Source organism: Thermobia domestica, chromosome 9 (genome assembly GCF_964235325.1).
Source record: "Thermobia domestica chromosome 9, izTheDome1.hap1.1, whole genome shotgun sequence".
In the NCBI taxonomy this organism is placed as follows: Eukaryota; Metazoa; Arthropoda; class Insecta; order Zygentoma; family Lepismatidae; genus Thermobia; species Thermobia domestica.
Window position 1 is genome coordinate 71,549,340 of NC_137462.1, and position 72,089 is coordinate 71,621,428.

The following is a 72,089-nucleotide window of genomic DNA, read 5'->3' on the forward strand; positions in this document are numbered from 1 at the left end:
TCTTTCTTCCACTCTTGGCTAGGTCATGCGTGTGTGTGTGGGGGGGGGGGGTATAACAAACGGTTCTGCGAACTCGAAATGTTTTAACAACCGGTTCTCGCGAACCGGCTGAATAGCACCACTGGTTATACTGTATATATTTTCTTGAAATATATCAATTCTCATAAATTTCAAGAACTTTGAGTAACAAATTGTAATCTTGACTATTATAAATCGTTCTCTGATAAATATACATTTAAGCAAAGATATGGTAAGTTTCAGAGAGAGTTGCTCCTTATATGGTACGTGTAACAGTAGCGTAATTTTAATTCCAAAGCTACAACTCTGCACGAATATCTTGGAGTTAATGACTCTCAACTGCTTTGATTTTCTTTATTAAAATTTAATCAGCAACTTAAATTGATTAATTTCGATGAATGATAATACGATTTCGTCAATTTGTGTAGTACTTGTACCACTTCTACACTACTAGGATCTAGGCCCGCAACCAGAGGGAGGCTAGGGGGGCCTGATCCCTCCTTAACTTTCCGTGGCCCCTCCAGACCTCAATACAAATTTATATTATTAATACAAACAAACAAACAAAAAAAAATCAGATATTTGTAAGAGTATTTCAATGACTTGACCCCCAAACCTCTGTGGCTGGTTTCGGTCCTGCTAGGATCATAAGTTGTACAACGTATTTTTGTTCCTTACCAACTTTTTCGAAAGAAATAAATTGCATAGAAAGCAGTGGCGGCTAATGTTAGTGTTGCAGCGTTGCGCAACGACCAAAGTATTTCAAGAAAAAAAATATTATTATCAATAGTAGTAAAGAACAGAAAAATACTTCTTAATACTCGCATATATACACTTTAAATAACATTTTTTTTTTTTACTTCTGTAACTATCCGTTCCGTTAATCCGTTTTAAAAAGCGAAAAATAATCCGTCACAGATTCTCTAATTTATATTGTGTTGCAGCGAGCATACAACGACCAGATTCCTTCAGCACGGCAATTCTCCTTTCCCCTATCTCAGAAGTTAAAGGGACTGGTCGTTGCAGTGCTTCTGCAACCCCCCACATAGTTTCCAGTGAACGAGAAGGTTTTCGCGCTAAATAAGCTTTCTGAATTTTATTTCACTAGCAATTAACGAATGGAATATGTTTTTATGCATTTGTATTTTTAAATTACAGGACCATACTGAAGCAAATCAATATAATGACAATTTTAAAAAATGATTGCAGAATTACAAAATAAGAAAGAAAATATCTAGTAGAGCAGAAAACAAATGAAAGTAGACCTGCATTTACAAGTTAATTTTAAGCTTATATTGATAATGAAGGCTTCTTCCACAGTAATTTGTGATTCAACTATTAAGTCAGTATGTAGAATCGCCCCCTCCCTCTGTGGATAGCCTAGTATTTTAGTATATACATATTTCTTTTATAAAATAAGAATATTTTATACTCTTGATAATTTCCACATAAAACCGTATGATGGGGAACGCCACATTGAATTTGGGACTAGTTAGCAATGCTCAGGGGCGTAGCCACTAGGGGGGTCCACCGGGTTCGGACCTCCCAAAAAATTTCGAAACTTGACTAACATTTGTAGACTTTCCTAACGAACTATACTTGTTTAACAGAGAAACGATTGATGTAGGCTAAATATTTTATTTTACGCCTCATCATGTACTCTCTCTTTTCTTAAAAACAATCGTTCTATCAATTTTTTTTCTAATAAGTAAGAATATAGGTGACAGTTATTACTTACCGTCTTTTCGGATGCAGAATAAGCAAGGTATATATTGCATAGACGTATCGAACCTCTCCCAGCACACATTTCTGGGTGTAAAACTGGCAATGTTGTTTGTTTTGTTGTTCTTCGACTTTTACCTTCTGTTAGGTATACATGCTGATCCTACACCTGGCGGGTTTCGAGGTTTCCTTTCCAGAACATATGACATTGATAAGCATTGTTTCGCATCATGTGGAAATATATTGTGTTCACCGTGCATTGCGTAACAACCAAGACGGATGATTTGGAATGTAGTTTTTTTCTTTTACGCACATGTGTGTGTGTGTTGATGTATGAATATATGAATTAGTCCCAGAAGCGACAGTCCTATTAGCGACAGGAACTGTTATCTGTCCTATGAGCGACCGATTCATTTACATTGAGATGATGGGAGATAATATGATTCCATCTCGTAAAATATGTTTGCCTCTGGCGTTATTAGCAGCTGAACAACCTTGGTATGAAATATGTACGTTCCAGTGATACTGTTCGTCAAATATATTTTTCCTCTACTGTGAATGTAAATAAAACTTATTTTAATTTTGAGTTAGATTTGACATAAAACATATCAAATAACAACGAAACAACAGGGATATTACCATGAAAAGTATATTCCTATGTAATTATTGAAAATCCAGTTGTAATATCCCCTTTCTTGAAAATCTCTGTTTTCTGTACTTAATTTGATTCAAATCTAATTACTCCGTAAGTACAGTAATATATTTTATTTTGAAAGACTTAAAGGTGTAACAGTTTCGCCAACTATCTACTTTTTAGACTTCCTAAAACTCTATGAATAAAATGAAAAAAATGTCTATGATAAAAGACAGCTTTTGAGATCCCTTACATCTGATTGGCTATTCTTAACCAATCCCACCAACAGTGGCGTAGCAGCTGCCCCCGCAACCCCCGCAGTGCGGGGGGCCGAGGTATAGAGGGCTCCGAAGTCTTGCGATGAATAAAGATTCAAAGGAGTAGAACTTCAACCTTACTTCCGTCGGCTTTACAACTAGGGCCCCTTTTCTATACTTTGCGGGGAGGGGCACGCAAAAGTCTGCCACACCACTGCCCACCAATTACAATGCAGTTCACTCTAAACAATCCAAAAGATAAACAAACTCTTTAAACTACCTTCCCCCCTATTGTAAGCTACTAAAACGTAAACTAATTGCTTAATTTGCCTTCCTCCCTTGTTTTGACTTATACATAAAAAGCTTGTTGTGTAGCAATCTGAAATAATCCCTTATAACTAGACGAACTGTTAAGTTCTGCGAGAGGTTTGTAACTTGTCTAATAATTTCTTCGAATACACCGTGTTTTTTTGATTTCTTGGATATCCTCAAATGGTAAAAACGTTTTTTCCATAGGCGCCCAACGGGAAGGCAGGGGTACCCCCTGGCTCACAAAAATGTATACGTAATATAGCAAGCCAAAGTATATTAAATACCAGATATACCAGACGTGATACAGCAAACATGGAGATGCCCCTCTCTTGAAAATTTTCTTCGGGCGCCCCTACCTCTTTCTGATTTCTTTCTTATGCTATAAACATATTTAATCTAAACTTATGCTCCGTATCATTTTAACATGAAATTTTTAATTATATTAGAATCATAGACAAAGGCGGAGCTACTCTAAATATTTGGTTAGTTTTCCTCTTGATATAGTCAGTGTATTCATAAAATTAATTCAAAAATATAATATTAGGAAAAACATAAAAGATTGTTAATGTGATGAGAACATTCTGATGTATTAAATTCAGGTAGAGAGAAATTTTTCATAGTATATTTTGTTAGGTTCTAAATCACATTAGCATGAAACAAGTTAAAGAAGAGAGAACCTTATCTTCTTCCATTATCTTGGTATGAACGAATCGGTGACTCATAGGACAATTAACAGATCGAATCGGTCGCTCATAGGACAGTTAACAGTTCCTGTCAGTAATGGGACTGTCGCAAGTGGGAAGACACCGAATATATGACATTCGGAATTAATATACCAGTACCTCTTTTGTATCACTGTTTTGGGTTTTATTTATTAGATTTAATTTTATTGTGTATGCTTTAATTCTGTAAATAATCTACAAATTCTGAATGAATTGTATACCGTGACTTCTGTAAATAACTTACAAAAAACATTGACCAGCTTTCAACTGAGGAAAAACTTGCAATTAAGGCTTAGACAAAACAAGCAAAGGACAATTTAGAAGGTGGTTCGTAAATTCAAATCTAGTAATCTTCAAAATAATTCAAACGTTTTATCACATTCTTAGCTGATTTTTAATATTCAAGCATGAGAAGCGTACATAATCAACTTTATGCATATTTAACAAGATGTCTATATACATACACACACTTATTTACTACGTTTCCATAGCAACAACTCTTTTTTCTAGTTAACGATTACAAAAATTAATCTCTCGAAATCTCTGTGTATATTTGTTTTCTTTATATATAATACTGCTCAAATAATTCGCATCTGATCCCTTTTTATAAGCTGGCACAGATTGCAAATACTATATACAACGTTATCGTTGTAGATGTCGTCCGGACGGGACTTCCGTAATAGTTTTCCTATGAAGGAAAGAACCCTAGGTTGAATATTATAAAGTACCTACCTTTTGAATAGCCCTCGTATATACTTAACATCACTTTTAATACAAATACTTTACTCTTCCATTTATATATATAATATATTATAACATTACACATTTTTATACTTATCAATATATATCAATACTAAGAACGTCGATTTACAATTATCGTCGATGAGGCTATTCAAAAATTAAACCTAACTGATAGTTTCCTTCATGTTCAAACAACATTAATTACAAATAAAGATCTTTATAATATTAAATATTAGTAGGATCAGAAGGCAACAAAATTAGAACATATAAACACATTGAGGATTATCATTTAATTAATAAACTCTGAAAAATTAAGAGATTCGATATTCATTATTCTTATTCTTTCCATATAATAAGTTGCATCTATTTTATATATCTGTCATTACCTTCATACGTTTACATTAAAATTATGATCTTTTATTCTTAAATATTTATAATATCCATATAAGTAATTGAGAGAACTTACAAAAGACATGAAACACAAACATCAAACATCAAATAAAATACACAATTCGTGAAATTCAACGATAAAATAACAAAGTTTAATACAATGAACTTTTTTTATCAGTTGCTATTTATATTTGCTTGCGTTATGACCTCAGAAGGAACTAAAGTTTTGACTACATCTAACCACCGTTTTCTAGTACTTTCAGTAGGCTGCCATAATTTAATGTCATCACTTTTTCGAACTATTTCACAATTGCATATATTTTTAAAATACATTTTAATAATAAATCGAATGAAGAACATTAATCATAGACGTAAGCAAAGGTCAATTTAATACAAATCCATCGGACGCCTTTTTGATAGTTCAAGTTATACGTTCGAAGGGTTCATCTAAGCAACATTGTATAGCACAATCTTGTGTGCATTCTTGTCTTTCATAGGATGATACCATATTTTGATTCCTATTTACAGAATTCCTGCCATCTGCAAATTCATTTTGTGAGAATCGGCGATAATTATTACTTCTACTGAAATTCCTGTTGCTATTTCTAAAATTCCTAGCTCCATTTCTATGATTAGGTTGCGTTTGATTATCGGTACCATTATAACTATTCATTCTATTATTAAAACTATGGACATTAGAATTATTTTCAGGTTGTATATTTACGTTACGAACAGAAGCATATTGTGTCTGATTGCGTCCAAAATTACCCTGACCTCTATCCTGCATTTTATTGTTATTCTGTATTGCCGACTGACTTTCATAATTCTGAATAAGCATAATTAGATGATTAAAGCTAATGCACTGCGCCGACATTAACAACTGTTGTACTCGAAATGGTAATGATTCTAATGGAAGCTATAATTCGAGATTACGGATGATTTGGATTTAGTGACCTTAACTCATTATATGTAGATACTACAAATTCTGTAATACTTCTGTGTAATTTTGGATTAAAATGTTTCGTTCGCAAAACGGCATCTCTATTCGCTATCATAAAATCATTTTCATAATTTGATAGGAGAGCATTCTTGAAATCTGAATATGTACGAAGACTACCCCTGATACCTTTAAACCATGTTAAACAGGGTGGTAATAATATATGCGGCAATAATTTTAAAAACTGAGACTCATCTACACCCATGAGTTCGCATTCATCCTGAAATTTTTCAAGAAAAGCCCTAGCGGGTATATCTTCCGGCACACCACTAAATTTAGTAAGCGACTTAACTTCGCTGAATCGTAACGGTTTACCTGTATTTGTCTTCATACATCTGTTGGAGTTGTGTTTCCGCCGGGATGTTTGCCTCACTCTTCTTTCTCTATCAGTACTCTCTTCACAGCTCGAAGATTCATTAAGTTCCAAAATTGGTCTGGGATGACGAGTAGGTAGGATGCTCCACATTCATGTATCCATTGTCCTGGAATGCACTTTCAGGAATACACTTCTCCTTGATAAAGTTCACCTCATCTTGCAATATTTTAATGTGATTGGCATGAGCGTTTATCGTTGACTCTAGGCCATCTACTGAATCTTTAACTTCCGTGAATCTTTGTGTTACTTTTTCCATTTTTTCGTCATACTGTTCAAATTTTTCTATTGTGTGTTGGTTCGTCTGACTCAGTTGATGTTGAATAAGACCCCATCTGCTTTCATTACATTGTTCTAATCTCGCTATCTTTTCATCAAAGTCCTTATTTAGCTGGTTTATCTTCTGGTCTAGTTTCTCATCAAAGTGTTCCCTAATTTGTTCAGACTGGTTCCTAATTTGCTCAGATTGGTTTCTATTTGCTGAGCTAATTCATCGCCTTTTCGAACTTGATCTTTAATTTGCTCAGATTGGTTCCTAATTTGCTGAGCTAAGTCTCTTAAAATGTCAGTCAAATTTTCATTAGGATTCATTTCTGGATACACACTCTGATCACCAGTTATATCACTATCTGTTGCACTCATGGCCATATTTCGGTGTATCACCTTACCGCTTCTCAATATGGTAACACTAATGTCACGTTGAAAGCTTGCCGTTTTTACTATTCTTCAAAACGACACTTATATATCCCGGTGTTGAGGCACCAATTTAGAAGGTGGTTCGTAAATTCAAATCTAGTAATCTTCAAAATAATTCAAACGTTTTATCACTTTCTTAGCTCATTTTTAATATTCGACCATAAGAAGCGTACATAATCAACTTTATGCATATTTAACAAGATGTCTACATACATACACACACTTATTTACTACGTTTCCATAGCAACAACTCTTTTTTCTAGTTAACGATTACAAAAATTAATCTCTCGAAATCTCTGTGTATATTTGTTTTCTTTATATATAATACTGCTCAAATAATTCGCATCTGATCCCTTTTTATAAACTGGCACACATTGCAAATAATATATACAACGTTATCGTTGTAAATTCAGGAGAGTGTTCGAAAAAAAATCCAGTTTAAATTTACAGGATGTTTTATGGCAGTAATGTTGTTTGCACTAGATACGTTTCCTCAATTTATTTTAAATTTTCCTGGATAAACTGTGAATGGTGTGTTCAATGGACATTTTTATAACACTAATCTCTGTTACGAACTCTCTTCAGTCAACGCTGAAGAGGAATTCGGATCCCTGTCAGGGACTGAGTTTGCTAGAATGAATCGTTCGCAATAATCTAGAAAAAAATATTTAGTGAATCTACAAAGCTTCTGAAATTAATATTAACTGTACCTATAGCGTCAGCAAAAGACGAAAAGTATTTTTCTACATGAAAAAGAAAAAATGAAATGAAATCTTTGAGTTTTACGTCCGACGTTTATGCTGGTGAGGCTAAAGGAGACGGTGATGATGAATGAAATGGTGGAATGAAGAAACTGGGAGGAAACGGGAGAACCCCGAGGAAACTTACGCACACGGTGTTTGTCCACCACAAAGTTCACTTGGCGAGGGCTGGGATCGAACCAGGAACCCCAAGAAGCTCTACCACTGAGCCACCGCGGCCCTACATGAAAAAGAATTGACACTTTCAAGGAATTGAATGTCCCAAGAAAGTTTATCACCATTGCTTATGCTTTCCATCGAAAAAGATCTGACAATAAGAATACCAGAGTTCAACCAGCATGTATTAGAGAGATTTGCTCCAATCAAAGAGAGGAGAATGGACTTAATAATTAATTAAGGTGATTAATCGGATAAAATGTTCTGCATTTTTTTTTATTTTTTTAAAACAGAATTTTATTTAATTTCACATGTCGCATAGCATTTGCATATAAAGTTATGCTGATTAGTCAATGAGTCCACTTTATATCTTCTGTCTCGTATCGTTCGTACTGCAACACCCGAAACCATAATCCACCGGCCGCCACTGATTAATTACATGTATAAGGAGCAAAATTTCTAAGTATGTCAAGTCTAGTACTCCTAGTACGATTCTAAAACAGACTCTGAATAGGTCCGATAATTTGACGTTGTGTAAACATTTTAAAATACTATTTGAGATCAAGTTGGCAACGCTGCGAGCAAGCAAAGTAAACATGGCGTAAGTTACAAATGCAAGATGGCTAAGAAAAGGGGGATGACTAAAGTGTTTTTTAATAAGTTATATTCGACAATATTTAGTGCTATAACATAAAGCAAAATGTATTTTGGCAGAATTCAAGAGTAGATTGTAAATATGTGGGCAGCATTGTTGATGAGAATAATACGGAAAAGAATAGTTTTAGCGTTGATTTTTGGTTTCTCTCTCACGTACTGTATACTAAGTTTCGTACGAGAGGTGAGTTTTCAATAAAAATATTCGAAATCTTGAATTAACTTACATATCAGGTAATAATGTTCGCATTGCAATACCTTTTTCAAGGTGGTATTTGGTAAGATGTTGCTTCAAACGGAATTGTTTACAAATAGGGCCAGTGTACCGACGAAGTAAATAAGCAGGGTTTAGATGTTGTGAGTGAAACAATTCCCATTTCAGAAGGGTTTGAACCACCTGAGCTGCGAACGAGAGTCTAAGTCTCCGTGAACACTGATAATTTAGCCAAGAGTAAGCTGAAAACAAATAAGGAGTCAGATGCATGCAATGGTCTCATTTGTAGACTTATAGACATTATTGGTGATCGTGCTGTTCTATATAATCTAATATATTTGTATTATATGTTACCGGTACCTTATGTAAAATGTAACAAAGATGTTCGTTACCAACATTGAATCATGTTATCTCCAGAATAAGATTTAGATCATAGACATAACACTAGAGTATGCTGGCTCCATCTTTGCGGGTATGTTTAGTACAAGGGGTCCAGAAGCACGTAAGAAAAAACAAAATTTACAGGAAAAATGAAGGATGCAAGTACTTAGACGTAACATATCGTAACCAAATCTAACTTAACCTAACATAAACTAACGTAAGCTAAACTGAACTAACCTAAACTAACGTAATATTAGTAGAAAGAAGCGAGATTTTGTCATTTTTTGGAAAATTATGCGGAACTCCTATACTAATATAACATAAACTAAACTAACCTAACGTAACCTAAACTAGCCTAACCTAACTTAAACTAACCAACCCTACCCTAAACTAACCGAATGTGAACAGAAATTACCAAAATTGTAACATTTTTTAGAGAAAAGAGCTGGACCCCTTCTGCTAAACATAGGCCCTTGGTTTACCCAAAGGTGCTGGTAAGGGCATTTGCTCCGAAGTTGGTCGTCCGTCCGGTTTTCTACAAAAGCGTAATAACAGATGCGAATATTTAAAAATCAGTTTTTAGGACCGCTTTAAAAGGGTATAATAAAGTAGGGTATGGTAGAGTAAGGTGCGGATAAGTAGGATAGGGTACGGTCGTATTAGCTTAGGGTCAAGGAAGTCTTGACCCACTTTGTTAAAATTGAGGGTGTAATCTCTCGTCTCTGCGTAAGGATACCAAGTAGAACGTCTCTGTACACCTGCAAATAGTACCATATCAAATAGTTCCATGTTTATAACCACGGTAACTCTTTACTTTGGGCAAGGCAGTGATATCCTGTCAATAAATAGTATTGCCGAGCGAGTGAAAGCGGGTTAGAGCCCCGCAGGGCACGTAGTTTTCTGTCTTTCGTTCTTGGAAACTGCAACTGTAACTGTGGAAACCGGTTCAGATGAATTGGTTATTGTCACTGCCTTGTCTAAAGTAAAGACTTGCCATAATCACTTATAAATAAATAAACAACTGCCGCCCTGCTTGCAATTATCAAGCATGCAGACTAGCAAATTATCTATTTCTTCGTGGTAAATTTTCAAAATTTTGCTAGAAACTGATGGCTATCTTTGGAACTTAACCCCTGGCTAGTTTAGGCACAACACATTTTGCAAAACTTTACAGGTAAAGTTCAGTAATCTCTTTGGAAAAACATATTTATAAGAAGCAGATTTTGATGTTATCCAGTTTTAGGGGGGAGGCTACTGGTTTTTAGGGGAAATACGAAATTGTTTTCGAAAGAGAAACGTAAAAGATAGACTACATGTAGATCTTCTCGGTTGATATTTAGTATCTCCCCCAATCTTGCACATATAAGATTTACAGTATGTTACTTTACAAAATATAGCTGAGCTAGGGACAGGTAGCGAAGGGAGTTAGAAGCGCCCAGGCCCTTGTACTTCTAACTTTATCACAATTTAGACAAAAAAAAAAAAAAAAAAAAAACAAGGTACTCGGTTCTGGAACCATGAAACGGGTTGGGGGAGATACTAAATGCCATCCATCTTCTCTATATCATGCGTAAAACACGATGTAATACGAATCCTGCACCTGTAAGCACATAAAAGAACTTACTGGCAAGTCTACCAAGCAGCGTTACAAATTGTGTGCCCTAGGTCGAAGTGTCCGAAAGGTTTCCAAAAGTGTTCGACGACATTGTCATTGAATGTCGGAACATGGTGATGTGATACTTAGATATCACAGAAGTTTGAGTTACCGAACATTCAAAAGCATACTCAACGTTAGGATTTCAAGTAATCTCGTATATGTGTGATAAGGTAGAAATAAAAAGTTCAAAATATGTCCCTTAGTCAGGCCATAGTAAAATGAAGTGCTACTTCAAGATAATGTACAGGGTAGTTAGAGGATTAGAGTACAGAGTAATCAGAGAAATGTCCCATAGCAGAGCTGTGTTACACGCAAGGCAGATGAGTTCATGACAAGATTTTTTTTTCATTATGCGTATACCCACCGTAGCCAATGCTTGGGTATTCCTGCTGCCCTCAAGCCTGATTCACTTAGATAACATTCGCATGATTTTTAGTGGCCATCTAGCACAAGTTGTTGTATTTTTCTAAATGGATTCATGTCTCATCCACTGCAATTTTTATGCCATACGTGCTCACGCTGTACTTATACTTAGCGTAAAGGCAGTAAGAGTACATTTGATGCTGAAAAAGATCGTATTTCGTTACTATAAGTACGTCACCTTGAAATAGGATATCTTTTAAATTTCTGCAGATAGCAGAATTAGATAATAGACAACACAACTGTATTTCATGTTTTCAAATGTGTGGTTATTAGTTTAACATTATTATAAGTGCTTTACGAAGCTTAAAATAAGTGAGTACATATAATAATGCTATTAGATACGAATTTCCGAGAGCGAAGTATTTTTGTACAGTGTACAACATCTATAGATTTTATTTACATACAAGTATAGCGTTACTAGTGTGGAACCATTACAGATTGTATTGGGACTCGTATCACTGCGAAAACCCAGCATCACTGACGTGTCTCTTCCCTTCAGAGGTTCTGTGCGAGCTCGCTAGTTTTTCGCTGGCCTGATTCGATTAGATTCTTCGCCTTTGGTCATCTAGCACAGATTGGTTTGTGCTTTTTCCACTGTTGTTGTATTGTGACATATCCGGACGTTGTATTTATACGCAAATAGTAAAAGAATTGTAAGCATTCAACAATTAATTCTCGTGATGTCTTTGAACTTCATCTATGTTAAATGGAGTATTGTCATGTCTCCCAGCACAAAGTTTTTGGAGAACAGTAAGAAGATGAGTGAAAGAATTAAAATATTTAACAGTTATTTCGAATGAGTGAGTAAACTTGATCTGCACGAACTCAGCATCGCTAATGCACTTCCTCCTTTGGATTAACCCCCTACCTCCTCACGGACTCTGTCTAAACGGGATTACATGTAAAATTAACTTATAGTGACATGGACCTAGGGTCACCGTAAAATTTGTCAAGCACTGGAAAAGCCAATACTGGTAAGAAGTAAGTCAACGAATTTTGGAAACGTTTGGGTAAAATGTATAGCTTCACAAGGAGAGTAAAGGAGTGGGTAACAATTTGTGCTTAAGACAAACCGTCCAAACCTAATCGATTCTAACACACTTTCTTCTTATCTGCTTGAATCTTCGTTTAGTTATAGTACACTACTTAATCTGCCCCAGAGTTGTTGCAATTTTCTTCAGCTCAGAAAACTTCAAAAAATGGTTTAAAATGTGGATGGAAATGATGACCTTAATGTGGTTATGATTACTTTCTTCAGTTGTGTATCTCAGAACACGTCTAGTTTCAGCACTTTATTTAAATATTTACCGGTATTTATCAAAAGATTTCCAGAACGGAATACTATTGTATATATATATATATATATATATATATATATATATATATATATATATATATATATATATATGTAGATGCGAGTCATTTTAGACTCACAACATGTTGAAAAATTTACAGGTAAAAATCAATACCCTGGATAGAAAGATACATAATGAACAAATTTTTATAGTGGCAGATTTAAATAGTAAGTTATACAATTGTATTTTTATGTTTACAAGTGCAGGGGTACTAGTGTAAAATCATTATTACAAGTGCTATAGGAAATCGTATCACTAAAAAAACCAACGTCTTTTCACTACCTTTTCTTACACGTATACCCAGTGTCGTTGACGCGCCTTCTTCCTTCAGACGAGCTCCGCGTGAACCCACCAGATTGACTCTCCTCTGAGTCAGTTATATATGGGTCACGAGTCATGAAAGAGTCGCGAAATCAGAAAACGGTCATGAAATTCAATAAAAAGTCACGAAATTTAGCTTTTAGGTCACGATTTTTTTTTTTTTTTATCTGTACGTATGTAACTGCAGACCGAAATTTTTTTTTTTTCTATAAAACGTCAAAATTCACCACCAAAAATGTCTATGTTCGGCTTTAGACGCTACCAAATCGCAACCAAAATATGCTTCTATCGCATGTATGAAAATTTGGTCTAATTCGCACCCAAATTTGCACTTGAGAATGTTACGAAGTAAAGAAAAGGTAAATGTAGTTGAGTTTCAGTCATAACTTTATTGTGAGATATTCCTATTTGTACAAAGAACATTCTGTAAAATTTCCAGTTATTTTCATTCAGTCCCTTTTTAGATATTGACCTGAGAAAATTGACGTTTTAAGGTTTTCGGCCATTTTGGAAAAGCTCTAGAAAAAAAAAAAGGCGTGCATTTTCAGGACTGAAATTTATACTGCAGGTAGTTATATAAGTATTCAACACAAAAACAACTGTCATTAGTGAGTCTCCTTTCCTTCATAAAACTAGTGGTCTTCAAAATTAACGATTTATACATATTTTCCGAGTTTTTCCAGTAAAGAATTTGACTGCCTCTCTTGCATGATACAAAAATTAAAATAATGTATACCTGAAGTTCATTTCATGCTGAACACACTGGTTTTTTACTTATTCTGATATCTTTATAGATAGCTTGGCAATTAAAGTTTCTGGAAACCACGGTTATATATATATATATATATATATATATATATATATATATATATAATTAAAATTTACCCAACCGCCATTTTAGAAATGGCTGCCAGAAAAACTATGGCATATTATTTTTTTTCAAACAGTGTTTTGTGACTACGTATATGGAAGTCATGATTTTAAAAAAATCATGAAAGTAAAAAGTGATGAGCAACAATTTTGTTTAAAATTGGGCGATTTGAAATGGATTGACCCATTTAAATTATCTAGGCTCGAGATTCGTATTTCCGGTCTGGACTCGCCCACTTTCGCTTTCCTTAATTTGTTTCACTCACGGCCTGTATTAGAACAATACTTTAATATGTTGCATGCCATGTTACGCTCAATTTTAGCTAGGGATGTACCGATATGTCGATATGGGTGCTATTGGCCACTTTTGAGAGTTTCGGTATCGGCAAATGGACACCGATATTTACCGATATATTTTCCGAACTATTTTCAATTTGTGTAGTTGTAAAAATGACACTTATATTTCATCGATTTCTTTTAGTAAGTTGCTCTAAATTATTATCATTGTACAATCGATTTCTTTATGCTTATGTACACCTTTGATTTGCATTACTTGTACTCAGCTGGTATTCTTAGTCCCTCCGTGCCAAAATAGTGGTGAAGAAAAGCCAGAGGTCCTCAGTCAGGATCATGGGTGCCCGAAGAAAATTTTCTAGGGAGGGCCCATTCCATGATTGCTATATTACATCGGTTATTTAATATACGCGGTTTGCTATATTACGTATACATTTTTGTGAGCCAGGGTGTTGCGCCCCCTGCCCCCCTCCTCCCCTTCGGACGCCTATAGTCAGGATAGCAGACCGTCATTTGAATTCCAAACGAGATAGAGGTTTCGATTCAGAAGAAAATGTTGTGGAAGAAACTCACAAGACGCTCACTTTGTCATTAGTTCTGAAGTTAATAAATAGTTTTATTGTTTTCGATTTTGCTTAAATAACCCTCTTATTTTTTATGGTTTACACAGCAACACTTGGTTCACCACGCATAATTTTTTAAACAATAAGAATTTGTAATGGTAGTATCCGTTTCCATTGTATGTATGCAGGGTCGGCGATTAGGGGGCCAGTTGTCCCCCTCTTACTTTTTTTTTTTTAAGTGACTCTTTAATGTATATATTGGGGGTGCGGTGGCTCAGTGGTAGAGCGTTCACCTCTGGTGCTTGGGGTCCCGGATTCGATCCCAGCCCCCGCCATGTGAACTTTGTGGTGGACAAACACCGTGCTCGTGGGTTTTCTCGGGGTTCTCCCGTTTCCTCCCTCATTCTTCATTCCACCATTTCACTCATCTCTCATCATCACCGTCTCGTTTAGCCTAACCGGCATAACCGTGGGACGTAAAACTCAAAGATTTCATTTCATTTTTCCTTAATGTATATAGTTTTATTTGGAAGTGTGATGTTTTTGTACGTATTACTGGTCCATAGATAAAATGGCGCCATATATTTGCCGTGGCGTGAGTACGTATTGGTTATTTGTCTTCCTGTGGAGTTAAGAAGGCAACATGAAATGAGTTTTAATTGCCACGGAAAATAGCCCAAACATTAACCTTTTGGGGTGCAATAATTCCAGCGTACTTTCATTTCTTCCTACAATGGCTCGAAAGGATAGTCAGGCGCTTTGAAACTAAGTGAGAGAACATTTCGCAAAACAAGAAATGTCTTTCACAAATTATTCTTTAAATGCAAAAAAATCCAGTTTCTAAAATGTCTTCTTTCTAATAGTAAAGAATATTGATTAAAAAGAGAGTAATAAGAATCAACTTCTACCTTGTTCATTGTTTTGCCTAAACCATTTATGATATTCTGCAGTTACAAATTGGTGGTAAAAGAAAAATGTTTCTGTTTTTACTAGCAGACACAACAATGCTCTTTTCGTTTTTTTTTTTTTCTTTCTTTGAACAGAAAACAAGAAAGAAACAGTTGAGAATGCTCGAAGAGCATTACGAGAATGGACTTAATTATTTTTTTCGAAATTTTTGTGAAATTGTATATTAAATGTATTTGATTAAATTCAATAGATAATACATATTTGGAACCTGCGTATTAGAGGATCTGTTGAATTATCTATATTGAGCTGTCACTTTTTATCACCGTATATATATTGAAAATAAAGATATAACCAGTGGCTACCAGTTACCATATGTTAACAAAATGTTCACCACCCTCTTAGGTAATGATCAACACCAATATAATCTCTCTAGTTCCCGAGATATGGCTCCTTAAATCTCCCGAAATCGGAACTTTTTTGGCCAATATCTGGGGAACGGCGGCCATTTAGCCAGTGACCTCTGAAAACGTTCGCCATTCTCTTAGGTATTGATCAACACCAATATCTCTATGACTTACGGTTCGCGAGATATGACAACTTAAATCTCCCGAAGTCGGAAATTTTTTGGCCAATATCTTGGAAACGGTAAGTCGTAGAGAAATGGTATTAATGTTGATCAGTACCTTAGAGGATGGTGAACATATTGGTACCAAATAGAAACTAGTGGGCATCGACCAAATCACACAATTTTCCAGACAGAATTTTAAAATGTTCATTAGCAAGGAATCAAATCTCTTCTTACATCTTCGGTGTTTAAGAGTACAAAGGGCTAGTACCTACTTGCGTTGCTCTTGTGAGTTTACTTAAAATATGAAATATCATATACGGTATTGTAACTGAAAAAAATAATAGTAGCCTATTAATTATACAACCTTTTTTCAAACAAAGTGTTAGAAACAATCAGAAAAACTAACATTGAGATACAAATATTCAGATCATGTCTTGCTCCCCCCCCCCCACACACACACTTTTAACGTCCAATCGCCGTCACTGTATGTATGTAATAGAGACTAGTAAATGCAATATAACTATCAAAGTACATTATCACTCTAAATGTCAATCACTGACACTTGAATTAAGTTTACACTGTATAAGTATTTGCTGCTTTTTAGTTCATTTTTTAGAGGAAATATATTTTTTGTGTGGAACCTAATATGAAACTCTGCTATTATTTTGTCTTTGTATGTCAAATTTTGGTCTTATATCTAATATGCCCTATTACGATGTAGATCATTTCATTATTCTGAAAATTCCTGATAATATATAAGAAATGTGTCCAAAAGTATCGGTGAAACAGTGGTATCGGTACATCCCTAATTTTAGCACGCATTTAGCACTTCGCAAGTTTTTTGATCATTATTGCACTTTTATCTTCGTTCATAGTCATACATTAGTATAAACATAAGTAGACCACCATTTCCATAATATGTAAACAAATAATTCAGGTTATAAATGTTAACCAATGAATTAATACATACTAAACTTACCTAATATGTTTCATAATTTCTCAAACAATTTTAACATGAAAATGACATTACGAGTAAATGAACATTAACATTGGCACTGTGTATGTAAAACAAATATACGTCTTACAAACAAATATTTGTTCAGAATGTATTGTCGAGCGTTGGTTGTAAGCGTCGATGGTGTACACACAATACATAACTTTTAAATTATTGTATTACTGTTTTCTTTGTATCTTTTTGTATGTAATATATATGCTTATTTTGCAGAATGATGATTCTTCAACAGATGAAATTGACACGATTCCTTTAAGACGACTGAATCAGCCTTTTTTGTGGCATTCAGGGAAAGAAGATAATAATTCGACAAATACGAAAGTTACGACATGTAGAAATTCTGTCCAGGGAAAAGTTCTTATTGTTGACGATAAAGGTAATAATATGCTTATTGCTGTGCAGATCACGTATAATATGAGGGGAAATCGAAAAGTCTGTTCCTTCTGATTTATTGCCAGATTACAAACTGTAAACGAGAAACAAGATATACACAATATTCTACCCTCTGTACCACTAGTCTCTCGATACCCGCTGCATAGAAGATGGCCATTTGACCACGAAACCAACGACGAACTTTTTTCATATTTGATTGCTCAGACGCGCCTCTTCGGTTTTGGTACCTTAAGATTTGAACCAAAACGGGCTATCATCATTGCATTTTTTTTTTTTTTTTTTTTTTTTTTTTTTTTTTTTTTTTTTTTTTTGCGGGAACAAGAACAAGGACCAGGACGAGGGTTGGGTTACGAAACTACAACACATTGAACAGAACAAAACAAAATAAAATTTAAAGAAAAAAAAACAGCAAATCCTAACTACTAACTGCTATTCTCTAATGATGATTTAAGTCTTCTTTATCTAATCAAACTAATCTACTCTAATTTTTGACTCAAGTCGAGCTTAACATTGATCCTATCATAAATATCATCATTCATTGCTTTTAGTCTATACTTAGCCTATCCATGTAGTATTCCCTCTTCTTCTTTGTTTCATTTCGTTCAGGTTTTTCCTGTATGATTTGGTTTTTCATCTTTGTATATAATTTGATTCTCTCCTGTATGTTTTTTTTATATTATTATTAATAATAATAATAATCATAATTTACCACATTCTCCTACAAAATCACTAAACACACATTTCATTTATCACTATTAAGCACTGCCCATACTGGTATTTATAATATTACACTTAATACATTATTACACTCCTGTGTGTGAAACATAGTTTAACGTCTAATTCCACTACACACACTACACTTGTTCCATTTTCTTTCGTGCATTCTTCGTTAAATCTTGTCTATCTCATGTGAGATGATTTTGTTTTTGATATATGTTCCTCGGTTGTTGTACGTAAAACCAACGACGAACAACGTTCTGCAATTCTGTATCGGTCGTAAACCTCTGTCCTGCCAAGAACTTCTTCAATAGACCAAAAAGATGATAAGTACTTATCCCCATACACCAGCTGTATTTCCCTGTGAATATCTGTAGTCGTGTGTCCCTTGCATCATTGAAACGCATATACATTAAAATGTATTACACGCTCGAAAATAAAAATAAATACATTAATAAGTAAACGCGAAGACTTTTCGATTTTCCCTCGGAATTCTTAGCTTTTACCAAATCCTCATTGATATTATATGGAGCAGATATTCGGCTGACTGCAGAAACAGTTTGAAATTTTAATGAGGATTAATATTAATAAAGATTTGCGTAAAAGTAATTTGTAATTTAAAAGAAAAAATAATGATTTTTATGTTAGTAATTAGTAGTTATGTTCTGGCTTTGGCATTTAAGTCTAACCACTTTTCTTTTTATGAATATTCATTAGTTGTATGCTACGTGAGATATGTGATGTGATTAAATTGCTGTTAAAGTAAGACATAAAAACTAGGGAGACTGGTATTACAGCATAGTTACTGAACTGTACTCTTGGGCACATAGTTTGAAACTCAGAATCTTATCGTGTACCCCGTGCACCACTTTTTTCTTTCTTTTTTTATTGATGTACTAGCTGCGGCCATTTGCTATGCGTCACGATGCAAAAATGTACAAAATCTGTTGAACTGAAGACATACAAACTAAATAAAAATAGATGCAAAAATCAATTTTGAAAAATATTGTCACAAATTACATCCGTTGATTTCATTGAGTCTTCTTCGATAGAGTCATTTTAGTTCAGATTAGGAATTGTAACAAATTTTAGCTTCGTGTGTGCGTAGATGTCTGGAAATTCGAAAGTTATGGAAAATGTAAACTTTTGGTGCGTACTACAAACTTTATTTCAACCTAATTGACGAAGAGAGCTTATCCAAGTCTTGTTTGAAACGTAATAAAATAAGTTTTCAATACGTTACAGTACTTGGTTCGAAAAAACATCCGTTTAAGGACAGCAAGTTTGATTTTCGGACCATAATTCTGGAATTTCTGGGGGAATTAAATGTCTAGAATACGTTATATTGTAACAACTAAAATAAAAGTTGGAGTAGTAACAGAAACACAGTATAAAATCGATTTATTTTAAGGGTAGTTGTACATACCAGCCAGCCAGAGTTTTTGTATTTGGCAGTTTACAACCTGCAGTATTGTAACACATGATCACAAGTTGCACTATAGTTTTGTTAAAGAAAGAAGGGAAGAGAATCATGAATGAGAACTGTGCATAGACGCGCCAGTGTAGAAGTGATCCCTGTATAGGTTCAACAAGTTCTTACTTATGCTCACGCTCATTTTGTTTTATGATGTACAGTAGTAGTGTATTGTATTAGTTTATATAATTTTGTTAATGTTAGCATTAACATGTGAACTCCTCGTTAGGAACGTTATCAGTGTAGTTCTTATCGTGAGCTGTACATACTTTGCTTTCTCTTCGCCAGAGGTCCGATTTGTTAGATCATAGTGTGAGTTTCTCCATACTTAGTTGTAGCTATTACGTAATATTATTTGAGTAATGTCATCGTCAAGATTTAACAAAACATTGTGATACAGTCCATTTAATGTACAAGTACGTATGAATGTTAAAAGAAGTTTGCGAAATATTTTACTGTGGATGCTGTCAGTGTCCATCATTAGAAGGCGGATGCAGAATTTGTGGTTCCTATATATATATATATATACAGGGTTTGTATGATAAGTAATGAGACCAGGTCTGGAAACATTGTTTTATTGATCTGATCTGTACAGGGACTTAAAAGCTTTCGAAGTACTCTCCTCTTGCGTCGATGCACTTCTGCAATCGATGTTTCCACGCTGCAAACGCCCCCTGGAAGTCAGCAGCCGGCATGTCCTTTAGAAATGTGGTCACGGCTGCTTGGATGGCTGTGACGTCTGCAAAACGGGTTCCTTTCAAGCGTGGCTTCAGCTTCGGGAAGAGGAAGAAGTCGGCCGGGCTCACATCTGGGCTGTAGGGTGGTTGTGGAAGGACTTCCACCCCAATCCGGGTCAAAAAGGAGGTCACTAAGAAGGCGGTGTGGGCAGGGGCATTGTCGTGATGCAACTTCCACCGGCTAGCGATCGCCGGTCTTTTCCGCTTGACGCTCCTGTGCAGTCTCTCAAGGACTTGTTTGTAGAAGGCGGCGTTGACGGCTTGTCCTTGGGGTACAAACTCCTTGTGGACCACCCCCACATTGTCAAAAAAAAACAATCAACATTGTTTTCACCTTTGACTTCGACATTCTGGCCTTCTTGGGGCGCGGGGACGCAGGAGTGTGCCACTCCGCGCTTTGACGTTTCGTTTCAGGGTCGTACTGGAACACCCACGACTCGTCACCTGTTATGACGTCATCTTCAAAGTTAGGGTCACTGTTCATGAGGTTCAACAGTTCCTGACAACAATCAACACGCCGTTGCTTTTGTTCGTCAGTCAACACTCGCGGCACCAGTTTCGCACAGATTTTTCTCATTCCCAATTGTTCCGTCACAATCTTGTGCACTGTTGTGTGGTTCATATCGAGTTCATCAGCAATCAATCTCAACGATAATCGACGGTCTGAGTTCAGGAGATCCCTCACTTTTGCCACAGTTTCGTCCGTAGTCACTGTTGTCGGGCGTCCAGCCCTCTCCAGATCCTCAACGCTTTCCCGGCCGTTCCGGAACGCACTGTGCCAACGAAACACCTGGGCTTTGGATAGGGCTTCCTCTTTGTAGGCCTCCGTGATGAGAGAAAGCGTCTGAGTAGCCGTTTTCCCCAGGCGAACGCAAAATTTGATCGCATAACGCTGTTCGATGGAACCCTCCATGTTTGTTGATTTTCCGCCGTGACAAGAATGTTCACAAGGGCTTTGTCCAAGGCTTGTCCGCGCTCCACTAAGGCTCGGAGCCAACTGACGCGTGGTGCGTTGCTTTGCTCGGACCCCCCCCTACATCCTCCATCACCGACAAACCCGCTCCAGCGACACGCGCGCCGCGGCGCGGCGAGTCTCATTACTTATCATACAGACCTTGTATATATATATATATATAAAAAACTAGCTAAAAAATTGGGTAAGTGATGTAATCGAAACTCCTGTGGTGACAGAAACTGTAACCAATAGTAGTACCGATGTTAGCGAAAGTAGTTTTGAACAATGGTTGACAGAAACTGCATTAGATTCTCTGAACAGGAGCTTAAACGACATCGGAGAACCTTCACTTAAAAGGAAAAGGTCTAGCGAAAGTAAATATTCCGAAAAGAAAATGAAAAAGCTATTGGATAAAAGTATTAAACATCTCTCAAGAGCACGTTCAAAAGAACGCAGTAGAGAGATCATAACAGTTAAAAAAAAGGGTCAATCAGTAGGTGTCTCACAATTATGCACCGAAGACAAGGGAGACTGTAGTGATAAGCCAGAGGTGAGCGCTCTACCACTGAGCCATCACGGCTCCGGATAGTAACAATACTTGATGTATTTACTTCCGGAAGCTATTGGATGCGTATTTGATAGTGAGGAAAGTTATTGTTACCTTGCATCCTGAATATGACAGTCATAATATACGGTTTCAGAACTTCTGCGGTCTTTCTTTCAGTATATCTTTTACCGCTACACTGCCCAACTTTAATTTTTTTTTTTCCCCTCACGAAGAGTGGATCAATTTTTAGTCTTTACGAAGGCTTTATATATTTTGATGAATGGATTGAACCTATAGTCATGTTTTAGTAAGCAGTTGTAGCGGTAGAAGATACATTTAAAGAGCGGCCAGAGAAGGATGCAAAGGAAGAATATTTTTTCCATTATTAACTGTACTTCCAAAGAGCTGGAATATAAGAACAATTTCATTGCAGGAACCGGAAATTCGTCCCAACTGTAAAGTAGGTTATGCATACTCTCAAAACAGATCTAGATATCACCTTAGAAGGTATAAATTTACAGGTGCCAATGGGCATAAATAATGAAAATATGTCACAATAAAGATTTAAGAAATATGAACCCACAGAATGATAAAATTTTAACATGAATTCAAGTAACTTCAAGTGCATTTAAACAAACTATAAAGAATTTTACTTTTTATACTTTGCATATCATAATGTCTATCCAAAAGCATTATCATCAGTACTATAAGTAAACAATGTTGCCAAACCGATATGCAGTTTTATTTTCAAATAGCACTGTGTCATGTTGTTACGTACATAAGATAACTGGGTAATAGTGAACAAAGATATATATATGTAATATGTAACAGTGCGGCAAACTTTAAAGAGTTATTTAGGGAGATTGATCACTAGAATTTTGATGCATATGATTGAAAACATCGCGCACTATATATCAAACGAATACAATACATTTCTCATATCAAAATACATCAAGCATACAAGTCATAGAATATCACAGTGAATTAAATAAAATAATCATCGAGGAATTAGGCTAGGAAGAGAGGGTGAGGGAAAAAGCACTAAAGTAAATTTTGTGTATCAGTTCTTGCTATGGTTTTATGGTTAGCATACCGAATTATCATGCAGTAGTTTAGGGTTCAAACTTATATATATATATATATAAAGAACAGTAGGAAACTTCATATACGTGCGAAATATCGTTAAATGCTAGCATCAAATAAATAGTGTCAAAGTAATGGCTTTGCACACTTGTTACACTAATAACGGTTTTGCTGGAGACTCATTGCTACAGCCTTGATCCATATATAGAAAAATTGACAGCTTCCTATTAAGTTGTTCTGAAGAGAAATATTCTAACTTCTAGTACAAAAGTATGTAGGCTGACAAAACAGTATTGTCAGCGTATGAAATTATATTTCAGTAAGTTTGTAAAGGGTTCGGATCCCATTCATTCTGATCAAGTATCAAAGCTGGAACAATCTGCCTCTTCAAATTACTTTTAAAGTTTGCAGTACTGCTATGTATTATATGCATATGCTTATTCATCGTTCTTGTGTATCTAAAGAGAAGAACTGAAATATTCAGACGCATCCTAAGAAACGAAATTAAGTAGAGGCTCAGTTTCAGAACATTAGGCTTATTCGTATCACATGCAGGAAAATAGCCAATGTATTAATTTGTATTTCAATTACGGCATGTTTTCTTCAATTTCTGTGTCAATAAAAAGTATAAAAATGTCTCCTTCTTCTTGGCTGATATGGACTAGACAATGTAATGAAGAGAGATTTGGAAAGAAAACCTACTAAAAGACTTCAATATACGAAAACTAAAATTCCATGAGAGTTCCACTGCTATCGTACAGCTATTAGGTGTGGGTCTTAATGCGATATCGAATGTATAGCAGAGCTTGTATTAATTTGTCTATAATTTCTCAACAATTATGTTTTTAAGAACATAGTTTGACGCATATTTATGTAATTTGTAAAATATAACGACTTACTTCGCCCATATGTACTTTAATTCTACTAACTCTTTCAGCAATCTCTTCGTCACGTAGCTCTGGGAAACCCACATGACAGTGTTTTCACATCCCAGAATTAACTATAATTGATTATAATGAATTAAGCAGACGGCAGTTGATTTCAAGTTTTCAACAGCGGTTTAATGCTAATGCAGTTCAAGAAATTATTGAAAGGTTTTTGGTTTGAAATTTAAAACACTTAAGAAAATACATATCGGTATGTAGCTTGTAACAGGAATTTTAATAATTAGTTTTTTTTTTTTTTTTTTTTTTTTTTTTTTTTTTTTTTTTTTTTTTTTTTTTTTTTTAAGAAACGCTGTAATATATACAATAAGTTTATAATCATAACAGTAGCTGCACGTGTTTTCATTGGTGAACTCAGCTCTACTAAACTAATTTTACATTGCATATGTCACTATGAAAGAAGGTCTGGTAGGAAGTGTTTACAGAAGTAGATCGTTTCAAAGAAGATTTATTCGAGTACATTAGTAAGAGTTTAGACCTCATCATTTTTTCAAGGAGAAACGTGAAAAATGACATTCTTGGGAAGTGAGGAAAGCTTTCAAATGAGTTTTGTAGAGCTACTGACGAAGGCGAGAGAAATTTCTGAAACAGTTTAGAATACTTAAAGTATGTTTGGATGCAGTAACTTTTTAAAATACATATTTCGTAACAACTACATAGCGAACTGATTGAGCTTATCTTCCATAGTTTTTAAAGAAGGATGCCTCAAAACTGAATTTCCGTATTTTCGGCAACTATTGCACTGAAACGAGGAGTATATTATTTTCAACCTATGCTTATGAAAACTTTTTTTTCTTCATTTGTTATAAAGAGTCACGTCAAAAGCTTGATATGGTGTTTTACCACAGCGTGTGTATGTATACAATAATGTGTTAGGTTACAGCTGCTTTATAGCTTTAAAAAAAAAGAAAAAGCATTCTTATGTTTCGTGAAAAGCTTTTGTTTTCGAATTAGTGTTGGGGAACAGCTTTTACTGTAAAGGTTGATATCGCATGATGCTCTATTCCCTTGCAGTTGCACTGGATTCAGGTCGTAGGATCGAAATCCTGTTCCAGAAAAAAAAAAAAAAAAAAATATATATATATATATATATAGAAATGGAACATTAAACACTTCGCAGACGAGCATTAGAATTGTATTGTATTGTACTTGTATTAGAATAAATTTGCGTACAACATAAAATTGCTGGAGAAAGATATTGACTACATTCCTCGCGAGTATATTTCTGAAATTAGTTTCTTTGAGATACTTGTGTGTAATTATTATGACAGTATAATGCTGAATTTATGTAGTGTTTATATAAAAGAATATGGTTTAACATTTAATTTGATTTTCAATGTAGCGTCCCTTTCAGCAGTGAGGCTATATGAGACATGGACTACAGCTTAATGTGGGATCTAAACTACATGAGCTCCCGTCGGGAATTGAACCGGGTCTCTCACACCAAAGACGACTACGCTAACCGGTTAGGCACGAGGAAGCTCTTTTATGATTATAATTTGGTTTCACTTAAAAATGTTGACTTTTCATCTCAATGAAAAATTTAATATTCTTACTGGAAATTCTAATGGTTTTTACCTTCTTTGCAGGTTACGTATGTTCACGAGTGGATGTTTTATCTAGTGGGTGTTGTGATACAAATTCTGAAAATACAAAACGATATTCTTGCGAAACATGTAGACCCAACGGATGTTGCAGTATATACGAATATTGCATTTCCTGTTGTTTACATCCTGATAAAGTAAGTATTTGCAAGTTGTTGTATAGTAATTATTAGTCCAAGGCTATCTATATAGATTCAAAATGTTGTGCTGTACTGTACAGTCATGAAAAAAAAAATGGATATTTGTATTGTGTTGTAAAGCTCTGTATTCTCATGCATAGAATGATTAGTATGAAACAAATATTTATTTTCTTTAACTCCTTCGGACTGTTTATTAAAGTTTTATTATTAAAATACTATTATCTACGTTTATGAGTAGAAGACCTCAATACCACAATCTCAAACTTTCATTTTTTTTTTTTTTTTTTTTAATAGTAAATATGTTCAATGTTAAGATAAAAATAAACAAATAATGATAATATTTGAATAAAAGTGTAAATTAATAAAATTAAAAATATGAAAACCTGTATTTGCTATATAAAGGAATGATGATGGTACAAGTGGAAATTGGAAGAGGAGAGGAAAGATTTTTACTTGGAAAGCGAGTCACCTTCCATGATAGTATCAGGGAACTGCATCGCAAAAGCACACATGAACAACATGCTTTGCGTTCGGATTCCGGGGCCAATACTGTATTTATTTTCGTGATTAAAAAAGAAATACAAAAGAGTGAAAAGTATATTCAGTTCAGTCTGGAAAGTGAATGTTAAAATAGAGGAAAGTTTTTTATTTTATTTTATTATTATTATTATTACAATGCCTATACAGTAATCAGCAAAAGTCGATACCCGTCTGTACAGCTTTGTATGTAAATAATGTCAAAATGGAGATATCTATTTAAGTACGTATTTCTGTAATAGACAAAGTGTCGCTCAATTTCTTAACATAATATAGTAACTACCCAATATTGTGCCATAATATTTAACGTGATTAAATAATTTCTAGAGCTGCCTGTGATCTCTTCGTCGGCTTTACTATGAAACTTGAACGCAGACAGGAAAAACTCATTCTTCGAATACTTACTAATGGACGCTGTGGAATATGGGTTTGTAAATTGAAGTTGCGAACTTTTTTTTAAGATGATTTCATTAGTATTTGTTCCTTCTTCAGTAACTTCTTGGACTGCTACGCTAGACTCATTGTGTATCTTCTCATCGTGTGATAATCTCTGAAGAGGACAACATTACTTTGGAAATACAGTTTACGAATGATCAAATGTTTCATAATTCAGTGTCATTCGTAAATTGTTTTTCCTCTACATTTCCAAAACAATGTTGCCCTCTTCAGGAAGTCACACGATGAGAGGATACACAATAAGTCTAACGTAACAGTTCAAGAAATTACTGAAGAAAGTAGCAGAGACCACTGAATTTTTATTTATTTATTCGTTATTTTAAGGATACAAGGTTATTTCAATTCACATTCTTATTTGTCCTTTTCTAACACTGTGTACTGTATCGTGAGTCACTAACTATCTAAGCATATGTTTGCTACTCACACAGATGTGCGATTATTAAACATAAAGAGAAAAATGTCAATGTCAAAAGTCTGAGCACACCATTGATTTTTCAAAATTTTCCAAATAAAAGATACTATGTCCATACTCTGTGTATTGGACTCGTTTTTAAAAATAAACATCGTTGTTCATATAAGGATACGGAAATTCATGCTCTCATTGACATCGAGACAGTCTTGTTGAAGAAAGCCGTTTGGCAGTGAGCAGATAAGTAATGAACAATGAATATCACCTTCATTTGATGATGCATTGTTTCAATTAAACCTAGTGGTATCCTTGTCAGTAGTTGTCTCTTTACTTCAACAAACAGTTATGAATGCGCTACTCAATCGCATTTTTTTTTTTTTTTTTTTTAAATAAAGTAAAGGCAACGATCGTTTCAAGTTTTACATTTGAAGGAAAAAACATATATGAGAATGAAATTCCGTCACCATTTTACCTCGAAGTCCTGTAAAAACCTCAGCCACAATGATGATCGGGTTTCGAACCTAGGACCTCCATACTGAACCGCACGTGCTCGGTATTTTACTTACGAGCTCAAAATTAAGAATACATTTATTGTATGTTGAAAATAACATTATGGAATCACATATGCGCCATTTTGCTCGACGAGCTTCTGCCATTTTTCCAGCAACAGCATAATCCCGTCGCTGTTTTGCTTAGTGCTTTCTGTTCAAAAAAATGTGACAACGTAGTTTACAAAGGATTCTTTTGAAATCGATTTAATACCATTCGAGTAGTTTTGCAGAGATTGAAATAAATGATAAGCTGACGGTGCCAGGTCCAGGTTATTCAGTGGCTGCATTAAAACTTCCCAGTGTTGTTATCTTAATGTCTGATGGGTCGTTGAAGATGTGTGCAGTGTAACGTTGTCAGCGTGTTATGCGACACATTTTTCGTAGAATAGTTTCGGTCATTTCTTTTGAATTGCTAGGTGCACTCACGCTGATGGTCGACAGAACTGACATCATCGTTCTGCCTGACGACACCAGTTCGTGATGCAGGATGCCCTTCCAATCCTTCCAAACTCACATCATAACCTCCCTAGTTGTCAGTGTAGGCTGTACTTCAGGGTGTGAAGCTTCCCCTCGCTTCGACCACGATCTTTCCCGCATAGTGTTGTAGGTTCTCCATTTTTCATTACTCGTGATTAACCGCGTCAAAAAATTGTTCGAGTTCGGTACGTTTAAGTAGAGATCTGTAGATGAAAATTCGATCAACCAAGTGTTTTTGAATCAGATCATGTGGCACCCCAAACGTCGAGCTTTTCTTTTCTGTTTCCAAATGATTTAACGCTGTTTGATGATGGATGCTTAGGTCGTTGGCGATGTCGTTACTGTTTACATGCAGGACTTTTTCTGTAATTGGTCGCTCAGCGCGAGGAGCATCCAGGACTTCGAAATTTCCAAAATGAAAGCGACTGAACCATTTTTGGCTTTTGCTTTTGATAATGCATCTTGTCTATGAACAGCACAAATTTCTTCACAAGCTTGCGCTGCATTTGCACCTTTATCGAAGTAAAATTCTAAATGTAGCGCAGTTTTATGGAAAGTTTACTTGTTTTCACGGCGCAATACCTAACGCGTCATTATAAAACTTCCACTCATTTTTGCACATCTAGTATCTTATACTATCATCTGCTGGCTCGCTGCGACTCATATATCGTGAGATTTTGGGATACTAACGCCATCTCGTGCATCAGAGGTTCAATATTTTTAGAAACCTGATGTGTAGTGAGTGTGTGTTACAATCAAGCTATTCTCCATTTTTTTCAAAGCATATGAAACACGAGTAACCCCCTCGAAATTTTAACCCCTCACTGGTTCCCCTTTAAAAATCCGTGCTACACTACGCTACTATTTTGATTAACATCTATGAAATCCCACTGACTGGTTCAAATTGTACTTACGTTTTAGTATTCCTACTAGACTGAAAATTATTCCAGTCTACTAAGAATACCGAAAGTTTTGTACAGTTTTTATTTTGTAAAGTGTATTCTAATTATACGTTCTATTATTTAATATGCTTCCGGTCTACTTTAGAGGTCTGCACGGGCTGGAATTTTTAGCCCGGCCTGGTCCGTGAATTTATAATGTGAGGTCCGACTCGAGTCCGAAATATGTTTTATCATTTAAGCCCGAACCCGGCCCGAGCTCATGTGGTAATCAAGAAACTTAATAATTAACGCAAAGTTGTATTTTTATTTATAGCAATTAAAGGTTTAATTTTGTAGTTCTGCTTTAAAAGTTCTCCAGAAAAAACGGTCCAATAAATATCGTTGTACAATATATTTTAAAAGTTAAGCCCGAAAAGGCCCGGGAAATATGGTTGTATATTTGAATATTTATGACCCGGCCCGAGTCCGTGCAGACCTCTAATCTACTTACGATGTGAACTACCTTATTAAAACACAATTTCTCTTTGACTTAAGCCCGCTTTCCGATGTCGACGGATACACGCGGTACCTGTCCTTTGATAAAAATTGTCTTCGCTGTGTGTTTTGGCAGATTATACAATTAAGAGATTAGCACGTGTATTCTCAGCTCCTTTTTCTACGATTTATAGATCACGAACTTTATATATCGGGTTAAAGTGAAGGGAAGGTAGTACCAGTTAAAAAGGAAATAAATAAAGTTTTGTCGCTTGAAATTAAAATGGAAATTCTTGATCGTTTACATCTTGTGAGACGTTTGCATCCATATACTGTTATTTTATCATCAACGAATCAACTGTAAGTATTAAAAAAGCTGAAGACAAAATTAGGAATTCTGTAGATTCGACTTCGTTTTCAGCAAAAATCATGCTTGATCCAGTAGTTGAACAAAGTGGAAGCCTCATTAACAGTATGGATTAAAGATCGTAATCAGAAGAGAGTACTTTTATGTGGTCAACAATAATGATGATAATGACTCACCTGTAGTGTTCCTGCGATATTTCAATAGCCTTAGCGGGTAATTTCGTCATTACATACTTGTTGCAACCAACAGAGGTCGATTTTTTATATATATATTACACTACGAGTTGTTCAATGCTCTCTGTATACTAATCTCATTATGTCCATCAACCGATGAGTGCTCTTAATTTCTAGATATACGGTGTTGCCAGATCAAACGCTGTTGCTGATAAAATAACTGTTACAACCCAAAATTTTGAATTTCATACTTTGTGTGTACCCACACAAATTGTAAGAAAGTATATTTTGATGTCCTAAAATTTGTTTTTGTTAACCTTTAGACGACGAAGGGATTTAAATGCCGCAGCCCCTTTTATACGACGCCATTTAAAGCGTTTTCGTAAGAGTTTACAAACAAGTCCATATCTTCATCCCTATTTATCCTAGGATCATGGTTCATACCTCATTCTCTTCAGAATGGAGCTGGCTTTCAAATGGTACCACTTGCATGCTCGTACCATATCGCAGGAGAGGGGAAAATGATTTTAAAGGGAAAATTTCGGGGGGGGGGAATTTTTTTCCCACACTTTGGGCCCCTCTGGTACAGCCCTGTGTGAACGTAGAGATCTCAAAAAAATCTGATAAATAGTACGTGGTATACTGAATGTGTGTGCCAAATGTCAAGTTTATATCTTGAATACTAAGGGGGGGGGGATAAATTTTATCAAGAATTCCCACAATGCCCCAAATTACCGCAAAACACCATGATATCAGGTAAAAAATTTCCTGAGACATCTCTATTTACCCTAGAACTATAATCCGCCAATCATTCTCTTCAGAATAGAACTGCCTTTCAGGCGGTACCATTCACATGTCTCCATCATGTATCTAAGGCGGGAAAATCCCGAAGAAAGGAATTTTTTGGTGTAAATATCCCTTTTTTCAACTTTTAGCCCCTCTGGCTCCCCCCTGTTTTAACGCAGAAATCTGAAAAAAAAATTCTGTTAAATAATACTCGGTGAATTGAATGTTTGTGCACAATTTCAATCTTCTAGGTGCAAAAATAGGCCCACAACAAATTATATATACCGACAATGTCCCATATTCCCCTATACAGAAGTATATTTTGATAAAATTCCCTGACACATCCCTAATTACCCTAGGGGCATGTTTCGCCCATCATTCTCTTCAGAATAGAACTGCCTTTCAGACGGTATGACTCACGTGTCTCCATCATGTATCCAAGGCGGGAAAATCCCGAAGAAAGGGATTTTTTTGGATCTAAATATCACTTTTTTCAACTTTTAGCCCATCTGGACCCCCCCCCCCTGTTTTAACGCAGAGATCTGAGAAAAAATCTGATAAATACTACTAGGTGGGCTGAATGTTTATGCACAACTTCAATCTTCTAGGTGCAAAAGTAAGCCTGCCAAAAAATATGTATACCGACAATGTTCCATATTCCCGTATACAGAGGGATATTTTTGAAAATTCCCTGAGACATCCCTAATTACTCTAGAATCATGGTTTGCACATCATTTTCTTCAGAATAGAACTGCCTTTCAGGCGGTACCATTCACATGTCTCTATCATGTATCTAAGACGGGAAAATCCAGAAGAAAAGGATTTTTTGATAAAAATATCCCTTTTTTCAACTTTTTGCCTCTCTGGATCCCCCCTGTTTTAACGCAGAAATCTAAAAAAATCTGTTAAATACTACTCGGCGGAGTGAATGTTTGTGCAAAATTTCAATCTTCTACGTGCAAAAATATGCCCGCCAAAAAATAATGAACATAGGAAGGTGTGAAACCATACGAAAGGTCTTCTACAATGCCTCTAGACTTGAAAAACAAAAATAACCCGAAAGAAAAAGCTCAAATAGGAGAGTTATAACGCAATGTACCATTAAACACCCAAAGGGATAGAGTGTGGACTGTCTGGACAGAAACACTCACACACACACAAACGCATTTACACACACACTTTTTCCCTTATCTCATCAACATCATTGGTAATAAACACCTCGAAATGTAAGCTGAGTTCCTCACAAGAGAAACAATCTCCTCGTGTCAGCAGAAATAATTGATAAGCAAGCGGTCACAAAAGCCAACGTGAAGAAATGAAAAAAAATATATATATATAAATAAAGGGAGGAAAAGTAACCAATTTTTTGGTTTGTTTGGGTTACAACTGGTGAACCATTTTTCTGTCACGTGTTCCTTTGATCGTTTTAGAACACACAAATGCTAGCAGCGGAAGGTTTGATGCAGGATAGCCAGTGCTACATTAGTTATTGGTCTGAATAATTTTTTTGGTCGAAAACGACCAAGTTCGTCGTGTAAAGGTTAATGTAATTAGTAATAATAGCATCCCAGTCTTTTTGAATGTTTTCCTTGTCCTAATATAGTATGCTTCAAATTGTAGGAATTTACTTTCAGTGTTAGAGGAGGCCCGGTGTAAAACTTCCACATTTCGAATTGAATGTTTAGTGATTTGGAGATATTTTGACAATCCTGATATAGGTAGCTGCTTTTTCCTCATGAGATTCACTAATATGTTCTTTCGTTCATCTTCCTGTGTAGCTAGCATTAAACAAGCAAACGACAAATGCTACTTAGCGTATATATATATCTGCTTTGGAAGTTTGATATTCATTGTTAACATTTCTCTGATTGGTATTTATTTTTAGATTTGGAGCGAAAATTAATCTGTTGTTAAGAATTTGCTTAAAAACAGTCAGTTATTGTAAAAGTTAACAACCAGTAAATAAAAGCCAGTAAGAGTTAACCTGGGAAAAATAAGAACAGATCAATGATGATATGTTGATTATTTTATATCCAACAAAGTGCTTTATTTGATGTGATTGAAGTAATATTCCCAATTAGAGGACATTCTTGTCTGCCTGCAGATAGAGCATTCGGGTTAATTGAAAAGGAGTATAGAAAGCATTAAATTTTGAAAAGTCCAGGAGATTACTATCAGATTTTGAACAAATTCGAAGAAGTAATGAAGTATGGGGAGCATTGGGTGTGCAAAGACTTGAAGAGATTTTTCAAAGATGAATTGAAATCAGTGATGCCAATAAAACTGTCACAAGTGCGTGTACTTAGGTTCTGCAAAGAATATAAATCTATTGGGCACAGAAATACTTATGCAGGGTCAAACTCTTGCTCAGCTGTTTTAAAGAGGAGCCTTACAAAAGTCCCAAGCTTCAGAAATGCAACTACTATTCCCAGTGTAGATTGTGTAAGTGATGAAAAGAAAGAAGACGTAAAAAAAATTTAAAGTTTATAGCTCAGTGAGAACGACCAAGCTTTCTATGAAGAGGCACTTGATAGGGAGAGCGCAGAAATTGCCAATGAACTGCTATACGAAAATTTTGAAGAGACTTTCCTATAAAGACTGTGCGACTGTCTGGAAAAAAGTTTTATTCTTCATAGTTAAAAAAATCATAATGTTTCTTCTTTGTTGTACTGAGTACGAGAATTGTTTTTCCTCCAAAATTTTGTAATTTTTGTGTAACTGGTTACTTATGTCTAATTGGTTACTTATTGTGTAATTGGTTTTGTTCAAATATACAATAATAAAATATAATATAATATAAAAGTACTCTAAAAAAAGATACAATATAAATCTTAAAACTAAAATAAATACAGATTCATTAAAAACACACAAATCATGTTAATCTTAGTGTAAATAAGCACATAGTATAATCAAATATAAATTATTATTATTTTATATGTTTTACAAGATATAACGATAGTAATCATTGAGCAGTACCTGATTTTTTTTCAGAGAAAACATATGACTTAAATGGTTTTTGGACGGAAATGAAACATTTTCCCGCCATTTAAGCCTAAACGTAAAATCAGACATTTCTTAAAATTTAGCATGTTGTTATGTACCACTATAACATAAAAGATATCGTTCAAATATTTTTCATTAAATGTAGAATAAGAGCGATACACGTTTTTCGCTTCTCGTGTAAAATTACAAAAAATGACTTAGGCAGAGTTTGGAAACAAGCTCCTCATATATATATATATATATATATATATATATATATATATACTGTATATATCCACGAAGTGATATAATGACTTAATGACCTTTCCATATTAATAGGAGACTTAAAAAGTTGTATTTTTTTTTTACTGTTTTCCTTAATTTGTAAAAGATCCCTGTAAACAGCAGATGGAAACTACTCCGTTTACTTCAAAATACTTTATTACAATTTGTGTGGTTGTACAAAAATTATGAAATTCTCAATTTATGGGTTGTAATAGTTACTTTATCGGCAATGGTATTTGATCTGGCAACACGGTACATGTAGAAATTTAATGCGCTCATCAGAACTCTTTAAGTAGTAAGATAAATAATTGATTGTGGATACCTCCCCCATATAAGGATGTTATAATAAACACATTTTTTTACAACGTACCGCTATTAATTGCAACAACTGCATAAAGATCTGCATCGAAAAGTAATTTAAGCCCCTGCCCTGACTGAAGCTGCCCGCTAGAGCAATTGAAATATTGACTAAAAAACAAGCATTATTATTATATTATTATTATGTAATAATTTTTGAGTAAGCTAAACGTCTAAATGCATATTTCAAATAACCTACAACTGAAATCCAAGTGGAGGATTTCAAGTTGCAGAAAGTTCGTTTAACAAATATAAATTGCTACAATCATTCCAAAATTGTGGAAGAAACTGCAGCTGCAGACACTACAACAGCATATCCAGATGAATTTTGAAGTTAATTTTTGAAGGCGGATACAAACCTGAAGAAGAAGTTAATGCGGATGGAACAGATTTATTTTGACGAAAAAAAAAAAAAAATAGGTTTCAATGTAGTTCTAGTTTTGTTAATACACCAGGTCATCCCCGTGAGCTTCAAGTAGCGCGTCCTTTAAAAGTTGTATTTTTGGCACCAAAAGTTACGTCCAGCTTATAGACTAAAGAATAATTCAGGCCTTTAAACTATTACATAAAAAGACTTCTTAAAAGTCGTACTTGGTATTACAGGAAGAGAAACAAACATGGATTGACATAGGAAAGTATATTGTTTACATAAAAGAGTCATTAAAGGGTTTTCAACCTTTTTTTCCCTCACAGGTTATAGTTGTTTTTCTAGTTTTTAAGAACTGATTGTATATTGCAGGTTCTTGTGTACCTACTGTGGTAGTGGTAAACTTTCAATATCTTTACTTTTGATGCTGCAACATCTTTATTGTTGTTCGTCTGATTTCCACCATTCAAAACTATTAAAACCGTTGTCGGTGCACATAAACCTGTGAGGGTGATTGGGTATAAATGAAGAAAGCTCAAGCTTTCATTTGATGTAAATAACTTGTATTCCACTTAAAAACTAATAGTTTTATGTAGCCTAGAAAACATTATACCTTTGTTTACGCAAAATAAGGAGTAACTTATTTCAAAATCTCAGAGATGTTTGAATGCTTTTTCAAGGCTTCGAGTTATTGTTTATAGCATAATATAGTGTCGTGTGAACGTAATCCAAAATGTATCACATACGAAAAAAACTATAAACCGTCAACACTTTGGCCGAAAACATAAAAATAAATAAATAAATAAAATAAAACCAAGATAACAGGCCCTGTTATTCAAACAAACATAGGAGAAGGTAATAAGACTAACACTAAATAATTGTAAACTATTACAATAGAACATGTGTTGGAACTCTGGATTGATAAGCAGGCCCTATTTACAGCATCAGCACTATTGGCATACGCAACGGCTATTGGAAGCCTAAGTTGAATAAAATAGCTTAATAAGCACAATGACACCACAAAAGACAAAGATAACACAATATGTAAATGAATTCTAACCAAAAACGTTCACTTAATGCTTTCCGCCCATTTACCCCCACATCATGCGTCCAATTACCCCCTGGGGGTAATTGGGAGGTACAAATTTTAACTACCTCACAGTAAGTATTCAAAATTGCTGCTCTTCACGGCAGCATCCTTATGATCTTTTTAAGGAGCATAAAAGTCTGGCTCAAAACATTAACAGATGCGCGATTTATTGTGACTCAAACCAAAACCCACACAAACCTGAAACTCGGTTTCAAATATGTCGTTTCTCAATGATTTTTTTTCTTCTTTTTACACTGTCTCAGAATTCATGAAAGGTTTTTTCCTTATCAATATCTACCCTCCCAATATTTGGGTGTAATTAAATTCCATAAAAATATACTGAAATGCAAAATATACATTTTTAACACTGCAGTGGTCGCGCGTTCTACTATTGTAGAACAGGTGTTTTATTTTTAGAATCCTGAGCAATTGGCAACACGCTCGACCTTAAGCGGTTGTGTACCTTTCTCCGAAAACCTTCTCTACATTCGAGTCAATTTTCAGCGCTTGTTCTTCCACCTGCTCAGATTTGTTCCATGATTTCATAGGTGTTCTACTATTGTAGATCGCGCGACTATTGGCGTACAAGTTTGTTTCGTATTAGTGATTTATTTCGTTTTAAATTTTCACGTTATTTTTGTGGAATACGTGTTTGTAATATGAAATGTCAGTGTATGACAGAGAACAAGTGCGTCTTTAGTTAGTAGAGGCAGAAAGTGACTGTGAAAGTGCATTTGGGATTGAAGACATGTAGGAGCTCGAGGAAGATTTTGATGGGGAAAAAGTTGAGTGGAGTGATACCGAAGATGTACTAGCAATATACCGGAAGAAGAAGAAGAAGAAAACATACCAATACAAGCCAGTATTGAAGTCATGGATCTTGCTGCACCACCTTCTCTCGACACTCGTGCGTTTTATATCGGTAGAGAGAAGAACGTCTCGCAGGTATGTACATCACATAATGACAAGAAACCCACAAACTCGCAATTTCAATATAATACAAGCTTTTCATAGGCTTGGCCCACAAGTCATCTTTTTTATGTGTAATTGATGATGAAATGAGGAAAAAAACCTAGCTGGTGTTAATGCTCATATTATATTTAGAGCAATGAGAATGTCAGACGAAAGAATTTTCCCCATGATTTAGGTTTGTAAAACCAGCAATAATCCAACGTTCAGCCGTGGAATCCTTGCCAAACGAGCTTCGACGTAGAGGACGACTTCTGGTTGGCTTCAATGAAGGTGTTCCATTACCACAAGACGGAGATTCTGGGTTTGGAAATTGCGCCCTTTGTTGGCATTCTTGTAACAAGTCAACAAATAAAAACTTTTGGAACATGCCAGATTTGTGTGCCCAGACCAGCAGAAAAGCATGTGTGACGATTGCTTGGAGTAGGCAGCCATTCAAAAAGAGTACAACAAATCATTCTACCTGTACGATGTATAATAAAAAAGATTTATGCTGTTATATGAACACTTATACCGAAACACTTGCTCGATTTTCAGTTCAACATTGTCATATATTAAATACGATATACCAAATGTTTATTTCTGTCAATGTTATTGTATTTATCAAACAAAATAATTTTAAAATATTTTAAAACGTGTATAATACTATAACTAACATACCCAACACCGAATATCGCTAAAAATCATATCACTATAGAAAAATACTGATGTTCTACAATAGTAGAACGCGCGACCACTCACGTAAAGATGGAGGGCGCGACCAACGCAGTGTTAAAAAGTTTTTCGCCCAATTACCCCCACCACCCAATTCCCCCCTTCTACCCTATTGTGCTGAGTAAAGGACTACGAATAATTAATAATCTCTAAACTTTTCATAAAAATTGATTCAACTATGGACAGAAGTCCTCTTTTGAAAAGAAAAATTGATCAAGCAACTGCCGAATACCAGTCTGTATTACGAGATTTATAAAAGCTGCGAAACAAGAAGGGGGGGGGGAGTAGTAAATTCGTACCACCGTCTGAGACTGATAATTGACTACGTTATTTTGCCAAGAAACATTAATTGAAAGCATTATTGATTTGTGATTTCGTTAATTTGGAAATCTCTTACATATTCTCTTTCTCTGTACATGGTTTCCGTATTTGCGGCGTATTTACGGAACACTACCCTCATGAATAAGGAGCTTTGATTATATTTTAATTAACATTTTTCTATTTGTGCTTAATAATCATATGATTGAGTGGTAAACGGTTTGCTGGCCAGTTGGTTTTTAAGAGATTGATTCATGATGTAGTGCAGTACTCTTAAAAGAAGGACAAATACGAATGTGAGTTTTTCTTTTGTCTGCGTTTATCTTTCGTAGTATAATCGACGAAGGGGGCAGGCAGGAACACCTCTCGAAATTCATTATATTTAAATAATACGACATAATGCAAAGTAGAATTTTATAGGCAAATATTGATTTTTGCTAGAGAGAGTTTATTCATTTTTACAGTAATTTATTTAAAGCTTTATCCTAATTAGTTTTGCAAAAGGTTATATTTTTGAAAATAACATCAGTAATCCATAAATGAAAAGAGAACATATTCCCTGTAAGTATCTTTCATCAAGATTTGTGAAGTAAGCACGAGTATGTTTGGTAGATTCAAGTATTTTCGTGTCTTGTCCATTGCGACCGTATTTTAGATCTCTTTAGGTAGTTTTTCCTCTGTCTTCCCGCTCTGTGTACTCTGAAGAACATGATTCCTTAAGCAGGGATTTTTAATTGGATATTAACAGATCCCGTCATGTTCGATTACTTAAATCCTGAAATGACAGATGAGTCGGCTTCTGATTGTGTTTTATGAATTTTATGTGAATTTTTTAAGGTAACATGTCACAGAAGAAGAGAAAATTTGCCATATTATTGTTAGCTTGCATTTGAAAGGCAAGACAATTCATATGAAAATATGAGATATATGATATAAGCGATAATCCGAATATAGAAATCAAAATACATTGATTTTAATAATACGTCAAGATTTATACAGTTGTCACTATGTGACTGTTCTCTTCTTCGAACTCATTCAGAATCTAATAATAAAATAAATTAGATGATTTTCTAAAGAAAATCTTCAGCTTTCCTTGCTACAGTCGTTAATGCTAAGCATCATGTAGATGTGTTTGAATGTATTATTCTTGCGTTATGTAAAATATTCTAATTTGAACATCATTTTTAATTCCTACTTTGTTCTGTTTCAGAAAAATTTACTCCAAGGAGTTCTTGGGAAAGCATCGGAGTCTTTCAACGTCCTGTTTGCCTCTGTGACTGACCATTTTGAGCTCTGTTTGGCCAAGTGTAGAACGAGTTCCCAAAGTGTTCAGCACGAAAACTCTTACCGTGATCCTAAAGCGAAACATTGTTATGGAGACGCGCCACCGTCAATAGAAAGTGGAACTACATAATACATTTTAATGAATTAATTAACAATTGTTTCGTTATTTTTTATCAACAGGTTACAGAGTAACACGGAAAGAATCGAAAACCAGAAAATAGTAATACAAAGTAGTTATGATAGTATAACTCACAAAAAAGAAATATATGATTATATTGTGAAGTTTATGTAAGTCTATAATGTGTGAACATGGCAGTTGGGTTGTTGGAAAAAACAAGTGATAGATAACAATAACTTCAATTTGTTAGTATGTTTTATAGAAACTATAAAATAATTCTTGTTATTTTGCTGTAGACTATACGATCATAAATAAAATTTTAATACCAGAAAGACTGTACGTTGGTGGGAAGTAATATTATAGCTTTAAATTATTACGAAGTACTTTATATGACATTATTTTTTCCCCTACGAAATAACATCCTTTTGTAAAGAGCTTTACTGGGTACGGTTAAACTTCTGTATGCACTAATCATAACAACATTGCAATGCAGTATTATTTGTGATATTTTTGATTGGATAAAAAAAAGTATAAATGTCATTATAAATAAATTTAAATATCAAAGCTATTAATTTTTAAAGTAATGCCTAAATGTAAAGAAAAGACAAACCAAATGTGTATTTATAATCCTCTAATAAAGGTAATTTTAAGTAACACATCAGTTTTTGTTGTTTAAAACTTAATTTTCCTGTTAATCGAAATGATTGGTTAATTTAAATAAGCTTTTATTAAGGTAACTGCTTTTATTTGTATTTGGACCGGTATATTTCAGTTTATCGTATGTATCTTGCGCAAAGATTTACCAGCTGATGAATCAGTCCTATAGTAAGTGTAGTTACAATCACCATACCTCATTTTCAAACCGTTTTAGAACATCGATTCATTTTTTCGGCAATTGATCTGTACATTATCCTGATTGCCCTCTCCTTTACAGTACATAATTCCGAATATTACAGCAATCAGATATTGTCGAAGCAACTAAGGCTTGGTGCCACTTCTACTGATGAACAGTTATGGTTATTGTGTGAATAGGAAAAGATTTTTACGCATCTAGTTTTGAGAGCGTTGTGATAAAAGTAATACTTCTGTATTGGTGTAAAATTAAAGGTTTCTGAGCAGTTACTGCATAAAACGTGGAAGAATTAACTTGACAGTAGCAGATTTGTCTGATAACAGTAAAGTCTACATCGATTGCTATAAATTAAATAGCATTGTTATTAAATTAAAACACACTCGTTTGCTGTTGTTTAAAAACAGCACATAATCTGATATGTTTATTTGAGGTAAATCTGCGATTAAAATTAAGTATTAACCTTGTATCCCAAAAGATTATTGTATTATATTAAATTTCAACCCTCTAGGTGTCTTCGTCAGTAACCCATCCGCTGGTATACGTATTCTTAGTTATTTATCGACGTGATGAGGAAAACTCATAAATTATTGTGTAGTTGTAGAACCTCATGTACCTTCATTTTTGGTCTTCCATTCTTGGAAAAAGAATTACAAGCATTTAAATGCTATAAATATTTACAATGCAAGCCACAAAACCTGTGCGAATGTTGAAACACTTACGTTTTTTCAATGATGCTTCGCAAAAAATGTTTTGTTTACATAGCCATTTTCCCACTATCCACAACTAAAAAGAACTTCTTTGTGAAATTTTTAAATACATTCTATCCTTTGTAAGTTGATGGAAAATCAAAAGCGTCCATACTCTTTAGCAAAATCACTTATTGTCAAATGCCCATTAGCAAATAAATGCTATTATTTTCAGCTAAAAATTCCAGATATGATATTTTCAACAAAGTTGAAAGTTATCTGCAGAAAGAAAAATAAACATTTGAATTCGATTTTGACGTTAGTACGTGAAGTTTTATTTTTAAATGAAGTTATATGCAGTATAAGTAGCTCGTTAGTATATAATTTTTCAGTCGTGATTCCTAATGTTGGTCTTTGGTTCTTTGCATAAGCTATAGTGAACTTTTTCGTAGCTATGTGATTAGTGTAATCGTCTTCTTCGTGGGAGACGTATGTTCGATTTCCGGTGGAAATTAATGTGGTTCAGATCCCACGTTAAGCTGTATGTTCACGTCTTATATAGCTTCGGTTCTCAAAGAGATGTAAAACTTCAATCCAACGAATCATGTGCTGTAGCATGCCGTTGTGATTTTCAAACTTTCAATGTTCATAACGTGCGAACCATACGAGATATGAAAGAAGCAAATACGCCTTTGGAATTAAACTCACGCCGGTGTTACTTGATATGATACAGGCCTCCCTGCTCATTTGAAATTTCGAACTTGCATTCAAGATGGCAACTAAAGTCATCATCTACCCTACAAGTCACTCCTACTACTACCATCTCCCATTAATATATTCAACATTTCCTAGCAGGTTTCATTTAGGCTTTTTACTCACCCTGTATTATCTGTACCTTTCTTCCCTGGATAACGACCACTTCAGTTAGCCACACATACGAAATGAAATCAAACCAAAATGTCAAGAAAGGAGCTTAATTAATGCAGTGCTGGTTTCGGCTGTTTTGGAACCGGTTCATGGGATGCTAACTAATGATGACGGCGCCATGGAACTTCGTACAGGACCCACTTCTCATGACATGTCAACATCCTCTCCAGAAATGGCTTCCTCAGTCGAAACAGCAAAGAAACACAGATGTCTGCTCGAGTTGCGTAATGGCCCGGGGTCAAATCGTGTGGGACCCATCGACCCAACTTGTAGTGCTTCCCAAGTTGATGGAGGTGCTGTCAAATGGTTTCTCCACTCACACTGAGTTGTAGTCCCAGTTCCTCACATGTCTGGCCACTCTTCGCCTCAATTGCTCCCTGAAGAGCTTCATTTCGTACATGTGTTGGACTTCCGGCACATGGTGCGTTTTCGAGTGTTTTGTCATCATCTTTAAAGTTATTGAACCATCGCTGTAGTATCCGCGTAATCACGACACCCTCACTAAAGGCCTTGGCATATCTCCCACCCCTGCAGCGCGTTTGACCCCAATTTGAACTTTTAGAGCATACATATCTTTATGACGCTCAGTGAAGGTCCCATGTTCACTCTGCCCTTACGCAAGTTCACGGTGTAACTGAACTGCCACAACCAGCTAGTATGTTGGATATATCCACACCAACAACTGACCTTCGCCTTACTTCCATTCACATTCAACTCACGGTGTGAGGGCCAATTGAACACAGGCATCCACAAAAACCGACAGAACCTTTTCGGTTACCTATATATATATATATAATATCGTATCGCTACACTGGAGAGATATATATACTGTATGTCGCTACACTGGAGATCAATAATTTCCATTTGAAGTTCTGGGACAAAGGCTTCAATAATTTCCATTTGAAGTTCTGGGACAAAGGCTTCTATGTCGGCATTCAAAGAATTTTGGTGTTGTTTGTAATTGTATCAAGATCTCAAAAACGAAACTGAAAATTTATCTTTAAAGTACCAAAAGGTTCAGTTACATAATCTACTGGAAATGGAGTCAGTTCGCTGACTGAATATTTGATATATATTAAAAGTTGAATTTCCTATAGGTGGCGTAAATTTTTAAATAATAGTTAAGTTGAATTGATTTTGAGTTTAAGGTCCCTTTGAGCAGCGAGGCTATATGAGACGGTTTTTAAATAATAGTCCTACTGTAGGCCGAAAACTGAAAGAGTTTGCATTACACATTTTATAAAATACTATCGTCAATTACCCGCATCGCTGGATTAAAATAAGAAAAATCAGTAATCTGTTTCGTTAATCAGTCACTTTTTACAATTACTGAAGCGTTCTCTGATAGACGATGTTTTTTTTTTTTTTACAATTTTTATATATTTCTCCCCTCACCAAAGTTGTGGGACTGAAATTGGATTTAAACGGCATCGGAAGTGTCACTGTTCATCTCAGCGACCCCGAAAACTGTAGAGTCAGCACTAATGTCGATCATTTTCGATTATTTTTATGTATCATCCCCTTCTCCAAGTTGCGGGACTGAATTTGGATTTAAACGGCATCGGAATTGTCACTGTTCATCTCAGCGACCCCGGAAACTATGGATTCGACACTAATATCGGTTATTTTCGATCAGTTTTATGTATCTTTCCCATGCTTTTCTCCTAAGCTGCACCATCAAAGTGAAATGATAAAAAAAACATCCGAGGCCCGAACCCCATCTATGTTGAAAATTTGATCCAGATCCATCGGGTGACTCAAGAGTTATTGTCACAAACATACAGTTTGTAAAAAAATAACTGCATCACTTGCTAAAAGTATGGCAGAACATGTAAAGAATAACAGTAATTACTTTTAGTAGTGATATGCATTTATAGATTTTCATAAAAACAAATATCGTGTGGTTCTCTTACACAGTCTTTTGTTTTGTTGTTATTTGTTTCCCCTTTTTGTCACCAGGCTAGTGTCGTTGAGAAACTGCATATGCAGCTCGGGTGGAGATTGATAAAGTAATGCACATTGTTCTTATCGCGTGATTGTTTGCCTGATTGGTCTGGGACAAAGGCTTCTATGTCGGCATTCAAAGAATTTTGGTGTTGTTTGTAATTGTATCAAGATCTCAAAAACGAAACTGAAAATTTATCTTTAAAGTACCAAAAGGTTCAGTTACTTTGCAGTTCAATGTTTGCTTTTATAGTGTTCTGAAGTTTATAAATATATAAGCAGTGTATTTAATGCGAATATATTGTTATTGATTTGACGAATCAACTTGAGAGACACTTCACCTCACAAACAAGGACAAATATTGGCCCTACACAAGGAAGGAATAAGTCAAAGAGAAATTGGTAGAAAAGTTAACGTTCATCAGTCTACAATGTCAAGAATCATTAAGACACAGCTAGAATTTGGACGCTGTTTGCTTAGAAACAGGTGTGGAAGGAAGAAGAAAACATCTGCGAGGGTTGATCGAAAATTGAAGTCACTAGCGTTGCAGAAAAGAAGCATCAGTTCACGTCAACTGGCTGCACAAATGGAAATGGAGTTAGGTATTAGAGTGAGCCATTCAACAGTAGTGTCTAGACTGAAGTTTTTTGGATTTGACAAGAAAAATCCGCGAAGAAAACCGCAACTGACAAAGAAACATATGAATGCAAGGAAAATTTTTGTGCAAAGGTACTGGGAATGGACAGAGGAAGACTGGGATCGTGTGATTTTTTTTAGAACGAAAAGAAGTTTAATATTGATGGAAACGATGCTGGAGTGAAGCTTTGGATGCGTAGGGGGGAGGAATTAAATGATAATTGTATATATGAGACATAACAGTTCTCGGCAAGTGTTATGTTGTGGGGTTGCTTAACATCGAGAAGAATTGGAAAAATTGAAATTTATAATGGTTCAGTTAGCACTGAAAAGTACATACAAATTCTTGATCATAAATTAATTCCAACGGCTAGGACTTATTTTACAGGGGCAAATCTGAACAAATTCTACTTTCAGGATGACAATGCCTCATGCCATCGATCTCGTTCAGTCAATAATTGGTTTAAGGACATGGATATAGAGAGAATCTGGTGGCCTTCTAATTCACCAGATGTAAATCCTATCGAAAACTTGTGGCATATTATGAACAAGAAACTGCGGAAAAGGTGTTTTGAAAATAGGAACCAGCTAATGGCAGCAATTGTACATACTTGGTACCATGATTTAGACATGTTAACATGCCGTAATCTTGTTTACAGTATGCCCAGAAGAATTCAGGCTGTCAGGAAGGCTAAAGGAGGCCATACAAAATACTAAATGAAGGACAGCATTAAAAATGGTGATATTGTGTTATTCAGTCGCTTAGAAATCAAGAAAAAATATTTTTTCTTGCTAAATGTTACCTTTATAAGATAATTTTTTCAATTAGTTTCTTGCAAAATATTTTTGTAATATAGTTATGTGTGTTCTAGGGGTACTTCATTTTACAGTAATTTTGTGAATAATTGTAGAGAAAATGTGTTTGAACTAATTTAGCAGTTACAATAAACATCCAGTAGCATGCTGGTTAAATTTTAAATATGTTATGTTGTATCATACAATTTATACGACCCAAATAAGAAAATTTATTGCCATAAATCTAAGTGATGCAGTTATATTTTTACAAACTGTAGTTACTTTCATTTTTATATACAGAATGCGGAAAAAGCCCGGAACGGTTCAATATCTCGCCAAATACACAGATCAGCAAAACAAACAAAAACACGCAAGGGCGCCGATTTCTCTGTAAATGGGGGGGGGGGGCATTCAGATGCAGAAAGGATATCTGAAGATTTTAAGACAAACTGCATTTAAATTATGCCAAATATTGTAAATTTACAAATACAATGAGGTTGTCCACATGAGATTTGGGGGGGGGGAAGCCTCGGCCCCCCAGGATTGGCGCCCTTGAAAACACGTGTTAGTCTTGAAAAGGCTATCCAATGATACCAAAAAACGCAACCCCCTATCCCCACCTCCTTCGGGGATACGGGAATTAACTTTAAAATTTTAAATGTAACCCCCATTTTTTATTGCACATTTGGATTCTCCAGAAAATGGTACAGTGATTTGACCCGAATTGAAAACAATGCCTTTACGGATGGCGCCTGAATCGACACACAAAAGAAGTGGGAGTACCAACATTATGAAAATGCGACTTGTCAGTACCGTACTCTGTAGCTATACGGTTAGCGTAACAGGCTGTGGAGTCAGAGATTATGAGTTCGATTCCCTCACAGAGTAACATTTTTATGTACATTTTTGTACCCAAATAATGAATTCATACATTTTAACTTCGATATCAAGGATGTTATAAAATAGAGGATCTGCCCATACAACAAAATCGTGAAGCCATACGTCACAGCTTCGCCACACCTACTCTGCCCACCCCGCGCCACTAAGATTGCAATGTTTCGAGCCAACAATCATGGCGGAAACAAGAGTAGCCAATCAGACGTGCCGGCCGGTTGTTTTTTGGCTTCATTGAGTTCATATGATGAAGATACGTATGGGCAGAGCCTCTATTTTATAACATCCTTGTTCGATATAGATAATATATTTGTCCATAATTTATTAAAATTGCATGAAAATTCAAATTTGACAAAAATGCTTTGTTTGTGTTATAAATAACCCTATGAACTCTAACCCTAATAATCCTATTACTAAGAACCACTTCATAAAGCTAGTTTGCAAAACAAGTATCGAAATTTCTATTGGTGTAACTTGAATAAAGTACTAATTGAAGTTAAAACATATGGACTTATTCAGGGGTGTAGCCAGCAGGTTTGTGTAAGGGGGGCCCGTCGTTTTTGAGGGGGGGCCAGCTACAATGTACAAAGCCAAGAAAAATGTGTTGCTGCTAGTGTTTTTGAGGCCTGAAAGAAAGGAAAATTTTGGTTTCCTTCTGGAAAACTAAAAACACTATTTTAGCTTCTTCTTCTTCTTCTTCTTCTTCTTCTTCTTATTATTATTATTATTATTATTATTATTATTATTATTATTATTATTATTATTATTATTATCCATAAATTATATTCAAGATAGTTTTTATTATGCTTAATCAAGAACTACTGCCCGGAACCAAACGCTATACTTTTGTGCATAACTATAAAGGTAACCAAGAAAGTTCTGTCCCTTTTCGTGGAGGTCTGTGTTCAATTGGACCTCACACCGTGAGTTGAATGTCAGTGGAGATAAAGCGAACGTCAGTTGTTGGTGTGGGTATATCCAACATACTACCTGGTTGTGGCAATTCAGACACACCGTGAACTTGCGTAAAGACAGAGGGAACATGGGACATCCACAGAGCGTCATAAGAGCATGTATGCTGAACGAGTTCAAATGGAGGTCAAACGCCGCTGTAGCGGGACAGAAGATATGCCAGGCCTTTGGTGAGGGTGTCGTGACGACGCGGACATTACAGCGATGGTTTAACAAGTTTAAGGACGATGACGAAACACCCGAAAACACCACGTGCCAGAATACCAACACATGTACAAAGAGGAACTGGGACTACAATTCAGTGTGTGGAGAAACCATTCGGCAGCACATCCATCAACTTGTGAAGCACTACAAGTTGGGTCGATGGGTCTCTCATATTTTGACTCCGGGCCAGAAGGCAACTCGGCAGTCGCCTGTGCTTATTTACTGTTTCGGAGCCATTTCTGGACAGGGCGTTGACATGTGATAAAAAGTGTGTCCTATACGAAGCTCCACGGTGCCGTCATCATTGGTTAGCATCCCATGAACCGATTTCAAAACAGCCGAAACCAGCGCTGTACCGGAAGAAGGTCCTACTGTGTGTTTGTTACATCGTGCATCGGGAACTGCTACCAGCTGGTCAGAGTATCAATGCAACTGTATAGTGTCAGCTGTTGAGCTGTGCTCAACAAAAACTCAAAACTCTGGAGCCATCACTTCTGAATTGCAAATTGGTCCTCGTTTACGGGACAACGCTAAATCCCACGTGGCTAGGATGATTCAGGACAACATTTTTCGCCTTGGATGGGAAACAATATTGCAACCACTATATTCCCCGGGTATTGCACCGTCCGATTATCACTGTTCCATTCTTTGGACAATCACCTTAGAGGACGAGGACGCCAGTTCAAATCCCTAGTAAAAGTTCACAATGCACCTGACACTTTCTTCGTTTCACGGCCCACCAAGTTCTACCGCGATGGATTCCATGGCCTTCCAGAACGTTTTCAGAAGGTCGTCGATGCTGATGGGGACTATTTTTGATCTTCCAGATTAGGTGACATATCGATGTTCGAAGGTGGTGGGTGAAAAAGCAACAAAACTTTTCTTGGTTACTTTTATATTTAAATTTAAGATCTCGTATACAGAACCTATCTACACAAGATTGACTTTCTGTGAAATTTCACTTAATTTCTTTACGGTTTCCTGACAAAAATATTTATTTATTATTCGTGACTAAAAAACAATTATTTTATTACACTGAGTAGAAATAAAAGAGAGAGCGAATGAAATCCAAATTGAATAAAAGCATTGTTTCTCACCAAATTTTCCATCCTCTATGTCTTTTAAAACACTTGTTAAAGCATATAAAAATATACTGTACTTACAAATCAGTTTAGTACCTTTGTTTTATGGCTGTATTTGTAGTACCTTCGTAAGACGTTTGTCTTCAAACTGTCAAATATAAAGCGCAGTAAATTGTGTAATCTGCTGTCACAAAAAAAAATCCTATTTTTCGATCGGTATAAGGAAGAGATACTATACTATTTTTCGATCGGTATGGAAAAACAATATTTCTCCATACTATTTTACCACAAATTATTAATTGTCAATAAACTTTGTTACTTTTAAATGAATGAAGCGAGATAATTTTACTATGATGTTTTAGAAGCTGGTCATTTGGGGGGGCAGGAAACCATTTGGGGGGCCTGGCCCCGATGGGCCCCCCTTGGCTACACCCCTGGACTTATTATTTAGGGAAACAAAAAAAGAACGTTGCGTAGAGCGGGGATCGAACTCACGACCTTTGACTCCGCAGTCCAGTACGCTAACTGTACGGGACTGAGAATGCTCATTTTCATAATGTTTTGGGTTTCCCTCTTTTTGTGTGTGTCGATTCAAGCGCCATCCATGAAGACACTGCTTCCATTCTGGGTCAAATCAATGTCCCTTTTTCTTGAGAATCCAAATGTGCAATAAGAAATTAGGCTTCCCTTTTATAGTTACCCTCGAAAGGAGAGGGTATAGGGGTAGCGTTTCGTATCATTGGATAGTTTTTTTTTAATTATTTATCATGTGTTTTTGTTTTGCTGAACTATATATTTGGCGAGATATTGAACCGTTCCGGGACTTTTTCGCAACCTGTATATAGATAAACTGGAACTTGTAGACAAGTTACTGTTTCTTTTTTTCTTTTTTTTTAAACACATGAAATAAGAATTCTGATAAGAACAATATAGTTTATATTTGTAATCACGAACATTGCTCAAAGCTTCAGCATAAATGCATAGTAATCATTACAACAAGTTCGGAATTTAGTTGCGTACGTGTTGGATTTCTCAAATATTTCATTTTTGTGCAAACGCAATTCGCTCGTGAGACTGGCTTAAAATAATATGCATTGCAAAATATTTTTCAAGTTAAAAAAAATCTTCAGCGCTCATTTCCCTTTTACATTAAGAATAAATTACTAAACATTTCCGCAAGAAATTTTGTGTACGAGAAGTAGAAAAAAAAAGTCCTGTATCTCATCATAATCGAATTAAGGAATTTGTCAGACTCCCCTTCTACCCATTCAGGAAAATCCAATTTGAAATACATCCTTTAATAGCACATGGTAACTGAGTACGACGTCACTAATAGATAAAAAGAAAGACATTAAGCCTAGGAAAAACACGGGAGTGGCAATTTGGTCACGCATTCAAGTTTTCATTTTTTTAAAAAAAAGGTAAAGTATTTCCTTTGACTGTAATGTTTGCTTTTGTAATCTGTTTTATTTTTATTAAACAATTCATTTTTGTACTAGTAAGTTTGCTCCCCTTCCCCACTCGTTGGTACTAATAGGTGTAATTAATCTTTGTTTCCGCAAAAAAAAAAAAAAAAAAAAAAATCTAAAACTAACATTTTTCTTTAGTGTTACTTCTGTCTCTTATTCAAGCAGTAAAGCTTACAAGAACGTGATAAATGTTATTTTAAAAGTGGATGTAAATACATACAATGCCAAGATAAACCCAAGTTCAGATTTTAACATAACACACACCCTTGCTTTAATGTAAACAATGTCATATATTTGATATATTTTAGTTTAGCGTCACTTTCATCAGCGAAACTATATGAGACATGAATCTACAGCTTAAAGTGGGATCCGAGCCATATTAGCTCCCGCCAAGAATCGAGCCCGGGTTTCCCTCGCCAAAGGCGCGTACGCTAACCGCTTAGCTACGACGGAGCTCTAATGTCATATAAAATGTCACAATTTACGATAAATGTAAAGTACAAAGGATGTTCAATAAATTTTACAGAAATGGGTATAATATTTGTATTAGTTGCAAATTGCAATTATGATAATGAAATTTTAGGTGAACATACTTTGTTCCTTTGACTTCAAAATGACAATAATTTTTGTTTCCTATTCTTCATAGATAAAAACACAATGGACACTAAAGTGGACCTCCGGACACGACAACGGTCAATAAATGGAACTCCTGTTCAAAACCGGTGATGAATCCGCCACATCAATTCATAGGAAGTTGCTCCGGTTTATGGGGACTACACTTTGGACCACGCCAGTATCCGATGTTGGTTGCAGAGATTAAAAAACCTAGACTTTTCAGATCAGGCCAGAAAATTATGACTTCTTTTTCCTGGGATCAAAGTAGTATCATTTTGATAGATTTCCAGGAACATGGCTCCACAATTAACAAAGAGCATTATTGTTTGTCACTGGATAAGGCACGACGTGCCCTCCAGACCAAAAGACCGGAGCTACAACTCAAGGTCGTGAAACTGCATGATAATTCCAAGCCTCACACAGACATGATGACACAGCAGAAAATGGGATGGGAGGTCGTCCCGTAGCGTCGGTATAGTCCAGACGGCTCCCTCGGATTTTCCTGTTTGGTCGTCTGAAGACCCCCTATAAGGAAAAATATTCGACAGTGACAAGGCGTTCATTTCTTGTGTGAAACAATGGTGTAAGAGTCAGCCACCTAAAATTTTACAAAATACTTTCACGGCATGGAAAGAACATTGGACGAGATGAGTCACAGCAGATAAAGGCTACATTGAGTGATATTTTCTTGTAGCCAAAGGATAAAAGTATCTTGATCTAAAATTTCATCTTAATATTGCAACTAATAACAATATTAGAACCATCTGTGCAAAACTTATTGAATGTCCCTTGTAGAACTACTTCAAAGATTTCTGATATTTGTCTAGTTTAAACCTAGGAATCCGAAAGGAGGGCTCCTAGAATCCACAAAGTGGTTTTGTTTAAAATCCCAACAAAATGTTATCAGCCAGTTGTTCTTTTTTGATTATTTCTTAGTTGCGGTTACCTAGACTGTTTAAAATAATGATATAAAAAATTAGTTCATAAGTTGTTTAGAAAATAGGGTAGTGGGTCCGAGGAGCCCTCCCCTTAGGATTACCTGGACCATTTCATTTGAAATATCATGACACATGTGGTTTAAGTACAAGATATCATCTGGTCAGAATATCAAAGGCAATTTTATTTACCATGTCTCCGAATTAAATAAAATATGTATCTCGCCATACTAGCCAATGAGGCAGCAGATCTGTACTGTTGGCGGCAGCTGAGTCTGTTTTTATGAATCATAGCAATTAACAAAGAATACTGTAGCTTTCTGTAGAGGGGACAAAATAAATCTTGTGTGTTTTATATACTAGAGCACATGTATACTTATGGGCTAAGAAAATCTAAACTATCCCCGTTATCTTTAATCATATAAAAATATTACTGAATGAGTTAGAGGACCCCCCTTGAGATGACCTGTAAACTAAAACGACTTCGGATTCCTAGAGTTAAAATATCAATTTGAGTTGAGTTGATTTTAACGTCCCTTTCAGCAGCGAAGCTATATGACACGGGACCTACTGATTAAAGTGGAATCCGATCCACATGAGCTTCCGCCGGGAATCGAACCCCATTCCACGGGCGCGTACGCTAACCGCTTTGCCAAGAAGGAACTCAAAATATCAATTTGAATTCAATTAAAGCGCGAGCAAATTTGTTCTCTGCTTGGTAATAGATATAGCAGATACGAGCTTGGTAATTTCAGAGTTAATAATAAATATTTAATACAGGGTAGAGTAGCCCTAGATACCCCTTCCGAAAATTTTATACTGATGGTAACCCAAGAAATACATGTATTTCAACAAGGATTTTGTTCGAAATTGTAAACTACTTTAAGAAATTGTTTTTTATTTTTTCTTTAATAATAATTTGAATATGAGTGCCTCAAACAAACAATTATTCGAAATTCTACTGAGGATTCTTCTTGTCCTTGATACAATATGAGTAATTCTTTTGCGGGTAGTTTTGAGTGCTTGTATATGAATAGTGTTGGAGCAGTAACTACGTTAACTAAAAAATCTAAAATTTTATTTAAAATAGCCACATATTAAAGGGAGTAAACATAAGAGTTAATCAATCTTATCGTTAAGCCAGTGCTTCTCAAATTTTTCATTGACGTCACGCTTTTATTGAACCCGATCCCCCAGCACACATGTAGGCGTTACTTAGGCTAATTGTTAAAATGGTTGGGAAATTGCAAAAATAACGTTGAAAAATACTCTGGCTCAACGTAGCTTAAAGTGTATGTTAGTCAGCCAACAATTTGCCACCATTTATCCAACAGTTTCGAACACAGTAAAATATAGGTGTTTCTTGCTTCGTATTCGTTGAAATCAATCACCTTCAAGGAGTGTAAAACAATGTTGACAAACACTATATGAAATCGACAAAATGCAGTACTTAAAAATAGATATGAAGTCTAGTTTTTCAAGACACTTATCCAAATAAATAAGTGATAAGTTTATAATCTCCCCCTTCCAAACGAAAGCTGCGTCACTGCCTCTGTTCAAATCGGAATTGGTTCAAATTAATGATTTCCGGCTTCAACATTTAACGCCATAGAAGAAAAACGGTAATAGTTTTCGGTAATAGCTAAAAACTGCTACAACCGGTTATCTACAAACTGTTCGACGTCTTAAGAGAAAATATCACAACAACTGGCAACAATGTGTCGAAATCAAGGGTGGTTGAAATTTTCTAGTTTTCGGTTTCAATGCTGATTTCCATAGGGCAAAAAGTGTAAGAGATATCGAGAAGCTGTTTTATGCAATCGATTCATCATCCCAAGAATAAATTCCATTTCCTCCGTTAACCATGTATTAAAACTGGAAGTGGTAGAAATCAATCGTTTCCGGTTTCAACGTTGATCGCCACGGGACAAAAACGGTAATAGATTGCTACAAACAGTTTTTTTTAGCAAGCGATACAACGTCTCATGGGATCATACCATCACCAAACACAACACTCTATCAAAACCGAAAGTAGATGAAATTTACTAGCATTCTTGTTCTAATACATATTTTTTTTAAGAGCAAAAACTGTAAGAAATGTTTTTTTTAATCGAATAGGTTTCATATCCTCTATTAACCCTCTATTCAAAATAAAATTCACTTCTATAATAATATTCATTATAATTCGAATCCCCAATCTTTGACATCAAATGAGTAGCGGCATGACATCACAAGCAAATGGTAAAATTTTCTTTTTACATGTTTCTTCAGATTTCTTCATAGTCGCCTATTCATTAAAGCACAACAGAAAGAATACTATCTTTATAGTTCTATTCACGCATTTGGACACATGATTCAGGAATATTCACCTGTACATTTCAACAATAAACTGGCTTTGGTATTTCTCTTGGAAAGCAGCCTCCACAACCAATGTCATGCACACTATGCGTGTTAGTAGTTTTTTTTTTTTTTTTTAACGCGTAAGGCTGTACTCCTTATCACGCTTAGTGCGGTTGTAAACGTGAATTAGTAGAAATGTTCATAGTCATTCTTACATGCATTCAATGATAATCTTATCAGTCGCCCTATTCATAGTAAATTTACCATGTTTAATGCTGCATAGTGCGTTACGTTATTATGTGAACTAGGGATGGCCAAAAATTTTCGGGTCCGGATATCCCGGATCCAGTGAGATCCGGATCTTGCCGGATCCGGACCTAGATCTGGATCTCGGATCCGGATCCGAAATTCGGATCTCGGATCTGGATCCGGAATTTGGATTTGGATCTGGGTCCGGATCTCGGATCTGGAACCGAAATTCGGATCTCGGACCTGGACCAGGATCTCGGATCTCGATCCGAAATTCGGATCTCGGATCTGGATCTGGATCTCGGATCTCGGATCTTGATTAGTATCCAAACCTACATCTGAAATTGTGATGCTATTGTATTGTATTGTATTTGTATTGTATTGTATTTATTTCTTTTGTATGAACTTAACAAGTACGAGGAATGTCCTCAAGTAAGTGTAACATGCGTCATATGTACAAAAAATTTACATGAGTAAAATAAAGTAATATTACCTTGTCATGATATTTAGGTACTCCTCAATTGTATAACAAGAATTTTCTAATAGAAATAATTTTAACTTTTGTCTGAACCTTTTTATATTTTCTTCATACTTTATATCAATAGGCAACATGTTGTACAACTTAACACCACCATAACTTACACTTTTTTGATACATTGTTGACCGGTGATTACACAAATGAAAATAATTCTTATTTCGCGTATTATGATTATGTACATCCTTATTTGTTACGAATGCCGATGAGTGTTCTTTCAAATACAAAAAGAGACGATACAAATATAAACTATCCAGAGGAAGTATATTGACCTCCTTAAACAAATGTCTACAAGAAAAATTCGTCAAATGTCGATCTAAAATCAATTTTAGATAAAATTGAATATCTAAAATTCGTCAAAACTTTTTTCGGATTCACTGATATAGTAGGTTGCTGTGCTTTTAAATGTTTCCATAACACGTTTGTGCTACCTTTGTTCTTTATTTTATTTTAACCTTGCAATATTTACATGTTGTACTTTTTTTCGAAGTCTCTTTAATAAAATGTTTCCAAGTTTGATTTCTTCCCATTTCAGAGTATATTGAACTGTCTGAAAACTGATGTAAATGGTAACAAATTCTTCTGTTTAGCTCCTCTTCGAAACTTAATGTAGCTTCACATTGAAAATATATATTTTATTCTTAGAAAATAAACTTTCTTCTTTTCTCATATACAAATGAAATGTCTTTTAGATAAGGCCCTTCTAATCGCAGGAATACTAGACAAAACAAACTCTTTATTAATAGTAGTTTCTGACTCACTAGAGTCCAACCATGAACAAATGTAATAATGAATATCTTTCACTTCGAAGGTATATACAACAAAAAATATAGACTGGTTGGCGTGGAACAACAGTATATTTTTAAATATACACACGAGAATTTCAGGAGAGCGATATGGTTGTATTCGTTGTACGATATGACTTGATTACCTAAGTTATGGCTTGCCCTTCTGAGTTCGGAAGTTTGTTGAAGGAGTAAATATAAAAGAGATTTCTGTTATTTTCCTTCACCCTCCAGGTTTCTTTAATATTACATTGCAGGACGTAACCAAAACATATCCATGCATCGTTTCATTGAAGCGTTTTGTGTTTTGTATATCAAAGTGTTCAAAAATATTTAACATATTCGCATTTGTTCATGTGATCTCAGGTTCAATTCTCGGTGGAACATACATGAGAAAATTGAAAGCTGAAACAATATGAAAATAGTACTTAGAAGTCAGGAAATTGATATTAAAACTTTAGCTATCTATTGGGACTGTAAGGCTGTAGTTAAATTAACCCACACGTTTCGTGAAGATATATTACGTCGTTATTGTTTTTTTAGTATAAGCTACCAGATACATTCTCAGAGGCCACTTTACACTATAGTAATCAACAGATGAAAACATTGGAAAAGAATGGAAGAAAGGTCTCCAGAGCCTTAGATCAAGGTACTAACCTAGCATTTGCCCAGTATAACTGAGGAACAACCCTGGAAAATCCTCAGTCAGGATGGTTGGTCTCCGAATTCGAACCCAGTATTATCCAATTGCGAAGCAAGAATCCTAACAAGTAGCCTGAGCTCGCTCCGTATTACCCTACTTTCTTTATTGCTGATGTTATAGTTAATAAGCCTACACGAGACATCAGTCCCCCATCAAGAAAGAATACTAGAACTGGAATTCAGGAAGCGGGGGTTAAGAGATTAATATGGATGAGGAAACTATGTACGATGCAAAAACTGAGTAATTATGACTTCGTCACAGATATATTCACTTCATACGTCAATTAATATTTCTCTGATACAGTGCACTTTTACTTTCTATAGTGGCAGGAAATTGGCCCGCTTTTGTAAACGAACACACTAAGCACGTGCGTATAGGCGCAATGTCCGTGCAACGAAACATACAGAGGTAAAATTAGAAAAAAAAATAGGGAAAGCGAGGGGAAGATGATAAACCGCCCTTCAACTTAAAAAAAAAAACTAACTAAAATTAACTAAACTTAGAGCTACGAAAGACGCGAGGCGAATTTTATTGAAAAGCTTGTTTTTCCTTAGTGATTAGTTGTGCTAACTATGAACATGAATTAAAAAGAAAACAAGTAGCTAGCTCTGAGTTTCGCAAACTAGTTGAAAAGAAAATATTGGATAAAATTTAATAATAAATAAGGCATTTATGATAATTAAAACAAACTAAATTCTTGTCACGACAGTCCTTTGGTTCCTACCAGCGGGCTTACGTTGAAAGTGGGGATGTGTAGTCAACGCATCGACACCCGAAGTCCCTAATGCCGGCTTTCTAGACTGGAGTCCGCTACCTCTTACTTAAGGTAACTCCCCAATTGCCCTCACGATGCCGGGTCAACATCGAAATTGTTGAGTGCCTCTCCGGAAATTGAACCCATGACCACGGGCACCGATGGCACGCTCTCCGTCTTCTATAGACGAAAAGCTATAGTTACCCGCATTATCTAATTCAGAAATAAGTTCTGAGTCTCTAATAGCTGCTGATGGTGATAGACAAGGTTCATCGAAGCATGATCCCAAACCCAAACTGAGATATTGATGTCACTGGAACGCCTGAAAAGTCATTGTGAGTAAGTGAATTGCCCACTTGTCAGGATGAAGGGCGATGGTAATGTGAAATGCGGGGCTGTCAGAGGTAGGGCTGTGCGATATGTCGATATATCGATATCGTCGATATCGATATCATCTTATATCGATCATCGATATCGCAAAAATATCGACGTCGATATATCGATATCGTCGATATTCGATATCGATATCCGATATTGTCGATATTCGATATCGATATCCGATATCGTCGATATTCGATATCGATATCCGATATTTTCGATATCGATATCCGATATTTTCGATATCGATATCCGATATTTTCGATATCGATATACGATATCGTCGATATTCGATATTGTCGATATTCGATATCGATATCCGATATCGTCAATATTGATATTCGATATTGGTGTTTCACACTTCCTCGAAAAAATTGCGGCAGGTTTTGCTTTTATATATATATATAACGCTTTTTGGCTCGCGATAGTAGCTCCATTTGCATTTCTTAACAGAATGAACCCAAATTTACAGAGGATTAGTATGGGTTAAAAATTTGGTTCCTTTTGAAGATAGTCCAAATCGGCGGCGGTGGGGTAGGGATGTTTCTACGTCTACTTAATCCACCTAAAGATTGTGTATTTAACTTATATTATCGGCTACACTTCTTCACCGAATCAAATCAAACTTTGTGCAAAAATTGTATTGGGCAGAAATGATGTTCCTTTCGAAGATAAAGCCAAAACCAGTGCAGACACGGGGAGCTATGCCTTCCAAAATATTTCTCATCATTAACATGGCTGCATTCCTTAATCGAGTCAACTTGATATCCTCACTACAATTAATGTTTGTGTTGTATTGCCATTGCGAGTGAAAAATCAAATACCTGTGCTAAAATTTGCTTAAATCTAAACAGACAGGGAAACAAGAATTTACTAGTTTTTTGTGCAAAGTAGTAATTTTCCGTTTATTTGTATGTGGTTACTAGATGTAAGTTGAGCCACGTAATTCAGCCCACTAAAACAAACAAAACCCTCCATTCTGTCATTTCACTACACAGACCTACATATTCTGTTTAGGTAGTATTAACACTTCCCTATTTCTTTGGATTTGCTTAAGTATTAGAATATGCATTATTAGGTGCACTGTTATTAGGAATGACTTACAACCTTTCTAAATTGATTTCATAAGCAGAACTGAATAATGGTATAAGATGTGAGGTTTAGCCTAAATTTAATAAAAACATGAACACTTTTAGATATGAGTTTGCACAAAACCAATAACAAGAAACCTCTTAAGTTCATGTTCACGTCTTTGCGTTAAGCTCTTTAATACAAAAAGATTATCAATTTAATAATAACATGAAAGAGATCTCTATTGATCGCGTGCTTTTTTTTTTTTTAATTGGATATTAAAATAGAATACTACAAAATAATAAGTCCAAGTGTTAAATTTGTAAAGCTAACGGATTAACTTAGAAGAACTGAACAGACACATCACACATACAGAGAAAAATGAACAATAACTGTCTTGTTTAGAAATATGCCTATTAGCACACTGTTTTCAACTAGAAATGTATGATGCATTGAAGTTCATGACACTGCTATTTAGGAACGAGCTCTTTTGTTCATGGAAAGAAAATCAGTTGTTTCGCATGTTCTGCACTAACTGTAAGTGAAGTATGAGTAGTGATGAGCGCAAGAGTCTTGGTCTTGCAGTTTTTGCAAGAGTCTTGCATGCAAGACCAAGACCAAGACCAAGACCAGGAATCCCGATGCAAGACCAAGACCAAGACCAAGGGGTGCAAGACCAAGACCAAGACCAAGGGGTGCAAGACCAAGACCAAGACCAAGACTCTTGCGCAAGAGTCTTGCACAAGTACCAACACTACTTGAATTTTTTATAGAATGTAAAAAGGAAGGGGAAAAATCATTACATCTTTCACGTGAACTTCTTGGCTCCAGTAAAAATACCGCCGGAGTAAATGTGTTCCCAGTAGTGTATGCAATCCATGTGAGTCGATCTGCTCCTGTAACATATAGCTACAGTATGTCGTTTTTTGAATCGGTTGTTCACGAGACGTCCGACAGCATAATTCTATGAATTGTTACAAGCTATAATAACTTGAGTGTCTGATTTACTTTGGTCATCATTTGATCATTCACGACGGCCCATGATTGGATTTTGGGAAATCATATGAAGAATAGTTGTGTCCATAAGAAGTGGATAAGCAAAAATAAACTAGAGCATGTTATAGACACGGTAGCTCAGTGGCAGAGCGTTCACCTCTGGTACATGGGGCCCTGGTTCGATCGCAGCTTGCGCTATGTGAACTTTTTTGGTGAACAAACACCCTGTGCGTGGGTTTTCCCGTTTCCTCGTACTTTCTTCATTCCACCATTTCTCATCATCACTGTTTCCCTTAGCTTCAGTGTTATAATCGTGGGACGTTAAAGTAGATATTTAATTTCATTTCAAAAACATATGAATGGTGTTCTTCTTTCAAAACTAACGGGAAATGTAGCATTGAACATCGGCAATTCCGTACACCATAGGTGCCGACTACATGGGTATGGCCTTGGCTCTGAGGTTCAAGCATCCGTTGGAAATTTTTAATGTGTACTTATAAAATTAATATTGAAATAACATTTTCATGACATTGACAAAAACTTAGCGCATGTGACCGCAAGTTTGATTTCATAGGTGGATGCTTATACGTTGAATAATTGTTTATCAATATAACTTATAACCCCCTTAGGTATACGGCATATCTAGGATTCAACGATATAACATTATACAACAATAAATAATCTATATTCACAACTGATAGTGATTTCGTACTTATTTCAAATAACTTGAAGTTTGATGCCGTTGTTATGTATTTCTAATGTAGGTCAAAAGTATTTATATAAATTGAATATATATATATATATATATGTATAAAAAAAGACAGACAGTTGAGTCGTTTTCAGTTTTCACTCAAATTATTCTAAAATATTGGGGCTGCGGTGGCTCAGTGGTAGAGCGTTCAGCTCTGGTGTTTGGTGTCCCGCGTTCGATCCCAGCCCCCGCCAAGTGAACTTTGTGGTGGACTACACCATGTGCGTGGGTTTCCTCGTGGTTCTCCCGTTTCCTCCCACTTTCTTCTTTCCACCATTTTCATTCATTTTTCATCGTCACTGTCTCCTTTAGCCTAGCCGGCATAATCGTAGGACGTAAAACTCACAAATTTAATTTCATTTCATATTCTAAAATATTAAGAGGTTTAATTATTATTATTTTAATTTGTTCTCTCTTTTTTGGTCAATATTGCAAAACATATCATCATCGTCATAATAATAGCTTTTCTGCTATTATTGGCAGGTCACTTGCTGCAGCTGAGAAGCTTCGATGACTGTGGTCCTCAGCTAGTCTCTTCGTCTTAACGTAGCAATTTTCTGTCTTAATATCTTTCTTCAACTACGATCTCCTTCGCCCCCTCCCTCTAGCACGTCCCTCATAATACAGTTCCTCCTCAACCAATGTCCTCCTCTTCATTACATCTAAAATTCTTCTTTTCTCCCCTACTGTTACTATTTCTAAAACCTTCACATTCGTTTTCCGTTCAACCCAGCTGATTCTCTCCTTTTTTCTCCATGCCCACATTTCGAAAGTCTGTTTCATCGTTTTTGCGTATGTTCTTATTTCTGCCCCATACAGTACATATTAGAATCAGTAAAACAAAATTTCAATATTTAATTGGAAGATTGTTCAATACAAAGATGAGCTGATCGTGGTAGGGAAGAAAAAAATCTGACGCCTTTAGAGTGTAAAAATAATTTTGCAATTTATGGTATTTCAGTAATCTGTGCCGTCTTGGTTTTCTTTCATGCGTCTCACTGTCAGGGATAACCTCCCCAGTTTGGGAACCAGTGGAGTATTGGATCGGTTAAAACATATAAAAATATTACGAAATGTTGTGATTTATCTTATAAGTAGTGAAGCGTGATCACCAATTGAAAACAAAAGTAAAGGTCATCGCCTATGTTGTACAGTATCATCACACTTACACGAAGGTAAAATAGGTCCTATATTACATTTAGAAACACACATTGTATTTCCCTCACTATTGACGCAATGTAGGATTTATTATCCCTTATATCCACAGTAAAATTTACTTATGAAAATCATAGATTTCTTAAAAGCAAAACTTGCAAGACTCTTGCAAGCAAGACCAAGACTGGGTGTGCAAGAACAAGACCAAGACCAAGACTAGGTGTGCAAGACCAAGACCAAGACCGAGGGTTCCACTGCAAGACCAAGACCAAGACCGCATGTGCAAGACCAAGACCAAGACCAAGACCACCCGGGTCTTGGTCTTGGTCTTGCATTTGCTCATCACTAAGTATGAGCATCAGTTACGATATTGCATCCACAACTAAATACTCTTTCCGATAGAACGCTGGTACCTACACAAATACTTACGAGCCAGAAGAGCTAATTTTGGAAATTCACTGTCATGAGATTTCCTCCAGTGAAGGAGGTTTTCTTTCATATCTGTAGGCAGTGGTGCTATTCTAATTTTTGGTGACTGGTTATATATATATAAGAGAGAGAGATAGTAGATGGATACATAGAAAGATATCTCTCTTCAGTGGCGTAACTAAGGGCTTGGGGGCCATCCCGCAGACAACGTGGAATGGGGCCCCTTTTCTATGTCCTACATCACAATTTGGGGCCTCGTGATGGCCTGGACCCCCGCAATGCGGGGTCTGCGGGGCCCTTATTTACGCCCCTGTCTCTCTCCCTCCCTCTTAGGAAGCAAATCATGCAAGATAGACAAAGGAAAATTTTTCACTGAATACCACGAGTGACAAGTAGAGACCTACACAGCAACCTAATATAAGGTGTTGTGACGAAATTAGGTAGCACTGCGAATATCTTGGAAACGAATTATCCAAAATAGATGTTTGTCAAGAAGTATTGGAAACACCTTAACCCAGCAATGGATCAACAATTATTGATAATGGTATGTATGCGTTTCAAATGTAAATAACACTCACAACTGCACTCATGTGATCCCAGTTTGCATTCTTGATATCTAACCAACCCATTTGAAATTAAGAAAAAATCGCTTATTCCTTATTCTGAGAGATCATATATCTAACCCTGTAGCTGTAAGAATTTCTAAGAACAAAGCTAAACAAACTGAAACTTGCTCGTTCTTGGGTATAACTGGATAAAATTTACTGTTATGCCTGGGTATAACAAACGGTTTAGCAAACTCGAAATATATTAACAACCGGTTCTAACGAACCGGTGCGAACCGGCTGAATAGTACCACTGTCTGTAGATGGCACTGAAAGATATGCATCGATTTCCTGTTGCAGTGAGGCATCAAATGATTAGCACAAAAGAGAAACGGGGATTCCCCGATTTTGCTTTTGTTGATCGGGTATGTCATTCGTCCATATCTGAAATGAAATGAAATTTTTGAGTTTTACGTCCAATGATTATGCCGGTTAGGCTAAAGGAGACAGTGATAATGAGAAATGAATGAAAATGATGAAATGAAGAAAGTGGGAGGAAACGGGAGAACCCCGAGAAAACCCACACAACGGTGTTTGTCCACCACAAAGTTCACTTGGCAAGAGCAGGGTTTGAACCGGGGACCACATGCACCAGAGGTGAACGCTCTACCACTGAGCCACCACGGACCCTATCGTCCATATCTGGATCAAGTATTGTTTGTGCGTGAGCTTAAAATACAACGCAGGCACGTGTTATGCTATAGAAAGAACTTCTCTCTCTCTCTGAAACGCATACCGCCACACGTGCACATTCACAATCGCACATACATGAAATAAACACCTACACACAAATAAAACACGCATATTCTATGTCACCCTGTTTCACTCTCATTACTTCCGCAATGATGACCAATAGGATAGCTGAGAAAGAAATTAAATGACTATTTTTATTAACTTTTTTCTGAGGAAAGACTGGTGGATTAGAAGGAACACAAGTCTGTTTTCTGTGATAACAAGTATTCTGAGATATCCCCATTGAAACGTTTTGAGACCAGATTGTATATATCAACATGAATATTCAAGACCAATCAATATGTTGAATATCCATATTTGATGCTCTCGATATCAATATTAAATGTTGTCGATATCGATATTATCGATATCGATATTCGATATTGTCGATATCGATATTCGATATTGTCGATATTCGATATCGATATTCGATATTGTCGATATTCGATATCGATATTGTCGATATCGATACCCGATATTGTCGATATCGATATTCGATATCGATATCCGATATTGTCGATATCGATATCGATATTGTCGATATCGATATATCTATTCGATATCGATATCAGAAAAATATCGAATGTCGATATCGAAATTTCGATATCGCACAGCCCTAGTCAGAGGTACTACTTATGATAATTGGATTTATAATATTCTATGTTGCCGTAAACCCTCTTCAAGAAGATAACTGTTAATCTTAGCTTTGAAAATGTCACATAAGGAGTTTTATTGATATCATTAGGTTGCATTAGGAATTATCGGATTTATTTTAACGCTTAACTTTCGTATCTCTTCTGATTTACGAATATTTAAGTCGCGATTATCCCCTTAAGGTCAATTAGTGATATTTTAAAACATTTCAAACCAACTTTATATATGGTTAGTCTTGTTATATGGGAATAATTGAGACCAGAAGCAGTCTACATGCTAAGTTCAAAAGAATCTTGGCCGACCTCCTGATAAACCACGTCTTTCAGCAAGGTGAATTGTGGCAATCCGATACCCACATGAGGAAATCTTCAGTTCAGTGTGAAAGCTTCCATAAGAACCAGCACTCTAATTAGTGAAATGTGCTTTGCTAATTTTTATTCAATGTGAAAGTACCTAACTTTATTGCTAAAAAAGAAAAGGCGTTTATTTCAAACAAGTCGCCATTACAGTTTAGGTATTTGAACACAACACTTATGAAAAGTCATGTTAAAGCGCGACTTGTCCCTGAAAAAGAATATTTATCTGTTTTTAGTTTCTCGTGTTCCCCAAAGTACATGCGGAATTAGTGCAAGTGCCTTCCGCTCGCATTATCTAGGTACAAATGGCTAAGATCTTGGTACTAGCACTTGTTTCGGTTTCCATATCTCAAATATTTATCTTTCAGCCTGATTCTATGTATGAATACGAAATTTCAAATCTAGATAAGGGGCACCAAAATTCATAGTTTATTCTCGGTGCTCATATTGTGATTTACTAAATAATATTATTAAATCTAATTGTAAGGTATACACTTGATATTTTGAGCAGACTGAGCAAGATAAATATACGTAAAAACTAGTCAATACTTGTCTTAACTGTTTGTTTTCTTAACTGTCAATGAAGTAGGTGTATTGAGGAATTTTAAATATTCGAGTTTTGTATTCCGGTTTCAAATATAAATATGTATGTATTTCATCTCGTCCTGCAACCGGGTGGACCTAGATTAGACATTCGAACTCTCATCCGGATCAAATCAGATTATTTTTTAGAAAGGCAAGCATTTGATGTTTAGAGTAGAATGAAGGAGACAAATAGACTTGTCAATATTCGTCTTAATATTCTGTTTTCTTCTTCACTGCCAGGACTTCGTGAAATTACTTTCGGCGAATTTTTTATATTCAAGTTTATCACAATTTGGGTGGGATGTGGGTTTGGATAAGAATCAAGATCTGAGATCCAGATTTCGGATCCAGATCCGAATTTCGAACTCAGATCCGAGATCCGGATCCAGATCCGAAAGCCGAGATCCGGATCCAGATCCGAAAGACGAGATCCGGACCCAGATCCGAGATTCGGCCATCCCTAATGTGAACCCGTGCTTTTCACACATTTCTGGGTTAAACATCTCATTGAAAACGACGCCTGTCTTCTCAAAATCTTATCCAAGTTCATAGGGTTACATTACTAGTTCAGTAGTCATAAAACAACGAAAATCAAATTGTAAATGATATACGAGGAAGTGCAAAGTCTTGGGCCTCACCTGGAAGGAGCGTTACAGCTGGGATGACATATTAGGTTTTCTTTACATATTTATCCTTATATTAACACACTTATCATTCGGTGCTCCAATTTGTCTATAATCCTCTGATGGACTGATTTGTCCCAAGCCTCATATCACCTAGCAACCTCCACAGTAAACTCATTATCGGATGTGAAGTTCTTAAAGTGACATTTCAATGCAGAGTTGAGTTGATTTTAGTTTATCGTCCCTTTCAGCAGCGAGGCTATATGAGACGTGGACCTACTGATTAACGTGGAATCCGAACCACATGAGCTCCCGCCGGGAAATATTTCAATGGAGAGAAAAGATGAACGTGCGATGAGGCCAGATGGGGGGAACAATTTGGATGGAAAGTAGCTTGAATCCATAGTCTAGCAAAGTAGCTTGTACGATTGCTGCATTGTGAGGAAGTTTCAATGCAGAACGACTCCCCTTTAAGTTCCCCTGGCCTGCTTTCCTCAATACTAGCTTGCAGTTTGTGAGAAGGATAGTATAATATTCCCCGTTAGTAGTGGAGCCTCTCTTCAAAAACTCAGCACAAGTTATCCATTCTTGATTTTTTTTTTTTTTAAGTCGTCATCCTTTTCGAGCAGATGCAACTACTTTCAATGTTTTGGGTGGTGATGAGAAGTTCTACTCTTAGCGTGACGGGGTATTTGTTTCTGGATCGAAATATTGGACTTATGTCTCATCTGTGTTATGTATCGCTCCTTGAAATCATCAATATCAGCTTACATTAACTGGAGGTTGAACTGCAAAATCAACATCTGCCCCTTATCTCTTTTTATCTCCTAAGGTTTTGTGGGACCCATCAAGTCGATATTTTGTTCATGGATAATATGTCTCATGCATCCAACCGAGATTTCTACACGTTCAGAGATTGTTTTCACAGTCATATCCATAATCATATCCAGCTTCACAGTCACTCGATATTCATTCCATAATCATATCCAGCACAAGTTGGCTGATCTCCGTTCTTGTTGCCGTCACTGGACGTCATTTTCCTGCTTCAACTGCTTCGTCATCCACATTTGGGTTCTCTGACCTAAAGTTTAATAGTTCAAATAGTAGGGCTCCATTACCGGAAGTTTGAGTCATGTCCTGGCGGATCTCTATTCGGCATAAACCCTTTCTATAGTGAAATCACGCCCTATTGGTTAGTATCTTTTTTAATCCGACAGCCATTTCAAACAAACAGAAAAAAACATAAAAGAAAAACGTCATTTTCATATATATGGCCTATATGGCCTATATTTGTGCCTCCATAACTCTTGAACCACCCGACCGATCTCGATCAAATTTTCAACTTAGATGAGGTTTGGGCTTGGGAGTGTTTCTATCTATTCACTTTGACGGTAGCACTTAGGGGAGGAAGAGGAAGGGAGATATAAACAATAAATAAAACTTAATATCTCTTGAACCACGCGGCCAATCTCTACTAACTAACTCTATGGAATATGGAACCCGGATGTTCAATGCCGCGTTCACAAAATGTCTCCGTTGACTTCTGTTTTTGGTCAAATGGATCCAGTTTCTGCTTTGTATTCCAATTTCTACGAGATCCATCTTAATAATATCCTCCTATCTGCGCCAAGCTCTTCCTAATGGTGGGGGCCGCGGTGGCTCAGTGGTAGAGCGTTCACCTCTGGTGCGTAGGGACCCTCCTTCGATTGCAGCTCGCGCCAAGTGAATTTTGTGGTGGATAAACACCGTGTGCGTGGGTTTTCTCAAGGTTTTTCACGTTTCATTCCACTTTATTCATTCCAGCATTGCATTCATTTCTCTCTTTCAGCCTAGCTGGCATAAGAGTGGGAAGTAAAGCTGAAAAAATTAATTTAATTTCATTTTTCTTCCTAATGGTCGTTTTCCGATTGGATTTCCTGTTAAAACTTTGAAACCGTTCCTACTTTCTTCCATTCTGGCTACAGAACCTGCCCACTTGAGCCTCCTAGACTTGATGACCCTAACATTGTTTGGTAAACGGTATAAATTACGCTATTCCTCGCTATGAAGTGTCCATCGTTCTCCATCCCCGTTTCTCTTGGGTCTGAATATTCGTCTCAGAATTTTATTCTCAAATACTTGCTTCTACGTTCTTCGCTCCGAGTAAGTGACCATGCTTAACCATACAGCACAACAAGCATGATATCCTTTTATACATTTTTCGCTTAAAATTCCTCGCTAGAATTCACGACGATAAAATATATGAATTGAATAGTAACAATATATACTTTATAAAAAAAAGTATATCATTAACAACCCTAGAATATGTGATAATTAGTTTTTGTAGGAGAAATCCAAGAAGTTTTACCATAAATCACGCATAAGTATAATAAGGGCTTAAACCATAAATCAATTTAAAAATAAACTCCTGTACTATTATTAATAATAACAGGTGGATTTAAAGATTCCCTATCCATCACAGTGGGAGACATTTTAATGTCCAGCCTCTGATAAAGGATTGAATAATTTTGTTTGAGGTTTTTTCGCAACAATAACGTTATCAAGGACAGGACCTAACTATTTATGTGATTCCAAATTATCCCGGGTTTGAATCCAGTCGAAGACTACCTCGCACAGAACAGACCATTCCCGATCTTACTCCCAAGTCAGTCGGATTACAGAACCGCGGCACAATTCCCAGGAAAATATTGACAGAGGAAATTAATCCGCGATAATTCCATTGAACGGGTACTAATGCCTCATGCTTCATGGCACGCTTCTAAATTTTCTTGAGGTATATCCACTACAAAAGCAGTACCGTAAACTGCGGTTACTTGGAAAGTTTTATTTTCTTTTTCATACTACTCCTTGTTATTTATTACAATTAATTTTTCTTCTTGTTGTGGTGTTTCTAGAGTTTAATCCATGTTACCTTTTTCTGCAGTCATAAAATTTTACTGAGACTGAAGCCTCCCAGGAGCCAAAATGTGCTGTTTCCAAGTAGCCCCGCTTTGGGGGCACCTGGAAAGTATATGCCCTTTCATAGTAGTAAGAGCTGTTTGAAAGATGGGACTATTCGGAAAGAATCACTTGCAAGATCAAACTTTCCTGAGAAGATTCATATGCGACATTCCTGTTTCTTTCATAGTAATGTGTTCCTAGGCTGTTTTAAATAATAAAAAAGGAACTTTTTTTGCACAACCTTTTAGTTAAACACAATATTCGAACCAATCTAAACTAACTACAATGGTAAACTTGTCTTCCTGAAGGCCTACAGAATAGGGTGGGCCGAAAAAAAAAAACCTTTTTTTGGAATTTCGATTGGCCGGGTTGCGGAAAAGTTTCCTCGTGTTACTGGTAGTCAACACACATTTTTCTTTTTCATTTTTTTTTTTTTTGGTCAACCCCTTCCCTTGCCTCATCGGATTTGAATATTTTTATAGCTGCAGCTATGCAAACCGCACGACACTATGAAGAAAATTGTGCTGCCCAGCCATTTTTGTTTTAATTTTCGATTGGGCGGGTTGCGGAAAAGTTGCCTCGTGTTAGTGGTAGTCTACACAGAAAATTTGGATTTTCTTTGGTCATCCCCTTCCTTTGCCTCATGGGACTTGAATATTTTACAGCTGCAGCTATGCAACCCGCACGACGTTACGAAGGAAATTGTGCTGCACAGCTATAACCTTTCGTTCCTTTTCACACTGAAGCACTCTGAGGCTGATATAAAACGCAAGATAAAAGTGAGATGCAATATTGTTCCTATGTGGTTAAAAATTATAATCAATTAGACGAAAAATTGTATTTTTATGTTTCAATTCATGTTTTTCATATACAGCGTGAAAAATATGTTGTCGACCTTCCATTGCAGCTTTTTCACGTATATCGTGAACAATTTCTTTTAAACTTGTTTATATTATAAAGAAAATTTAAAACAAGTAATCTAATACGAAGTAATTTTGAAATCGGCTGTGCTATAATAGAAAATATATTACGTACAACGTAGTACATGACTATAATAATAATACGTAAAGCATTGTTTAATAATAAGTCGGAAACATTATAATTTTATACACAGTCCAGCGGCCTGTGTGTTTCGGTGCTGGCCTGACCTGACAAAATGGTGTTAAAAGATTTGAGTAATAATCAGCAATACCTTTTGGACATTTGTCGAGGCGTTTTAGAAGGTTTGTGTCCACCAGACCTTTTGAAGGAAAAGCCAGGACCAATTGTCATGTCCCGATGGTTGATGACAGCTTCTCGCATTCTCCGATTATATGTTTACACCGAAGATCCCGAAGAAGCATTTCGTTGGCTTGCACAGTATATCAGCAAAGTATTTATACAAGTTTGGTTTGAAATAAAACGAAATTATTCTCTCCCTCACCAACGGGACGCGACACTTGTGGCTACTCGCTCGATATGCATCCTTTCTTCCAAATGAATTAAGAAGAATCCTGTATATTGTGATTAGCTGCAGCGCTTACTTTGCCCATCCGGAAAACTTGTTGTTGGCAATAATCACCGACAGGAACCAGAACCTCCAAGTTTTAGAAGGGAGAAGAATAAATAAATAAATAAATAAAAAAAAGTATCGACAAAGAAAGAGATCAAGTCCACGTGAATTTGTTCCGACAGTAAACTAACGCAAGTAAACATCATGAGATGATCGATTAGTTTTCAACGGATATCACCAAGCCACCATTAACAAGAGAATTTTTTTCGAGCCAGATAGAAGAAAATATTATAACGGTGGCAACAGCTTCTGAGGAAATTAGATGTTTTTCGTGCCATACGCAAGCGGTGGAGAGGATGATGAAACTAGTTACAGAAGCATCAGCATTAGTGTGTGGAGCGGATCGAAGAGAAGGCTTTATTATGGCAAAATTAGAGTCTCGACGAAAAATTCAAAAATTGAATTCCCAGCAGAACTATCAAATGTAAATGAGAAAGAAAACGGAAGCAAGTGGGCGGACGGGCGGAACTCAATTTGCAGCCACCTCCTCGTGGTGGGTTCTGGGGACTTTCGGAGTGTATGTGGAAAGACGAGCTAAGAGATACAAAGGGGGGGGGGTATCAACAATTTTTTATGACCTATATTCATAATGTGTTTTGAAAACATCAATACAATTTCTTCGTCTAATTGATTATAATTTTTAACCACATAGGAACAATATCGCATCTCACTTTTATCCTGCGTTTTATTTTCGGCCTCAGAGCGCTTCAGTGTGAAAAAGAACCAAAAGTTATAGTTGTGCAGCACAATTTTCTTCGTAACGTTCTGTGGGTTGCATAGCTGCAGCTATAAAATATTCAAGTCCCATGAGGAAAAGGAAGGGGTTGACCAAAAAAAAAAAATCCAAATTTTGTGTGTTGACTACCACTAACACGAGTAACTTTTTCGCAACCGGGCCAATCGAAATTAAAAAAAAAAAGTTTTTTTCGGCCCACCCTGCTACCGGTACAGAACCAGAAAAAAAAAAACGTTTTTGCAATATGCTTTTATAAACGGTAGTTTTTCAAACAATGCAAGGGAAATTTTGGCAAATGCCAACACAGACATAAGCTCTTGAGACTTCTTTAAGACACTAAAACATGCCCTACATAATTTTATAAAATGTATGTATGTATCAGAACAGTAATTGCCTTACATTGGTTTACAAAATTACCTGGTACCATTTTTACAAGTGTACATTTACGTTAACTATTTGCAAAAATATCATATGATATTGTTGTAATAATAATAATAATGTAACAGAGTACGAAAGGACTAAAATTCACATAATGAAATTCTGTGCTGCAAAGTCGTATGGAAAGACAATTTGTTCTCTGCGGTTGTCGGTAGGTTCAGGCAAAACTTCAATGATGTCATTGTTGTATATCTCATGATCATGATCAATATCACATTTTTTAGTAGAAAAAAGGAAGGAAATAAACCAAATGGCAACAGATTTTCCCAGAAAGGAAGTGGAAATGTGAAACTAATTCGTCTCATTAGGAAACTTCTGAAAACAATGATATTTAGCACAACCAAGTAAAAACCACTTTTCATTACGGAAACACACGGACAATTTACAGAAAATTAAAAAAAAAAAAAAAAAATATCAACTGCTGAGATTTTTAGACCAGTCTATAAATAAGACACAGCACTTATGACCAACTATATTGTTTCTTTGAGTTGCCTACTTTTCATTGGCCCGGAAGAAAACGACATATCTGTCATAGTTCTCTCGTTATTATACCATATAAATATAATAAGAGCTGAGTTGTTATAGACGAGTGGTCTGTGACAAATTCTGCAAGATTTTCCCGTGCATTTGTAAAAAAGCAAAATAACGAAAGAATTACTAATAAAAGACAAATTATTGTTATTCGGAAACACACAAGTTGGAAATCAATCACTAAATCATATAACTACGGCTTTTCCAGCCAAATCAATGCCAAAACTGCCTTCTACAGCGTTAATCGCAGAGCCAAAGTTAAAGCTACAGATGAGCCAACTAAACCAAGTACCTTCCACACAAACACGAACAACGGATACAACTGAACAAGAGATGGGGACAAACACCATTTACGAAGCCCATTCTGAAAATATGGAATATATTTTTGAAAATAATGAAATGCCTGTGGATATAGAAACAGAAGGACAATTTCAACGACCTCCTCCGAAGAAGGTCCTCAAACGCTCCAAATTGGCTGGCACCAATGGAGTACAATCCCTGGTTAATTTCAACACAGCTAACAAGTTTTCACCATTAACAAACGAAGACGATTATTCAACTGAAAGAAATACTTCAACCATGTCTGACAATCTGCAAATGGACGATAATATAGGTGACAACAATGCAACAACTTCGAAAACGACTACATTACCAAAAGGTTTGTACGTTTATCAAGTAGACAACAAGTTCAACCTCACATCTACCCTAGTTCAGACTCTGGAATATCCACCAATCTTATTTCAGACTAAGGATTTTGTTAAATTCACCTGAAAAACTGCAAATGATTACACCAAAGTAATCAACTACTGTGAAACTCAGAATTATCAATATGCACTAGAAACCCGCAAAAAGGATCAGCCCATGGTGGAAAGACTACCATGGATCAGGCGTTAAAGGTTGTCATACGTCAACTTCCTGGCGATACCAATCCTCAAGCTATAATAAATGCATTACTTTACAACAATCTCC

The 72,089-nt window shown here is 35.9% G+C and overlaps 1 protein-coding gene across 1 annotated transcript; it reads left to right on the forward strand.

Annotated features, from left to right (window-relative positions):
* The first annotated feature begins 8,354 nt into the window (after nucleotides 1–8,354).
* LOC145694738 (SREBP regulating gene protein) lies at nucleotides 8,355–39,866 on the forward strand. Its single transcript, XM_081771321.1, has 4 exons — nucleotides 8,355–8,617; nucleotides 17,214–17,376; nucleotides 25,440–25,591; nucleotides 39,019–39,866. Exons 1-4 carry the CDS (start codon nucleotides 8,516–8,518, stop codon nucleotides 39,220–39,222), a joined length of 621 nt encoding a protein of 206 aa, XP_081627447.1. The 5' UTR covers nucleotides 8,355–8,515; the 3' UTR covers nucleotides 39,223–39,866.
* Nucleotides 39,867–72,089: the final 32,223 nt, after the last annotated feature.

Coding starts and splice junctions, on each gene's coding strand:
- LOC145694738 (XM_081771321.1), top strand. CDS start 8,516: ATGTGGGCAGCATTGTTGATGAGAATAATACGGAAAAGAATAGTTTTA. Junction 17,377..25,439: donor TCTTATTGTTGACGATAAAG/GTAATAATATGC, acceptor CCTTCTTTGCAG/GTTACGTATGTTCACGAGTG. Junction 25,592..39,018: donor GTTGTTTACATCCTGATAAA/GTAAGTATTTGC, acceptor GTTCTGTTTCAG/AAAAATTTACTCCAAGGAGT.